The 72089-nt window shown below is 35.2% G+C and overlaps 4 protein-coding genes across 4 annotated transcripts; 2 read left to right on the top strand and 2 right to left on the bottom strand.

Moving 5' to 3' along the window:
* Positions 1–3940: 3940 nt before the first annotated feature.
* LOC132560139 (sulfotransferase 2A1-like) lies at positions 3941–7155 on the bottom strand. The gene is made up of 4 exons (XM_060224787.1): positions 7102–7155; positions 6297–6486; positions 5143–5463; positions 3941–4059 (listed from the first exon to the last, which is right to left on the bottom strand). The coding sequence occupies exons 1-4, from the start codon at positions 7153–7155 to the stop codon at positions 3941–3943; spliced, it is 684 nt and encodes a 227-aa protein (XP_060080770.1).
* A 3358-nt stretch (positions 7156–10513) lies between these two features.
* Positions 10514–11620, bottom strand: LOC132560138 (putative acyl-CoA synthetase YngI). The gene has a single exon (XM_060224786.1). It carries the CDS (start codon positions 11579–11581, stop codon positions 10514–10516), a length of 1068 nt encoding a protein of 355 aa, XP_060080769.1. The 5' UTR covers positions 11582–11620.
* Positions 11621–21549: 9929 nt separating this feature from the next.
* LOC132560137 (monocarboxylate transporter 9-like) lies at positions 21550–29188 on the top strand. The gene is given in 8 exon segments (XM_060224785.1): positions 21550–21571; positions 23549–23791; positions 24524–24667; positions 25214–25639; positions 26785–27054; positions 27381–27506; positions 28514–28644; positions 29129–29188. Coding segments are annotated over 8 exon segments (1422 nt in total).
* A 726-nt stretch (positions 29189–29914) lies between these two features.
* Positions 29915–37241, top strand: LOC132560135 (monocarboxylate transporter 12-like). The gene is made up of 8 exons (XM_060224784.1): positions 29915–29936; positions 32018–32260; positions 33013–33156; positions 33709–34134; positions 34483–34752; positions 35076–35201; positions 36564–36694; positions 37182–37241. Exons 1-8 carry the CDS (start codon positions 29915–29917, stop codon positions 37239–37241), a joined length of 1422 nt encoding a protein of 473 aa, XP_060080767.1.
* The last annotated feature ends 34848 nt before the right edge of the window (positions 37242–72089 follow it).

Below are 72089 nucleotides of genomic sequence, written 5' to 3'. Positions count from 1 at the left end.
GGTGGCAGTATGACCATTGTAGGGTAGTGGCGAGAGGACCATTGTAGGGCGGTGGCATTAGGACCATTGTAGGGCGATGGCGAGAGGACCATTGTAGGGCGGTGGCATCAGGACAATTGTAGGGCGGTGGCGAGAGGACCATTGTAGGGCGGTGGCATTAGAGCCATTGTAGGGCGATGGCGAGAGGACCATTGTAAGCGGTGGCATCAGGACCATTGTAGGGCGGCGGCGAGAGGACCATTGTAGGGCAGTGGCATTAGGACCATTGTAGGGCGGTGGCAGTATGACCATTGTAGGGTAGTGGCGAGAGGACCATTGTAGGGCGGTGGCATTAGGACCATTGTAGGGCGATGGCGAGAGGACCATTGTAGGGCGGTGGCATCAGGACAATTGTAGGGCGGTGGCGAGAGGACCATTGTAGGGCGGTGGCATTAGGGCCATTGTAAGGCGATGGCGAGAGGACCATTGTAGGGCGGTGGCATCAGGACAATTGTAGGGCGGTGGCGAGAGGACCATTGTAGGGCGGTGGCATTAGGACCATTGTAGGGCGGTGGCATCAGGACCATTGTAGGGCGGTGGCAGTATGACCATTGTAGGGCGGTGGCATCAGGACCATTGTAGGGCGGTGGCATTAGGACCATTGTAGGGCGGTGGCATCAGGACCATTGTTGGGCGGTGGCGTCAGGACCATTGTAGGGCGGTGGCAATATTACCATTGGACATTGCTTAAAAGGACTAGACGGTTACTATTTCTCCATGCTTTTGGATTCGGGTAAGCGATGAAATACTTGAAATTCGACTATACAAAAATTATTTCACTTTATGAGAAAAAAATTATAAAGATTGTCAGCTTCAAACTAACACAGTCGACACTCGCTGTTGTGGTTACCACCATTCACTGTTCTGATCTGAAATAACCATGTTCATTACGTGACCATTCCGAACCTGGTTTTAACCAATATCTTTGTCATGATTTCTAACCTGACCTTTGATATTATAATGTGATTGTGTATGGTGTCATTCCATTATCACTAGGTTAAGACAATGAATTGTGATGCAATTATAACAACGTTACTGGTCCCATTACATGTCATTTTGTCTGTGAAACTCCAAACAAATAACACGAAACTAGTTTCGAGAAGTTGACTAAGTTCAGTGGGAGTTGTCTATCTTTAGTCGGAAATAAAGTACAGAATATTGCTATAAGACGTCAACTACAACAGCAGATGTGAGACGGAAAATAGTTTGAAATAATACAATTATATCAAATCGAATATATGACGTAAAACAGATATGTTTGCTATCTCAAAAGTAAATACATATTCATCTATTTGTGAACATGCATTAACTTTACGACAGATTTGAGGAAACAAGAGCGCTTCATCGACTGAAATCACTCGTCAATTCCTCATAATTTTGTGTAAGTAAAATTCAGTAAGATACCCAACATTTTCATATTACATTCCATTCCTCAATGTAACGTAAATGTATTAAGGTTTCTGAGCTATCTTTAAAACATGATGAAATGACGGAACATCCAACTGGTCGTGTATTCATGTATGATATTCTTGCTTGGGTCGTCTACAATAACCTGTGATAAAGAGAGATCTAGATAAGCCTTTATGCTTTATTGAATTCTGGTTAACATACAGGTATGCACTGTAAAGACGACATCAGTTTCAGACCATGAAAATGTAGTTTTTCACGAATATATACCATGAACAAACACACGCTAACATGTCAACCCCGCATACATCGGGTGACCATTCTTAAGTTGAGTGCTCAGACTTAAATAAATAAAAATAATTATAAAACAACAAACAAAGAAATCGTGTATAAAGAGAAAAACTGCCATTTTTTTTACTCTGTTTACACCTTGCTTTTATGATCATACTTCCCCCACAACAGCCAGACTCAGGAGAGTTTTACGCCTGGAATGTGATCAACATATTGAATAAGTAAATACACAAAATAAACAACATGATATAGGTGTGCTTGGAATGTTCAGCAGATCAGTTTGTCCTCATGGTAGAAAGAAAAGACCATAACACCATCAGAGATTTGTAAAGACTTTATTGTGGGTTCTTATAGTTACTTTAATGTACAGAATATATCATAGTGCCAACCATGATATGAACTACTCATGTGATTTGTGGTGAGTTATCATAGTTACTTTATTTTAAAGAACATATATCGTACTGCCCACCTTGAGGTGAACAACTCCAGAAACTTAATCGTCAAAAACATGTGTCTGATTATTTGTCCACATTTTGGTCTATTAAATGAGCAATAAAGACGATTGCATAGGTAAATTATATCTTCATTGCTATTCATTCAGCACTTTGTGTCAGCGTCACAGTTACAGTGTAAAAATGATCGGTACATTTATTATGGAAATATTTTCCTTATTTCTTGTGTCAAACAGTTCGTTCTGAGCAACAGTGAACCAGTTCTTCCAATCACCCACTTCACCTATAAGTTACAAAAATTCATTTACATATAATGGACTAGTATACCAGTTATGAGATACTTCCTCTTGAAAATCAGTACGGTAAATAGTTATTGTTTCATAAGTCTTCTGGACTGTAGGAAAGACACCGAGGTGAATAGCACCTTTTAATAAAGCTTAAGTGTTTGATACAGTAGAGCCAAACCATGAAGTAAAAATAAGAAAAAAAATCTTACACCTGTGTCGTGCTTACATGACTCCCCAATGATGCAACGAGCCTATATTTTGAAGCCTAGGAAGCTAGATAATATATATATATATATTTCTACGCCTTAGATTCATCTTATTGCAAACCAATATTTACGTCGGCGCGCAATTCATTTCAAGTATTTTATATGATTAGTAAACCAGTGACTTGACTAACTATGCACCCCGGCTACGTTCTAGTTACTACAAAAGATTATCATTATTGCTATATGAATATAGATATACTCGATGCTCGTCAGTATCAGTGGATTAATAAAAATGACATGGCGTGTCAAGTAAAAGTCACTTACCATTCCGTAGCATAACTATTAGCCTTTGAATTTTCATGTTTTCCGTGTAAATCATGTTACTAATAATTTGCCATCGTTTCATAAATTTTGAGTCGGAATTAAAATTTGGTAAACATGCTAAGATTGTTTTGCTCTTGTAAAAGAAAATTCAGGAAACCCAAACTTTCTACAAATGCGACGAAGCAGAAGACGCTTACTCTTCCGGAACACCTGGTCTTTTTCTCCGTGTACTTTTTTAGGGGTCTCCGTGTAAATCTTTCTCTTGTTCATATTTTGCCCTAGTTTTATGGAGTTTAAGTTTGAGTTATGTTTATATTACTATTGTGGTATTTCTTGATATTTTTTGCAGATAAAAATAACAAATTTTGGAGACAGAAATGCGTTCCGAAACATAATATATTTTCTAGTTATCATAAAACAGATAGAAAGTAGAAATCGATCATGTTTACCTTTCCTGTAAAAGGGGTGTTTGCCATCTCTTGAAACACTCTTAATCCGCTCTGATATGTTATTTGTTTTCTCTTGAATGACTGATGCAAACTGACATTTATTTGTCACCTCGTTCAAAAATGTCGCTTCATGGTCCATTTCCATAAATGCTGCAAGTCTTTTAACACAACTCTGCAGGTCCTTAAAATATAACGATGTTAACGGAATGGATTAAACAACAATAATTTACACGAATACATATTGCTTTATCTCTAACGGTATCTAAAATTATGTACATGTTCCCCTTTTCCTACATGAATATTGAAACTGCAACATGTCAATTTGTTCAGAAGTTTAGATGAATGCCATCATGCCATTCTTTACATTTTTCCATATAGAATTTAAGTTTAACATCCATAAGAGGTCTACTTTTATATTGAAACTACAAGCATTGTTTTATACAAATTGAAGTGGAACACAATGTTATTAATTATGCTAAAATATCTCACAGAATAGAAACCTTTTTCATCTCCTCGAAGGAGGTAACAAAAATAGGGTAGTTAGGGTTGTCGATCATGAACTGTTGCCACGCCTTGGCATGGTCAAACCACGAGTTGTATGCAGCTGAAAGTAGTAAAATTCAAAATTACGAGAAATATACAATTCATAAAAATGTAAAATTCTTCAAACTGCAAATGTAGATCACCCCAAGCATTTGAAAAGATGGTTCGTAGAATACTTTTAGAATAAGCAGTGAGTTAATGAAAGGACTACAATACATTCAAAATGGTTTTAATTATTTGTGATTCAGTCGTTAGGTTATTGTTACTTCGCCAAATCATATGCTTATGAATGGAAAAGATAGTAAACATTAAATGTTGACCAGAACGTTAGCGGATAGCGCAAGAGCTATTTATCGTCGAAATCAATATTAAAAACAGCATTGTGTTTCCGTAGAGGTAACGCACTTGAAACACACAGGTTCTTGCCAAAGAAACTGTAAACAGTGTCTAAAAGTGAGCACCATTTCCCCCTTAACGCTCTGCTCATCATGTGTTCTGCACATTCATTTGGGAGGACCTTATCACTCCTAGAATTTCCATCACAAGTAAGATTTCTCTTATTTTTTATCATTATTTAAGGGCAAATAGGACCAAGTGCTAGAAAAAAGAGCACTAACAAACGGTAACATATTTATTTAGAATTTACGATGAAATCATGTGAAAAAACTATTGATAACAAATTAGCGGAGTTCTTCATCATATCCTATTTGAAATGTCAAATATCCTTCGGCAATCAATATTTCAATATTAGTGACGAAAAATTGTCTTTTTGGTTGTGGTTTATTCACAATTTCGTAGTTGTTAAATATCCTTTAAGTGGTGACAATCAAGATGAAAATGGCACATCTAATAATATAGCGTTATCATACGGAATAGCCACGTTTTCATTCAATCGTAGCAAAGGCACATGTAACATGATGCTGTCTCTTAGAAATTCAGTCATTTATTGGTGGTTTATAGCATCATTAAATTTAACAGTCATATCCTAACTCTAGACGTAATGACTCGTCGTTACAAGGGAACTGCCATACTACCATGTCAACAATGTCACATTTCAATGTTTACAATTACTCCATAATGTCATCACAATTCATGACGAAATTAATTCTTTATCATATCATCGTATATGTAATAACTTACTTACCTGTACCCTCTGAGTAAAGTTTTATAAAATCTTCCCATTTCCCGTTATAATCCTTGGCTACACGCACATTGAGTCTTTTTACACACGTATAATAAGAAACGGCAGAGTCTTTCGGGTTTCTGTAGACATATACAAGCTTTCCCTTGTTCTTTAGGAAATCTTTTGGTAGATGCTTAGGGTAAAAATGTGTTGCAAAATGTCTAGGTGTCTTCGCTGCATCGAATAATTCCATCTGTTCAAAATCCAAAATGCGAAAGATTTCTTCAAACTCAGTTTTCCCAGTCATCAACATATGCATGATATCGTAAACCCAGTGTGTTCCTGTAATGAAAAAGCACATAACTAACGTTAGATGTTTGCGGAATCTAGAGAACAAGCTCCAATGTGACCATATTTTGAATTTTCATTCATATTTTATTATGGAAATATGAAAGATGACATAGCTGCTAATTTTAAAGAAGTCTTTGCATTCAACCCATATCTATTAAACTGTCTTATCTGATTCAAAGCCTTCTTGAATAGATTTTATATACTTTTTTTTACATTTCAGACTAATATCGGTACCAATTCAGTAAATTTGCCATCCGATAGGCCAAGAGAGGTTTGATTGTGGATTACGTTATTTGGAAACAATATTAAGTTATAGAAATAAAAGTAGATAAAAAGTATTGTTTGAACTTGTGTGTCAGTCGCCTCCTAGGTTTCAAAAACTTAGTCTTAGGAGGTCGATACCACCGTATGATGTGCATTGTGTATTGACCACATAATTTATAAGCTGACATTTCCAAATATATCTTCCCTGTTTACAGTAGGATACCTGCTGATCAAAACGTTATATACATGGAACGTAAATGCTGATCACTTGAAATATTCCGGTCTCTGTGCTGACTCAATGCGCTAACGTTGAACGCGTGATAGAAACATTAATGTCCTTCGTACTTGATTCAATTTGTGACATTTATTGACATGTATTATCAATTATTAATGACCGATTTTTTAACATGATATATTATCCTTTTTATTCAGAATGATATTTTTTTCATTTTTCTAGTGACTTTCTTCTATGCCACTTGCCCTAAATATGACCTCTGATGTAGTTTGTCAATTTCATTTTTTTATATTCTTTCTTCGAAAAGGTCGACATTATTTGATACCTGCTTTTGGATATGACGCTATCAGCACGTCGCCATCTTTGAATTTCATGTCCATGACTTTCACAACCCGATCTTTGCAATCTCCTTGCACATAGGCCGGGAAAAAAACACCGTCGTAGTATTTGTATGTCACCTCCTCTCCACTCCCTTCAACGACTTTTCGTATCTCCATTACGACAGATTGAAGAACCTGGATAATGGTTAAGGTAAATTTGAGATTTTTAGAAGAAGTTAACTATTTATTGCTAGTTATTCCATTGTCAGTAAGTTACTGATTGTATCATTAAACTACTATATATCAATTTTATGAGATAACACTGTAAGTGATCACCATATCAACTTATACATGGACAGTGCATATTTCTTGTTTGAAATATTAGGTCTTTAACACTGCAACAGTCATTCAAATGCAAGGAAGGGATGATAGGCCTCCTTATGTAAGTTCTATAATACAATGAATACGAGTAAATCCTAAAGCGGTTTCAATAAAACAATACATTTGCTGTGTCATGCAGCACTTATTTTATCTTTTTGAACTGAAAAAAACAATATTCTATCGTGCTTTTTACCCGTGATTTTTTGTAATTTTTCGCAATCTTCCTCATTCTACGGGAAAAAACTATTATATATTAAACGAAGGACATACAGTATGTTTTGTTTTTTGAGCTCATCAGTTTGTAGTGGTACATCGATCTTTAAAAACTGAAATATTTACCACGAAAGTTAGATCAGTGTACTGTTGAATTACAATGCACACTTAAACTTGAAATAAATAAAGTGTTCACTTTGATATCCATTGACTCACCTTGTTATTTTCTAGTGGGCGTCTGTATATGTCACAATATAGAATGTGACCCATTTTAACGTTACTGTTGTTCACTAACAGATAACATATACGTTATACTTGTATCTGATTCAAGTACAATATGTTTTGCAAGGCTATGTAGCCCTGGTTAATACTATCTGCATATACCGCTCGATTCTAGTGACCTTCTCTCCAGCTCGGTCGGTTGAGCTTTAGTTTAGTAGGCCAAAGGTCCCGGGTACGAATCCTAGTAGATGAATTGAAATAACTTATGACCTTTGTTACATTTAGTATATTGAAATGAGGTTGAACATTTTGGAGTTAAAACCATCTATCATAAGCTCAGTGGATCATTCTCAGTGGTTGAGGTAGCCCCCTTCAAATCAGTACTTCTGCCAATTAGTAAAATAATAAGCTACTTAAAACAGTATATTCAAGTAAAAAAAACGACATGTAATTGAGATATCACAGTGTAAAACAAGGATTTCATCAGGACCCGTAATGGCAGCTTGCAATGAAAAAACGAATAAACCCAACGTTCAGGTGGTTTTGAAAGCCGATTTGATCTCCGCAAAACAGGCTGGATCTCTGTAGTAGGGCTTATTGCTTTCTCTGCTAATGGACCAGGCTCTCTCTCACTCCGATTCCTCTACAACGTCTCCGGGAAAAGTGAATCAAACCTCACTGTTACCGTAGTAGATTTAGTCCATTCGGTGGTGTTAAAATCACCATTTCTCAAATAGAGCGCCTTTTGACAAAAGGAAGTATTGCGGAATCTGATTCTGAGTCAGTTCCTGGGAGGAAGTTGGTTCTGAATCTAGTTGATCAGTTGGAATAGGCGTTCTGGAACATGCATGTTCCTATAAAGAGTCCTTCGGGACCCCTTCTTGGATCAAGTGCAACCTTATAAATGGCATTGTCGATATTTTGAATGCTGACGACCAAATAGGGTTACTATTTTCACCTATCAGCCGATTTGATATTTCCCTTCAAACCGGATTTTCTAACCAATCACCAACCTTGGTTTTGACTTCCGAACTATTCTGTCATAACTGTCTGTGTTCTGAACAGCTTTCGAGGAGGCGGACTTACGAAATGTTTCGTGCGCAAAATCCATACGACTCCCTAGCATTTCCATCATAGCAGGCTGGACCAACTGCTTCCTAGTGGTCTAGACTAATTCCGAGGAATGTATCTACAGACTACCGAGGATGCCAATCAAACATTAGATAGTGTGGTGCATACCCGGTGGCATCGCTCTTTGTTGCGTAGTGGGCTTGTACAAGCGGTGCTATGTAAGATGTCCAGTCAAGTTTCTTGTGCTCCTGAAAGGAGAAAAGCATCCCTAAGAGTGTCCTGTTATACCTTTTAGCAAAGCTGTTTGCCTGTTGATGGTAGAGGGTAGTACGAGTCTTCTGAACTCTTGCAATCGTACAGAGTAAGTAACTTTGCTTTAGAAGTTACGACCCTAATTATTGTAAGGCTGTTTACGAAAGCTGTAACAGGTAATGAACTTGCCGTACAAGGCCTTAGCTGTGTAAGTGCCGTCTGATTGCTACACGGCACTGCCTGAGCATACCTGGTTAAGTGATCAATTATTAACGAAATATTTTCATACTCACTCAAAACGTCAATACAAATTAGTTGAAGAGGAGAACTCAATCGGAACCAGCTCAGCGACTAATTTGATTGGTGTTTTAAGTCCAACACAGCGACCACAAGTCTCGACTTTTATGATTACGTCCTTATTAAAGAAAATCACACAAACACGACGGATTTGTAAGTTTCCATAGGAACTCCAGAGTATAGAGGATTAGACATGTTGTTCACATAAAAGTATTACACTCGTCACGCACATCATTACATCTCGTCAATTGATGTTAAATTAAAAATATGATTCGTTTCATGAATATCGTACCAAATAGAAACTTCTATAATTCAATATTTATTGCAATGCTATGACGCTTTGCCAGCAGTGCTTGTTCATCATATGCACTGTCGAATTTTTGTCATTTTTGTTCTCATTTGTTTTATGTCATTTGTATAATTATTGAGACTACAGATAGTGGACAAGTCTCTGAGGTTTACAGTAACCTGCCAGCGACATTTTAATTCATTTAGGTGACAGTTCAGAATTTATCCATGTACGGTAATCTTAATTTATCAGATATATGAAAATTACGTAATTGATAGAATAATGGGGCAAGTGCACCTGTCTAAATTTTGCGATCAATTTTAATTTGTATCAGACGCCTAAACCCGTACGGAAAGGTTCTATTCACTCAGGTGTCTTTTGTACAATATTCCTACGTTAATCAAAGTTTGAATTAATGCCAGTCAAATCAAATATTTGTTTTCATAAGTATCTCCATCCTTGTTCATGTAGACTAATGTGGAAAATCGAGATTAATGCTCATTACAAAGGGGTATTTTACCTACAGCCAGTAGTGTATTTTCCGGCGTTTGTATAAGCTATTTTTAACCGTTTGAATAGCGATTGAACTGAGAAAATGTATGTACTGTCTCTGTAAATGCACAATTCAATGGCTTCATGATTACTCCCCTGCTTTCGTTACGACTGTTTTATTTTTTAAAACTTAACCTGTACTTCCTGCCGAACTTGATATCTTATTCTAAGGTATTTTAAGCGCATTATGCTTTATTATTATTGCAATCCTAACGGTCCGTCAACACATAAAAGGTCATTAGGGCCATCAACCAGTGAAACACAGAGCGATCCAAAAAGGAAATAACATCAAACGAACAAAAAGGTGGAAGACAAATGCTAAAAAAAATTCTTGAATGGTTGTATTATGTTTCACGAAGTGAAAAATCAAGACAATGAGTTAAAATATGCATGATTGGCTTTAATTCTTGTGTTATTCATAAATATTCATGGAAGTACACAGTAATGGTAAAATCTAACACTGTAAGGAGAAGCTTACTGATATAGTGTAGCAATGCGTGTTATCAATTTTACAGTTGCACTTAATTTATTACGTACTAGCCATGCTTTGACAGTCAATAATGACGGCGTTCGATGTGAACAAACAAGAATCAATGTGACTTCCCATCTATAAAACTGAACGCCTTCGTTGTTTCCATGAAGGCGGTGGCCTTGAAATACCTAGTATCCCAGTCTGTCAAGTTTAAAAGAAAATATTTCCAAAAACGCTCTTGCGGAAATCCTAGAATCTACGTAAAATATTTACATTCCAGTTGTCAATATTTGATTTTGATTTCGATAATTATGTAAGATATTTATTTAACAATCACCTCCTCCGTATTTATACAAAGCAAAATATTCAAAACAAACTCTGTTACGCCTTATCCCCTCAGAAAACAATTTCATTGTGTCAAAACAGCCTAACCGATGTTTTCGGCTTTGAAGTAAATTGTGTCTGTGAAATAGTTATACACATTGCTTCTGATTAATCAATTCTAAAGCATCGTGTTTAATTTTCATTCTATCAGGTTTTCCTGTTCCAAGCATAGGAATGACTTGAAACTGCAGATAATACGTCGGAGCGTAGCCTGTTATGTTGTCTCCGAGTTTTTCTTTGCAATGTGTTTTAACTTCATCCATGGTGATCCCCGAACTTTGATCAAGAACCACACATGCGCAAACCTCTTCATTCGAACGAGCATCTGGTACAGCAATGATGACGACTCGCTTAACACCTGGTAATGTAGCGATGCACTCCTCTACATCTCCGGATAAGATTTTAAGTGTATGTCGTTTAATGACACTTTCTGCTTTGCCTTTGATGACGAGGTTCCCTTCGATATCTATGATTCCGATGTCGCCAGTATTCATCCATCCGTCAGAGATGGCATTTCTGCGCTTTGTTGAAGCTTTCCTATAACCCTTTAACATCCAAGGGCATTTAAAACAAATTTCTCCCAACTGTTGTCGAGGCAACGTATTTGAATCGCTATCGACAATCTTAACCTCAACCCCTTCAAAAAGAGAACCAAGAGTCCCGGGAAGCGTAGAAGGATCCAACTCTATACTTGTCACAACTGAGATCTCTGTTAGCCCATACAACGACACAACCGTCTTACACAGTTTCTTGCGTACATCAACGATCTGCGAGCTGATCATTTGACCACCTGTGAGAATTGCCTTCAAGCGATATTTACTCTTCGTGATTTCTTCAATATTTTCTATCAGATCCAAAATTGTTGATGGCATGAAAAAACCATTGGTGCATTTTTCTTCTACAACAGCTTTCCAAAGGCCAAACACACCATCTTTCTTCATAGTTAGTCGCCCATCTCTAAATACTCGCGTGTCACCATTTAGAAGACCATAGATTACGGAACCTCCTACCCAAGAGAAAGGCCTGTCATTGTACATCGCACCACCACTATCTGCCTCGTCTAAGCCTCTCGACAGCATAAAAGATGATGCGGTGTTTACCAACCCGAAATGGGAATGCTCTATCATTTTTGCATCTCCGGTGGATCCTGACGTCATTAGAACAACAGCAGTGGACTCGGGAAGGATCCGAGATGGAAGCTGCACCTTATCTTTGGGCTTTTTGAATCTCAGTGTTTCAACGTCTTCAGCATTGCAACCGACACATCGTTGCAATAGAAATATAACAGGAGTACTATCGTCTTTAGTATTGCTGGCTGTCGATTTTGTCCTAAATGATTTAAAGTCTTCTATCAAGTCGCTGTTCCCGTCTGGGTCAAACAGCGCCGCTTTACAATCAGATGCGCGTAAAGACTTGATGATTTCTTTGAATGATCCATGTTTCACCAAATGAACCGAAACTGCGCCTGTCATGAGAATGGCTATTTCACCTATAATCCATTCTATCGTGTTTGGTCCTATAATGCCGACAGAATTTCCGACTTTTACTCCGACGGAGACAAGAAAATTTGCAACATTTTCTGCCTGGTATCTTAACTCCGAGTATGTAATTGCCCGCCGTAAGCCGTTCGGAAACCGATGAATACATATCTCTTTATTGGGATTTTTTTCTGCTTTCTCAATGAATACATCGACGACTGATTTGTACAGAAAAGTCCGTTGACCCGATTTATAGCTAAACTCTGTCATTGCAAGCCCGAGTGATTTCTGGAAAGAAAATGTATAACTATTGTTCAGTTCCCTAACAAAATGTTGCTTTCTGAATCATTATAACAATTTTGAAATAATATGAAAAATGAAGAAAGACAAGGAATTACTAAGCGACTGTATAAGTCATATGAGAACCATATCAACGAATGAACGAGTCAATCAAAGTTGATTTTATAGTGGTATCCCACTGAAATATCACGTCAACGACTCACTTAAACCAGACGTCTTGTTTGGCGGTTTTTTTTCTAATTCCTATTGACGAATTGTGGTTGCTAAATACGCAAATAACACCACTTTGATAGGCTAACAGTAGCCAGTCCCTCAAATTGTTAGACTAACAATGTTGATTTTGGTATTGAATATGTACTATGTGGTTTGATATATGTTGGTGAAAAAAGGAAGTTAAAACAACATATGGATTGTCATCGTTCAGCAATGAACATTGGAGTTAATCAATATAAAACGACACCAAGCTTAGCACATTGTACCGTGATATACATATCAGAACCACTAGGTATCAATCATGTCCGAACTACTTCATATTCGTTTACTGTGTCCAGTTTACGTAAACTTAAGTATTTCAGTTAATACCACTTCTGATGACCTGTAGAACTAGCTTGAAGACGTCATGAACTTATTGATGATTGGGAAAACTTTTTAATCAAAATCACCAAGCTTATCCTACAGTGGTAAGCTTTCCATGTTAATGAACTTTTAAATGAAGATGTAAGCAGCTGATAACTAAGCGAATTTTTAGTCGTTGATTTCCTATTCTGATGGATATACACGATTCATGGAAAAAATCAGCAATACACATTGAAGTCAGGTAAGAGCAGGTCATATTAGGTGCCACGAGTATGCCAATAGTCTCCGTAAAATCTTACTACCAAATAAGTTATATGTTAAATCTAACATAATTATGAAATGTTATCAAATCCATATCATACATACATAGTACATAATAGCTACATCTTTATAATGTTAGTGTGGTATACAAACCTTACAAAAAGATGACACTCTCACAGCGACTCAGCTCCGTCCCTGTAGCTTGAATGTATAACGTTTCCATGTCATATATTGTTTATTAATATATCATTGTTGTGCAAATTTACATATCAAAAACGTTGATGGCTACATTTGCAAGAACGGTGATTGGATGTTAGGGCAAAATGCTGATACTTACCATACTGGTACATATGGTGAAACGATGTTACGTACAGCTGATGAAAAAACAGTTTAGACACAAGGAAAATATGGCTAAAAAAATGATCTCTGGGATAAGGTAAATCCCTTCGACTGTTGGAATTCGCATGTACGCAATATAACGTTATATGGTACCATTTGGCCAATTTTCTATTGCTTTCGTGTCGTGCCATATTTGAGATCAGTATTAGTGTAAAGTAAAATTATTAGGCTGGTGGCATCCTGAGATAGAGCCTAACAGAAATCCTTAAATACATGAACATTATTTCACCGTAATTGAAAAAAACATTAGATCAAAATATTTAGCTGTTATTTTTCAATGCTGAAAGCTATTTATGCAAAAAGAAAAAGATCAGGTCTGCGGTCACATTTGATCAGAATACTCGAATGATTTCTTCTTATTTATCTGATGTCCTAAAATAATAAAACTTTATACGTTCCATTGATGGAAACAAAAGAAATGAGCTTGACCAATGTTTTTACCCCGACCCATATTCAATGGCCAAACTGGCTGAAACTAGATAAAAGAATGATGTCTGTTAATGGACCATAACGATAACATGGTGCTTGAATTTGAATATGATCATGTTGACAGGTTGGTATTTTCATCTGGTGTTGTACGTGCTAGTGGTAAAATTGTAACTTGAAGCTTAGCGATGAAAAGTATCTGTTCAAACTCTTCAAAGCCTTGTCAAAGTCTTCCATTGAAACAGTTTTGGCCATGCTTTTGTTGTTTTTATTAATTTATCTATTTTTATGTTACATTATGTTACATCACACTATATTAATCACTGACACCAAGGTGGCGCCACTTAAACAGCTTAAATATGTGTTGGTATATGTTTTTAGGAGGTCGGAAATACTCGTTATGCATTAGTGAGAAAGTTAATGAGGTGACCGGTCAGGTGGTACATGTGAGGTCAAAGTGTTACTTCGACCTACCGTGTCCAATATGTTAACAATAGTACGGAAGTCGGACTCTTCTCATTTGATCTCCCTTTTTCGCAATGTCATTGATTGAAAGTGATAAGTTTCTATTTTAACTAAACATTATGAATCGTTATACAAAAACTTGACATGAACATCAAAGGATTGTGAGTGGGCGATAGTTATATATGTACGTGTATCTTCTAATACATGACGGTGGTAAGAACAGCTGTTACGGTCATAATTTTTTTTATGAAAACATGGACTATCATTACATAGTTTTTTCAAGTTATTTCATGATTTCAGCTCCTCAGTTTCGGAGGTATAACATTGTTTTGTGACAGGTATTTACGTAAGTGCTCATGACACGTGTACTCTTTTTCATTCATATTCACTAATGCAAACAGTCGTACCATAAACAGGAGAGTTATGCGGAGATCAAGGACTTATTGATGAAAATATGCAGGAAATTAACTAGGAGTAGAAGCATATAAATTAAATGAACTGAAGAATTTTGAGCGTTGAGCGTATGAATGTAAATGTCACGAACGTGCTTTGAGTGGCCATACAAGCGGTACCGAAGTGATTACGATAGTATTTGCATATACACCAGTCCGGGTATTTTAATGTGTACGAAATGTTCAGTGTACACGGAAGTAGTTTTAACTGACAATTAACAATTTCGAAATGATCTCCGCGGCAGGTTGAAATGGCTGTTTTATATGTATAGAGACACGTCGTGTGGGTGTGTGTATACAAGTATGGGAAGCTGTTTATCAGAAAATTTTCAATTTCAGATGGAAAGTCCATGGTACATTCATTACAGGTACGAGAAGGGTATTTAGATGAGAAATATAATGTTAAACGAATGAAAATGTTTCTAACTTAGAATTGTCAGCATGAATGAATTATGAATGTTTTGTATTTGTGCTTTATCAAAAATAAATGTATAGAAACACAAACATATTCCGTTTTGTTTACATTGTGAGTTTAACAGGTTAAGAAAAGAAACAAACAACCAAGTGGTAAATTACAAGTTACAGTGAAGTCTATGGTTATCCCTTTGTATTTGTTATCATTTGCACATCTTTTATTTGGCCCTTGTTTTTGTTTTTCTTTACCGAAGACTAGGACAAGTAAGTGTCAATATCCCTTGACAATATTATTGATCAGGGAATTAAAATATACTTACTGCTAGAACATAAATCACTTAACAAATACATTGTATTATTAAGTAGGACATTATTTCTTACTGCATACGCATTTCGTCCGATATGGCCAACACGCATCCCTCAGTCTGTTGCTTTCGTGTTTAGTTATGCATAATATCAATATCTACAAACATTAAACACAAATTAGTGTAGATAATTAAGTCAAAGATATTAACAGATGTCCAGGTTTAATAACTTGTTGACATATTTACTAGGCAACAGTTTTAGGTCATTACACGCATCCTTGACGAAAACATCGTGGTAAGTTGAAACTGTGGTAACAATTCTAGATTCCAAGGCCATATTTATTCAAGGTTACTAGAAAACTTAAACCTGGTGATTTTTGAATAATTCATCATTGGAATCAATAAAATATTAAATGGAGTTAATATTCCCCATATAGATTTTTGTCATATATATTTTAATACAAATCTTGTTTTACTCTGTCGCCTCCTGTAAATTAAAAAAAAAGACTGTAACGGGTCATCACTGACAAATGTATTATACTTATTACTATTTAGTCTTTATCTGATATATCTACATTTGTAGATGTATGGCTTAATTAGGGAATATACTTTGCTGTATTCTTATATAATAACCCTATTCCACACTTATCTATAAGTCATTTTTAATTTTATATGAACCATGATACAGTCGCACATCTGTGCGATAGAACGGCACAGCTTCTGCAAAGACGCGCAATAGCTGACTTTGTCCTTTTTTCTCTCTTGCACATTTTGTGCAGACATCGATTGATGCAATAAGAAATATTGCTTAATTTCAGCCCGTTCATTTGTTTTAAAAAAATAATAACGAAGACATGTAGTAATGATACATGTTTTGTCAGTTAAGAAATTCCGTTGGAACTACTTTCTAAATTCTCACTTAGTTGAAAGCCTTGTCTAAATCAAAGAAGAAATATACGGATGACGAAGTGAAATGATGGAGTTTTGATTGACATCTTTGTCGAGTTTGATGGGAAGATCTTCCATCAGACTATTGGCGTAACAAAGCAGGTATCAAAAGCCTTATAAAGACGTTAAATTGCATTTTCATATATATAATGTCATCATATAACAACAACTTTATTGACAACGTCCATCAGGAATACCAACAAGAATTGGGAAGCAGATAAGATAGACTCTTCTTCACCAGCCGCCTATCTCTATTTTTTCCTACAACGAAACCAACATGGACAACCTGAGAACTAGTTGCAACTAGCGAGATGATTTCAATTTCCCTATTTTGAATTTACCATTTCAGGATAGCAATATCACTGCAGCCCCGGCCTAGGGCGTTAACGTGTTGCAGATGATTAGATATTTAAGAACCTGTTAACATAGTCACGATGTTTTTGCAAGAAGTCGTCAATTGAGGGACAAACTCGTAACGCAGGGTTTTAAAAAGATGCAATTGATGACAATTATAGGGAAATTTTAGGGTCGCCATAGTGGTCGCAATTAGAAATATTATAATTCTTTGTAAGCGAACGTGACATTACTTACTTAGATTGACCCATGATTAAATGGTGAATGTCGTCGATGAAGCAGAAGACACCTACTTTTCCGGAACAGCCAGTCTTATTCTCCTTGTACTTTTCAGGATTCTCCGTGTAAATCTATCTTTTTTTTCATATTTATCCAAGCTTTTATTCTTTCAATTTGAGAATGGATTATGGTAATGTTGTCACGTTAGTATTTTTGGTTGTTTTTGTAAGCATCCTGCCGAACAGTATTCTCATTTTTTTCTCCGTTTTCCTACTTAATTAACCAAATTCCTTCCTAACTGCCTTTCTGCTCCAAACATTCTAACATTTCTTTAAGGGATATTCTGTACATGTTGGAAAATGTCTTCCTGTTGTGAGCCTTTCTTGAACACTTTCTTTAAAAAAGTAATTATTGTCAACATCAAAATGCCTTTCGTAAGGTGAGCTTTGGATAGGCGATTATTATTATTATCAGATTCTTAACGAGCCGTCAACACATGGAAGGTCGTTAGTGTCACCAAGCGGTAAAAGACACAGCGATCCAAAATATAAAAATATCAAACAAACTAAAACGTTAAAGACAAATGCTAAAAACATTAGATGGTTATATTATAAAAAAAAATGATTACGATAGTAAATGATATCCAATAATATAGACCAAAATCTTTCAGATAACCTAGAATTTTATAAATCTAAACAGTTTCAACAAGGGCCTATAAACTTGTAACGTTACGATGATGTTTTTTCTCGAGTAGACAGAATACAGTCCAATAAAAATGTTTAACAGTGAATGGCCCATGCACCGAGGATTATCTTCGCCTTTCAACATATATGAATGTGTAAGGTATGTATGATCCATCCGAAGAGGCGCAAAGACAATTCGTCTCGATAGTTGTCTTTAAAGAATGGCGACCACTCACCGATGGCAGCGTTTTTAGGCGAAAAAGGAGGCCATGCGATGATAAAATTAAAGTATTTAACTATAGCTTCTGCTGGCATCAGAGTATTCCATTGCTCGTAAATGTCAAGATATGTACAAAAATTTCGCATATTCATATTGAATTTCCACACATTCAATATCGTTAGTTTGTTTACATGGAGAATAATTTCTATAATGATTAAGTCCATCATTTGGTGATTTTGTTTATAGAAACCTTCATTTGAAATCCGAACGAATCACAAGATGATTGTCCATTTTATGGTACCCAGGAGCTAGATGCTAAGAATAAGAAATATGTTCTAGAGTTTATTTATATATCCGCTGCGCATAGCTGAAAGTAATTGTATCATTCATACTTTAGATGTGAACAGTCATCTGTATTGATTCAGCACAGAAGTATGAGTAAGTATGGACAATTGTTTATGTTTCATTATATAAAAAGGTGACACTCGGACTGATCCTTGTCTCAATCATTAAGCGTTATTATGACCGTAACAACCGGAAGTATTATTTTCTAATTTCCTTCATCTTATTCATTCCCTTATGATCCATGCGTAAGTTTCTTTATAATAGCAAGGAGAGGGTTTTCATGGGCTTTGCATATTGCTACATTCCTTTTGTCTATAAGGTTAAGACAATAAAACATTATGAAATGAAATGAAAGACACGACAGTCGCTTATATATCAGCCGATGACTTAACCTACACTGAACCAATATATAGCACTTTCCACTATGTGGTCACTCTAATTCCCCGGTTGTGAATTTTCCTATTCTAGACTAAAGACTTCATCTCATCATGTTTTATATTACATTCTATTCGATATTTATGAGCTTTGTTCTAAATATTACGAATTCCATAAAACACGGTATTAAGTTGGAAAGACACAAGTGAATGAAACCTAGGTAGATTGTCCTCATTAACATATTTTCTTTTTCTTTGTGTGATATTAATTTTGGTAAGCCAAATACTCATTTTCGTATAGTAGATTTTTCATTGTTTAAACCCAAAATACAGCTTCCTGATTCGTCGATTTTTTGTAGTTTCTCGATGAGAAGAAATCTAGCTTCACACACTTGATAAAGATTGGAGGAATCAATTGCGGGTCTATAAGATATTCATTCAATAATATTAACAAAGACACGGACTACAACATCATAACTATATATCAGTGTACAAAAAACTCAACATACCAGCATTAAACTAAAAATGATCCTATAGAAGCTTAAATAATTTGATTTGATAATGTTTTACCTTCTTTCCATGACACGGTATAGGTAATTACAACACTATATAAACAGATAAACTAGTGTGCGGCTCCAAATAACACAAACATGTGGATTGAAAAATTACTGTCTTTCAATATTTTGTAAAAATACTGATACAACTATCTCCTCAATTTGTCGAAAGACCGATAAATAATGTTTGTTCGTACTCTAAAGTTTCAGTTTTTCATCACCTTTCTTTATTGCGTGATTCTCATTTTCTCATTTCTGGCTCAAATTTACAAATCTTTGAGCTAAAAAACTCACCAGATCACTTATAGGTTGATATATCTTCATTCAAGTTGAAATGAAAGCGTTGGTGACGTAGACCAATTAGACAAGTATCAGATTAACAGCAGATACACACGGCATAACAGATGTGATGATTATTACACAGTCACGCAAAGTTTATTCATGAGGCGTATTGGATACTCCGTATATATATATATATATACCAAAACATTTTCAATAAATACACTAATAGTTTAATATTTCATAATTTTTTAAAGAACCAACAATATCGTTACAATGATCAGACAAACACGTTGTGAAGGTGTGCTGGGTCTGCATTCAGGTAGCTAGACACAAGCATGTTACAACTGGCGGCGGCCGAGCGTTTCACTGTGGCTAGACTAATACGTGGAGTGGGGATCCGAAATCCGTGACGTAATATCCGGAATATTATCAATAATATTATTTATATCATTAAAATCACCTGTATCTATTTCTACAACGAATTCAAATAATTTGCGAAATGCTTTGTTTCCATAGCGTGTCGACCAGTCAACAATCATGGTTTCCAGTCTACCACAAAACAAACACTTACATCACATACACAAAATGGCCGTCCTTACATTACAGTTGAAGGAGTCATATGTATATATAAGCCCAACGCACTGGCTACCGTCACTTCGCGTCACACATATAAGTACATATACCACGCACTGGCTACCTGTCAGTATAATAAATACACATAATAAATACAATGCACTGGCACGACGGCCACCTCCCAAGTTGCTGAAGTTGTATATCGGTATATATATTCTGTGTTTGCGAAGCGGATCTGACCCCCTCTTTATGTAACTGAATTAAGCAAATGGAAGTCTTATGCAAACTTCCCTTAACCCTAATTTTGGATTAGATTCACCTTGAATACATTTAGAAACCTCCTCTTTTATGGTCTTTAAATTCAGCGATCCCCGATCTCTGACTGCTCAGCCTTATATATACTCCCAATAGGAGATTCTTCAAATTTTAAAGAAGGTTACAATTCATTACAAAAAATGTGACTCCAACGCATCGTCAACGTTTTCAAGCGCTTCAATAACGCATACACTGTCCAATGTGCGTTTGTAACAAATCGTATTTGTCCATATTGATAACTAACTAGAACAACATAAACAAATGATAACTTACATTAATCAGAAAGGGGCGAGTTAGTGTGCTTTATATATTTACAGATAATTTCTGTTACAGATATAACCGGGTATGGGATTTTTTCGAAACTGGAAAAGATCAATCTCCCAAAAAACTCAAAATTTTATTTTGTTTTCTCTGAAGGGACATGAGAGACGTTGACAAATTGACTAAAAGATTGGCAAACAATCCTCATCAACGACCGTGTATAGTCGAATCTAACAACTTAATGGATGTAAGTTTCTTTATGCGCTTTACCAAACTTGTTTCGGCATACTTTGCTTCATTTCCATTGAAACCATTTTAAACTTTAAAGGTATAGGGTGACAGTTTTATGGGAAACATTAATTGAAACTGGATGATTCTCAAGTAGCTAATGGGCGGGGCCATGAGGGGTCAAATTGACAAAATATGTCATCAACACATATTTATGGTGAAAACATACACATCCACTGGATGGTTTCATTTTCTAATTAGCTAATGAAGTGATTTTCCCTACCTTTTCTCATGTGATATACACGTATCCGATATGCAACACCCACTACGCTATCCTCGTCAGAGTCTCTATTCTGCTCCCCAATTCTATACCCTCGAGTTGAATATCCATATCCTAAATGTCTTCAAATGGTTAATATTATGTATCTTCCTATGATGTTGATGTGTCAGTTATGAAAAAGGACCATTAATGATCAGATTAAGATTAGTTGTCATAAACCATACAACACCGAACACCTTTACTACCCGGTGTGTATTGTGTATTTCACAATAACAAGAGTATACAATGTATTAAAAAAAACAAGTCACGTTAACAGCCATGTTTCACTGACCGAAACAGAGAGGGAGTATCTACCTTAATTATTGTGAATTGGAACTGGAATTATAATTGTATTTCCATATCAGAAATTGAAAATGAAGACAGTTGTAACTGCAGGTAAGTATAAAAATGATACTGTAAAAATAAGACTTTTTAAAGATGTATATTTAAGAATAGATACAAGACGATTTTCACTTGTGCGTAGTTTGTAATCTTTTTATAGAACAGATGGTAGGTACTGTTGTTGGTCTTTAATTCTCCGAAATTTGCTGTTACCTACATGCCACATTCTGATTCGAACACTGTTTAGTCAAACACTGTATATCTGTCCTGCGTTTTAACAGGTGCACTCCTGAAAGTTAGAATCTATACAGAACTAGGCAACCAAACTTAAAATAATATTCACTGTAGCCATTCAACCGTATATCTACCGAGTTTTTTTTTCCACTTTTTTTAAGCGCATGGCTGCCGAAATCAAAAGGAAAAAACGAGGAATAACTACCGCGCGGACACAGATTAATAAAAAAAATGTTTGTCATTGACACGTTAGTTTATGGTTTTCTATACATTTACTGGATAAACACTCTACACTGACCATGTACATATATAAAGTTTTATTTTATCCTGTTTTACAGTATACGTTCTGACGGTGCTGTATGTTGCCGCGATATTCACCTTTTCGTAAATCAGATTAGCTTTGTCGATGATATAGCAATGTAGAATGTTCATCAGTGCATATCTATTTTAAAATAGTGTTGACTGAACTTGCTACTATTAAGGATATAAATGCGAGTACAATATTTGCATTACTTTAGGTATCGATTTCACTAAGTTCTGTGTATGAGCGTGGGTGCGTATCCACGCGTGTGCTGCAGTTCAGTGACGTGTGTTCCACATTACATTTTTTTTATTTTATAATCATACTTAAAACTTTATTGAAATAAAAGATATCGTTGTTGTATAAACTTTTTTATCGTTTTATATAATGATTACTTAGTCGCTATTGTCACGCCATGCTGTAAGATTCGTATCCGGTAAACAACCTATTAGAATTATTGTTATATTACCATTACAATTTTGACGGCCCGTAAACATATAAACGGTCCTTATGGTGAAACATCCCGAGGTCAAAAAGGAAATAACATCAAACAAACTAAAAGGTAAACGACGAATGCTTACATGATTATATTATCACAAATGGCCGACATCTTTCAGATGACCTAGAATTTTTATAAATCACAATGGTATCAAAAAAGGGTCTTTAGACTTGTAACGTTACAATGAAAAACTTTTCAAGTAGAAGGCCAATGCAGTCCAATAAAAAAACGTTTAACGGTGAATGGCTCATTACATTCTTTGCACCGATAATTGTCTTCGCCTTTTTAACATATGTGAATGCGTATGGTATGTAAGGCCCATCCGAAGACGGGCAAGGACAACCTCGTCTCGGTGGTTGTTTCTATAGCATGATGACCATTAACCGACGATAGGTTTTACGGAGTGCAATTAATTGTTAGTATATTGATTCCATTCCTCCTGCCACTGAGCTGTTAAAATTGTTTGATAAATAGTTGAAAATCAGTATAATGAAGTTTAAAAACTACAGGCGATAGCGATTAAGCGGTTTTTGAGGAACATAGAGTCAATCTTCGATGCAAAATGTCTCAATTCACAGAAGCAAGACTAAGTCGTATATTTCATTTGGTCCCGTCGACTTCGACTTATTCTAGTATATGACTACTATGAAATAAATTTAATAATGGGGCTGCTGCTCTCTCTTCCTTTTTTGTTACTTTTTTTATCACGGTTTCTGGCCTTACCTCGCTAACGAGACCTAGAAGGACGAAACAGCTGTATTATGCTGTTTGATTCATTTTTGGCTCTGCTGTATATAACTCTAACTTTCTATGTAAGGGTGCTATTCACTTGTGTGTCTTTTAAACAATCTTTGACAGAAAGGAAAATATTCGAATACTATTTACAGATATATTAATTTTTATTATGAATTCATAGAAAGGTAAAAAAAAAAGTTTATGTATATACTCGCAATTTTGAGAAAATGACGTTTTTTGTAATACCTTATCTTCTATTTAGAACAGCGTGTGACTAATGTCAAACAACCTGACCAATCACTCGTGCATCCTATGCCTGTAAAGCCCCCAGACGGTGGATGGGGATGGATTGTCACCATTTCCAGTTTTTTCATCAGTATGATCGTAGATGGCGTAAGCTCTGTATTTGGGATATTTTACCTGGAATTCCTACGCGAGTTTGGAGAAAGCAATGGAAAGACGCAAATCATAAATTCTGTCATGTACGGAACAATCCTAACATTAGGTTGGTGTTTTAATCTCGTGCAATTGATATGGGCAAGAGTACTTCTTAAACAAAAGATTACTCCAATCTCAAAACATATCTATCAAGACTATTGCATGATGACATACATTAGTGCAAGAGTAATACAAAACATGAACACATGTCAACATTAGTATGGTGGGATTGAATATTAACAATATAACCATTTGTAACTGCTAGACTCCGTAAATGCAGATTATGTATTCAGTCACTTTTTTCTAGCCATCATAAAAGCATCCTTAACTAATTATGATTGGATTTTCCTAAACATAGTTTATGCCCGATGTAGATGATTAATTTTCAGAAGGCAGTTACAAAAAGTCATGTATACCTGGCATGTAATTAAATCGTTCATTACTACTGGTCTGGCAGTAATTCATTACACGAGAACATGAGTCACACCTGCTACGTCTAATATTAACTTATTCTTTTTTTAATCTATTTTTCGTCATAGGCAAATTTCGCTTTTTCGTTTTTTTTTACAATGCCATATTTGTGTCAGTTAAGAACTAGAGCTATCCTACACAATACAATGCTTTTCCAATTAAAATTCGCTAAGACATGCCCGTCATACGCTATATAGCTATGGTATGAATCCACCACGAAAAATTCATTGTATACGACAATATGATCTTAATATTCTTATATGTACACTATTATAACTATACATTGTTGTTGACTAAATAAAACACAATATCATTTTTTTCTTTCTAGCTCCTATCACAGGTGTAGTGATAACAAAATATGGTGCTCGGAGGGTAGCCATCTGTGGTGGTCTTGTATCCAGTATTGGATTTTTTCTCTCGACGTTCTCACCAAACCTTGACGTTATGATCCTGTTGTACGGATTCGTAGGAGGTAATAAACATTATCACAATATAGTAATTACCTGTAAGTATTAGCAGTGGTATAAAGATCAGGGAACTCCGATTACTCCACTAAAACCTACGAAAGGTAAGACTTGTTTTCGTTGAGAACACCCGTGATATATCTTTATGTTACCTTATCTTTACTTAAAAGGTGCTACTCATTTTCTTTTAGAAGTCGGTTAGAAAATCTCTTCTGTGTGAAATGATACTGCATCTACTAGTAACCACAAATCCATCAAGATGGAAAGTAAATCTCTTTGAATGCCTCTGCGGCCCGTTCATGATTGGTTTCATCTATGATCCAATGATAGATATATTCAGTTCAAGCGATCTTAGATGACTACAAAAGTGAGCATCATCGGGAATTATCATACAGTTCAGCCCACTCAAATTTGACTGCAGGTATATTAAAATATTGCTTTATTTGACATTCCCGTCTAAATGCCTTTCTTGTATCAAGATATCGAATAATTTGACATCGGTTAAATTAATACGTTATCAGAAGTTGGACTAACAGTTTGGCATTATTTTGTAGGTTTTGGCATGGCATTACTCTATCCTACATCAATGATAATGGTTGGCATGTATTTCGAAAAGCGAAGGGCTTTGGCTAACGGAATAGCCGTGTCCGGATCTGGAGTTGGTGCATTAGTGTTCGCACCAATTAGCGAGTTTCTCCTCGAGACCTATGGCTGGCGTGGAACTCTATGGATTATGTCCGCTGTTGTGCTCAACACTGTGGTTTGTGCCTCATTATATAGGCCTATTGGTGAATGAGAAACTTCTGCTAGTCCTCCGAGCCATAGAAACGAGACAGGAGTTCATATGAACAAACCAGGAAGTAATATTGCGTCCAAATGTTCCAAGGCGTGTTATATTCTAAAGGATACATTTAATTTCTCATTGCTGACGTACCCTGCTTACCTCCTGTTGTTGTTGTTGTCTTTCCTGTATCTATTAGGTAAGGCGGAATTCATGCTAATCATAATATTCTTCATCGTCAGGGATCTAATATAAACGTCGTTATTGTCGAGTAATAAATCAAATCTTACATCGGGTGTGTTCCACATGCAAGGATATCCCAAGTCGAGTGTAATAAGTTCGGGTTATCATCACGACTTATATCCAGCAATATTTTATATTTTTCCCCTCATACTTAAAACAAATAAAAACAATGTTTTACATTTGTCATCGATATAAATCAGTATCCAGTTACATTATCATAATATATTGTTACTTGTGTAACGTGCAGCCTAGCTTTGCACACGGTGGGTAAGTCTCTGATTCCTTGCAGAGATACTAGCTAACAAATGCCGATATATACATATAGCGTGGAACAGCAAACTCTACCTGAGTTAACAATAAAACTAACGACCGAACTAGTATTCACATGGACTGCTGTCTCGACACAGACTATTCTGACTAGCATGTGAGCGTGAGTGCAAGCTCGACACCCAGTGACTTCACCTAACCCTAGTTCCAACTACTGAACTAGTCGCCGAGCAATACCACTTAGTCGGTCCTGACTAAGCACTAGGTTGTCCTACCAAGTAAGCCAACCCTTGCTCGTGTTCTAACCTAACCCTATAGCTAGCTACCCACAGTCAAAAGTCCAAGCTTCTGTGAGAGCTAAACAGCTCTCGCACCAGCTTGACAAGCGGTTTCGGAAAAGCCACTATTTCAGACTTTCACCCACCACCTGTCACAAATGACTGTGTTACTTGCTTAGTAAGAAGTCTTTCGTCGTCTGTGTATCTCTGAAAGCCTCACCAACAGTCAGTATAACAGCGCTCGCAAAATTCAAAGTAATTTCTATTTACATGTATAATAAACTCTTTCATTAGGTGTGACAGTTGTTGGTATTTAATTGACCATCAATGATGCATACTAAAATATCAACATAGTACAAAATACCTTTCCATATCTTACTACATAATTATAAACATTTGTATTAATCGACAAAAATCATTAGATGAACAAACTAACCAATATGTAATTAGCTATAATCATATTCAAGGGACATAAATCTTATACTTCAATTTCCATTACACAAGTCATATTCAAGGGACATAACTCTTATACTTCAATTTCCATTACAACTTGCAGGGTATTCGATTCCTTTCAGTTACCTGCCAGTCCAGGGAGCATCTGTTCAGCTGTCCTCACGGGAAAGTGCTCTTCTCATTTCGATAATCGGGATATCGAGTACAATTGTTCGTGTGTTAGTAGGCTACTTGTCAGACAAACCTTGGGTCAACACTCTCATTCTGGAGAGTACAATGCTTATAATTGGTGGAGTGTCTACATGCTGTGTTCCTTATTTCACAACGTTTATCACTCTTTCGGTCTATTCAGCAGTTTATGGTGCAGTCACAGGTAGCTATGAATTTTATTATAATGTAATATTCATAATTATTTATGCAGATGAAACAATCCTTTTAGTATTTAATTCACAATCGAATTATAGAATATAGTTTTTTTTTTATCTCCATGGTCCGATTTATTAAGCACAAGCAGAATATGTTGCAATATTGAGAAAAAAAGTCTTCTTATAGGATGTGTATGTCCCAACTAACTCAAATGGCCGGATACATTGTTACAAAAGGAAAATTTAGACTCGAAGCACTTTCTTTAAGTGATCCCCAATGTTTCTTCATATCACCATGTCTTGGTAGTATACGTACAGTTCTTTATATTTACAGCAACGTACGCATGTCTGATAGTTGTGAACGCGGTGAAGTTAATGGGGTTACAATACCTGTCCAGCTCGCTTGGGATCATATTCCTTTGTATGGGAATAGGGTTTTTCATCGGATCTCCTGTAGCAGGTAAACAAATATGAAAAAATGTAAATCGTCTGTATTGCCTTCACCACAATAACTGACCCTCTTATCAAAATTCTTTATCAGTGTTAACTATTTCTTTCTTTCCTAAATTGTTCAATCGCACTGCGATATGAGCGACTTTGTATTGACAAAATTTGTATTTAAATTACCCTGAAATTTTATCATAATTTAGCCATTAACGCCTGACCATTATTCTTTCAAGTACTTTGTGTGAAGGCGCTTTTGCCTGATCATAACAGGATCTACGAGAAATGTGGTCGTCAGGCATATTTAGGATTGCAGTCGGTAGCGAATTATGATACACAGCAATTAATCATTCAAAATCTCGTATCGCCAGAAAGGAAATTAATTTTCATTCCTTCTGTATTTCTCTAATTTTCATTAATTTTGTTAGCAAAATGTTCAGGCAAATGTTTTTTTTTTTTATTTTTTTTTGATTGTTACACGGGCGACCTACCCGGTACGGATCCGGACCTGTCCAATATACAGGAAAACTTTTGTACTACTACTCGCTACTTGCTGAAGTGTGAAAGAATAATTAATGCAGGTCCAATGTTATGTCGAAAACTGTCGAATTAAAATGATTTTCATAATCACCGATCAATTTTAATGTCCATGTAATCGCCATTTAGTTAGAACTTCACGAAATTTTCCGTTTAATTTTCAATCTGTAATATTTAGTAAGCCATTTTACCAAACCACACAAAATGTGCCATCCTATTGCACAGTTGTGCGCATGATACTGTAACGTGTTTGAGCGCTAGATGTGTCCCTGTAACAACAACAAAAATTGCAAAAGTTGCTTGAAGGCATGACAGCTATCGCCTTGATGCAAACTTCATCATCTTTACAATCTATATTCATTGATAAATATTGTTACCTTATGAAAATGGGGTTCAGGAAACATTTTCATCTGAAGATGCAGACACGTTTTCAGGGTGTATTCAAAAAGATTTTAATGCGTCGTGAATTTCGTTTTTGATCTCCAGGCGTCCTGTCTGACATCTCTGGTGACTACAATAATTCTTTCTTCTTCGGCGGAGCAGTCATTGGATTAGGAGGTTTAGTCGGTTTACCGCTTAGTTACCTGGCGAGAAGAAAACAAAACAGGAGCGGTAGTGTCAGTGTATTAACCAGCAGTTGTTCTCTTGAACAGACGCCAAATATTTCTCTGCAAACCTTAAACCAAATACCAGATACAGTATAAACAGGATTTTTATTGCGTGGATGTGTCTTGGAACAAGGCGATTTACCCTTATCAAACTTTGAAATTGTATGTTGTTTAATGAGGAAACAACCAGCTACTGCACGATGGTCCCGCTTCAATACGACCCTGGCTATTCACGAGGCGAAAACCCCAGCAAACATTAACAAACGTGTTGTTGATGGCTGCTATTCCGCAATGTTGGCGGAATAATTCAAAGTTTATATGAGAAATTCAGTTGGGATATGAAGTTACAAAAAGTGTCTTTCTGTTAAAATGTTAATGTTGTATTTTTATGTATATACCATAGATTGCGTAAATAATATATTTACATATATCAAATATATTATGTTTTGACAATTATGAATTATACAGATATGTATCACAATTGCATTTTTAGGGCTTTTCACCAGATAGACCTATTGTTATGCTTATTCTCATCGTTATCATTACACGCTAACAGGTGATAAATATTACATCCCATTGTATTTAAAATACAGTTGGAGTTTTAGAAAGGATATCTGTTTCTTTAACGTACCCTTATGTTGGCCAAGGGGTCAAGTGACCACACAGCGGTCGTGGCGAAACAAATACAAATAAAGAAAAACCCTCTGTGATACAAAATGATTTTGGAAAATGATTTGATATTCCCAACTATCATAGCAAAACTATTTTACTCGAGGAAATGATAAATAAGTAAAAATTAACACATTTAAAAAAAATTAAATAAAAAGTTCCCGGTTTAGCTTTCTAACCGTGTTCCTTCGTTTTACTAGGGCATAGTGCTAAACATCGTCTTTTTCTTATTATGAATTCTTTGTGATAATTTATGATGCTGATCATCATCTCTTCCTGTCTTAATTAACACTTGGTATCTTATTATCTAATGAAGATGATTTTCTCTACCTTTTGTTATGTAATATACACGAATCCGATGTGCATGTGTCAATCAAGAAAAAGGAACATTAATTATCAGGTTAAAATAAGTTGTCATAAACACCATACAACACCGAACACCTTAAATACCCGGTGTGTATCGTGTACAATAACAAGAGTATACAGTATATATAAACAAGTCACGTTAACAGCCATGTTTCACTGACTGAAACAGAGAGGGATTATCTACCTTAATTTTTGTGAATTGGAACTGGAATTATAATTGTATTTTCCATATCAGAAATTGAAAATGAAGACAGTTGTAAATGCAGGTAAGTATAAAAATGATACTGTAAAAATAAGACTTTTTAAAGATGTATATTTAAGAATAGATACAAGACGATTTTCACTTGTGCGTAGTTTGTAATCTTTTTATAGATCAGATGGTATTATTGGTCTTTAAGTGACCGAAGTTTGCTGTTACCTGCATGCCACGTTTTAATTCATTCAAATAGTGGGAAGGTTCAGAATATATACATGCACTTGACACTGTTCTAAAATTATCTGATATATGAAAATTACGAATATTTTCTTCCTTTTGGGGCTGCTGTGCCTCCCTGTCTGTCTAGGTTTTTGACTTTTTCGATTACTTTGGATTTTTCTCTCTTTATCTTAGTAAATTCAACACGGATGATTCAAACACTGTGTTTCTGTCATGCATTTACACAGGTGCACTTCTGAAAGTTAGACGTTATACAGAACTAGGCAACCAAACTTTAAAATTAATATACATGGTAGCTAATATCGACCGAGCTTTGTTTACTTTTTAATCGCATGGGTGCCGGAAAACAAAAGCAAAAAACGAGTGATAACTACCGCACCGTTTTACAGTATACGTTCTGACGGTGCTGTATGTTGCCACGATATTCACCTTTTCGTAAATCAGATTAGTTTTGTCGATGATATAGCAATGTAGAATGTTCATCACTACATATCTATTTTAAAATAGTGTTGACTGAACTTGCTACTATTAAGAATATAAATGCGAGTACAATATTTACATTACTTTAGGTATCGATTTCACAAAGTTCTGTGTATGAGAGTGGGTGCGGATCAACGCGTGTACTGCAGTTCAGTGATGAGAGTTCCACATTACATATTTTTGTTTTATATTCAGACGTATAATTGATTAAAAAATAACGTTGTTGTATAAACTTTTTATTTTTTTATTTACTTATTACTTAGTCATTATTGTCATGCATTACTCTGAGATACGTATCCGGTAAACAACCTATGAAATTGTTTTTAATTATTATTATTACCTTCTAAACGACCCGTTCACACATAAACGATAATTAGGGCCAACAAGCGGTGAAACATAGTGATAAACATTAAACAAAATAAAAGATAAAAAAACAAATGCTATCAAACTTAAAGAGTTATATTATCATATAAGATCAAAGTGGTACGTCAAAGTCTTTGATATAGACCAACATCTTTCAGATAACCTAGAATTTTATATATCGCAATAGTATCAAAAGGATCTGGAGACTTGTAACGCTATGGTGAAAAAATTCTCAAGTAGCAGAAGGCCAATGCTGTCAAATAAAAATTGTTTGACGGTGAATGACTGATCAAATCTTATGCACCGAGGATTGTCTTCGCCTTTTAAAGATGTTTGAATGTGTAAGGTTTGTATGAACTATCGAAAGACGGGCAAGGATAACTTCGTCTCGGTGGTTGTCTCTATATTATGGAAACCATTCACCGATGATAGGTTTTACGGAGTACAATTCATTATCGATACATCGATTCCATTACTTCTTCCACTGAGCATTTAAAAATTGTTTGATAAAGGGTTTAAAATCAGCAGAATGGAGATTAAAACAACAGGAGGTAGATATATAGCTGTCTTTGCGGAAAAAAGGGTCAATCTTCTATGAACAATGTCTTCGTTCACAGAAACACGACTAAATCGAATATTTAATTTGGTCCCGTCGAATGATCAAATATTTCTAATTATGGGGCTCCTGAGCTCTCTTCTTAGATTTTTGATCTTTTTAACACTTTGCATTTCCTCAGGCGCTTCCCAGTTATTCGCAGTTTATTGCCTTGAATCGCCAACGAGTCCTTGAAGGACGAATATGCCGTTTAATTCATTTTGGCTCTACTGTATATAACTCTAACTTTGTATTGAATTGTGATATTCACTTGTTATCTTTTGTACAATCTTTGACAGCAAGGTAAATATTCGAATGTTATTTACAGATATATTAATTTTTGTTATGAATTTATAGTACAGTGCAAAATAATAAGAATTTATTTATGTTATCATTATTTGTATTGTATATGTCCGCCAATACCGTTTTGCAGAAAATAAAGATTTTTTTTTAATACCCTATTTTCTATTTAGAACAGCGTGTGACTAATGTCAAACAACCTGACCAATCACTCGTGCATCCTATGCCTGTAAAGCCCCCAGACGGTGGATGGGGATGGATTGTCACCATTTCCAGTTTTTTCATCAGTATGATCGTAGATGGCGTAAGCTCTGTATTTGGGATATTTTACCCGGAATTCCTACGCGAGTTTGGAGAAAGCAATGGAAAGACGCAAATCATAAATTCTGTCATGTACGGAACAATCCTAACATTAGGTTGGTGTTTTAATCTCGTGCAATTGAAATTAATAGGAGTATTTCTTAAACAATTGATTTACTCCAATCCTACAAAATATCTATCAAGACTATTGGACGTTGTCATACCTTGGTGCAAAGTCCACACAAAACATGAACACATTTCAGCATTATTCTATGTCTAAATGATCATGAAATTGAGTATTCAATATAACCAATTTGAACTGCAAGACTGCGCAGTAAATGTAGATTATGTATTCAGTCACTTTTATCTAGCCATCATAAAAGCATCCCTAACTAATGGTTGGGTTCCACTAAATACTTGATGCCCGATGTAGATGATTAATTTTCAGAAGGCAGTTACAAAAAGTCATGTATACCTGGCATGTAATTAAATTGTTCATTACTCCTGGTCTGGCAGTAATTCATTACACGAGAACATGAGTCACACCTGCTACATCTAATATTAACTTATTCTTTTTTTAATCTATTTTTCGTCATCGGCAAATTTCGCTTTTTCGTTGTTTTTTTACAATGCCATATTTGTGTCAGTTAAGAACTAGAGCTATCCTACACAATACAATGCTTTTCAAATGAAAATTCGTTAAGACAATGCCCGTCATACGCTATATTGCTATGGTATGAATCCACCACGAAAAATTCATTGTATACGACAATTTGCACTAAATATCATTATATGTACACTATTATAACTATACATTTCTTTAGGGTTGTTGGCTAAATAAAACACAATATCAAATTATTCTTTCCAGCTCCTATCACAGGTGTAGTGATAACAAAATATGGTGCTCGGAGGGTAGCCATCTGTGGTGGACTTCTATCCAGTATTGGATTTTTTCTCTCGACGTTCTCACCAAACCTTGACGTTATGATCCTGTTGTACGGATTCGTAGGAGGTAATAAACATTATCACAATATAGTAATTACCTGTAAGTATTAGCAGTGGTATAAAGATGAGGGAGCTCTGATAACTCCAATAAGACATATAAAAGTTAAGACTTGTTTTCGCTGAGGACATCCGTGACACATCTTTATTGTATCTTATCTTTAATGAAAAAGTGTTACTCATTTATGAGTCTTTTCTACAATTTTCTGTTAGAAAATATATTCTGTGAAATAATATTGCATCTACTAGTAACTACAAATCCGCCATGATGAAAAATAAGTCTCATTTAATGCCTTTACATGTGTCTGCGGCCCATTCATGATTGGTTTCATCTGTTATCCATTGATAGATATATTCTGTTCACGCGATCTTAGATGACTACGAAAAGTGGGCGCCATCGGGAATTATCATACAGTTCAGCCCACTTAAATTTGACTTCGGAAATATCCAAATATCGCTTCATTTGACATTCCCGTGTAAATGCCTTTCATGTATTAAAATATCAAATAATTTGACATCGGTTAAATTAATACATTATCAGAAGTTTGGCATTATTTTGTAGGTTTTGGCATGGCATTACTCTATCCTACATCAATGATAATGGTTGGCATGTACTTCGAAAAGCGAAGGGCTTTGGCTAACGGAATAGCCGTGTCCGGATCTGGAGTTGGTGCATTAGTATTCGCACCAATTAGCGAGTTTCTCCTCGAGACCTATGGCTGGCGTGGAACTCTATGGATTATGTCCGCTGTTGTGCTCAACACTGTGGTTTGTGCCTCATTATATAGGCCTATTGGTGAACGAGAAACTTCTGCTAGTCCTCCGACCAATAGAAATGAGACAGGAGTTCATATGAACAAACCAGGAAGTAATATTGCGTCCAAATGTTCCAAGGCGTGTTATATTCTAAAGGATACATTTAATTTCTCATTGCTGACGTACCCTGCTTACCTCCTGTTGTTGTTGTTGTCTTTCCTGTATTTATTAGGTAAGGCGGAATTCATGCTAATCATAATATCCTTCATCGTCAGGGATCTAATATAAACGTCGTTATTGTCGAGAGATAAATCAAATCTTACATGGGGGTGTGTTCCATATACGAGGTTATCTGAAGTCGAGTGTAAGAGTTCGGCGGATCATCACGACATATATCCCAGTCAACGGAACACAGCAATATTTGATATTTTTCCCTCGTGCTTTAAAAATAAAACATATAATCCTTATATGACCTTACTATTTTAGGACATTAAACCCTTAGTGATATAAAATGTTTCACATTTGTCATCGATATAAATCAGTATCCAGTTATATTATCATAATATATTGTTACTTGCAGGGTATTCGATTCCTTTCAGTTACCTGCCAGTCCAGGGAGCATCTGTTCAGCTGTCCTCGCGGGAAAGTGCTCTTCTCATTTCGATAATCGGGATATCGAGTACAATTGTTCGTGTGTTAGTAGGCTACTTGTCAGACAAACCTTGGGTCAACACTCTCATTCTGGAGAGTACAATGCTTATAATTGGTGGAGTGTCTACATGCTGTGTTCCTTATTTCACAACGTTTATCACTCTTTCGGTCTATTCAGCAGTTTATGGTGCAGTCTCAGGTAGCTATGAATTTTATTATAATGTAATATTCATAATCATTTTTGCAGATGAAACAATCCTTTCAGAATTTGATTCACAATCGAATTATAGAATATAGTTTTTTTTATCTCCATGGTCCGATTTATTAAGCACAAGCAGAATATGTTGCAATATTGAGAAAAAAGTCTTCTTATTGGGTGTGTATGTCCCAACTAACTCAACTGGCCGGATACATTGTTACAAAAGGAAAATTTAGACTCGAAGCACTTTCTTTAAGTGATCCCCAATGTTTCTTCATACCACCATGTCTGGGTAGTATACGTACAGTTATCTATTTTTACAGCAACGTACGCATGTCTGATAGTTGTGAACCTGGTGAAGTTAATGGGGTTACAATACCTGTCCAGCTCGCTTGGGATCGCATTCCTTTGTATGGGAATAGGGTTTTTCATCGGATCTCCTGTAGCAGGTAAACAAATATGAAAAAACGTAAATCGTCTGTATTGCCTTCACCACAATAACTGACCCTCTTACTCATATTCTTTATCAGTGTTAATTATTGATTTCTTTCCTAAATTGTTCAATCGCACTGCGATATGAGCGACTTTGTATTGACAAAATTCGTATTTAAATTATCCTGAAATTTTATCATAATTTAGCCATTAACGCCTGACCATTATTCTTTTAAGTACTTTGTGTGAAGGCACTTTTGCCTGATCATAACAGGATCTACGAGAAATGTGGTCGTCAGGCATATTTAAGATTGCAGTCGGTAGCGAAATATGATACACAGCAATTAATCGCTTAAAATCTCGTATCGCTAGAAAGGAAATTAATTTTCATTCCTTCTGTATTTCTCTCATTTTCATTAATTTTATTAGCAAAAACTATATGTTCAGGCAAATCTTAAGGGTTTAGATTGTTACACGGGCGACCTAGCCCGTACGGATCCGGACCTGTCCAATATACATGAAAACTTTTGTTGCCCGAGGTACTACTACTACTGCTTGCTGAAGTGTGAACGACTGATTAATGCAGGTCCGATGTAATGTCGAAAACTGTCGAATTAAAAAATGACTTTCATAATCACCGATCAGTTTTAAAGTTCATGTGATCGCTATTTAGTAAGACTTCACGAATTTTTCCGTTTAATTTTTAATTCGTAATAATTAGTAAACCATTTTACCAAACCGCACAAAACGTGCGATCCTATTGCAAATTTGTGCGCATGATACTGTAACGTGTGTGTGCGCGCACGCGCGCTCGATATGTGCACGACGTGTGCACGAAGATTTGGCGCGTTGTGCGTTACCACGGCTCTTTGATTCTTTAAAGTGTCATTTCGTAGACGAAGCATTTCAAATACACTAATATGTCAATTTTTGTACCGATTATCTTGTTATGATAATGAATCAACTGTTATAACAATAAAACATATTATAAGTAACATGAAGATTTGACAGCTGTCGCCTTGATGCAAACTCCATTATCTTTAAAATCTATATTCATTTAATATTATAATATTTAGTAAACCATTTTACCAAACCGCACGAAATGTGCGATCCTATTGCACAATTGTGCGCATGATACTGTAACGTGTGTGTGGGCGCTAGATGTGTCCCTGTAACAACAACAAAAATTGCAAAAGTTGCTTGAAGGTTTGACAGCTATCGCCTTGATGCAAACTCCATTATCTTTAAAATCGATATTCATTGATAAATATTGTTACCTTATGAAAATGGGGTTCAGGAAACATTTTCATCTGAAGATGCAGACATGTTTTCACAGTGTATAATTTTAATGCGTCGTAAATTTCGTTTTTGATCTCCAGGCGTCCTCTCTGACATCTCTGGTGACTACAATAATTCTTTCTTCTTCGGCGGAGCAGTCATTGGATTAGGAGGTTTAGTTGGTTTACCGCTTAGTTACCTGGCGAGACGAAAACAAAACATGAGTGGCAGTGTCAGTGTATTAACCAGCAGTTGTTCTCTTGAAAAGACGCCAAACATTTCTCTGCAAACCTTAAACCAAATACCAAATACAGTATAAACAGGATTTTTATTGCGTGGATGTGTCTTGGAACAAGGCGATTTACCCTTATTGAACTTTGAAATTGTATGTTGTTTAATGAGGAAACAACCAGCTACTGCACGATGGTCCCGCTTCAATACGACCCTGGCTATTCACGAGGCGAAAACCCCAGCAAACATTAACAAACGTGTTATTAATGGCTGCTATTCCGCAATGTTGGCGGAATAATTCAAAGTTTATATCAGAAATTCAGTTGGTATATGAAGTTTCAAAAAGTGTCTTTCTGCTAAAATGTTAATGTTGTTTTTTTTATATATATATACCATAGATTGCGTAAATAATATATTTACATATATCAAATATATTATGTTTTGACAAGTGTGAATTATACAGATATGTATCACAATTGCATTTTTAGGGCTTTTCACCAGATAGACCTATTGTTATGCTTATTCTCATCGGTATCATTACACGCTAACAGGTGATAAATATTACATCCCATTGTATTTAAAATACAGTTGCAGTTTTAGAAATGATATCTGTTTCTTTAACGTACCCTTATGTTGGCCAAGGGGTCCAGTGAACACACAGCGGTCGCGGCGAAACAAATGCGAAGAAAAACCCTCTGTGGTACGAAATGATTTTGGAAAATGATATGATATTTCCAACTATCATAGCAATGATAAATGAATAGAAATTAACACATTTAAAAAAAATGTCCCGGCTTAGCTTTATAACCGAGTTCCTTCGTTTTCCCATTGGATAGTGCTAAACATTTGTTTTCTTATTATGAATTATTATTATTATTTTTTTTATTTTATTTTTTCAATTTTTCAAGAGTTTTTAATGTACATAACAATTACATCAACAAAACATCATCAAACATACAACATACAATATGCTCACTCACACATCACCATAATCTCGATTAAGTTGCATCATCATCATCATCATCATCATCATCATCATCATCATCATCATCATCATCATCATCATCATCACAAACACCATCATCGTAATCATCATCATCATCATCATCATCATCATCATCATCATCATCATCATCATCACAAACACCATCATCGTAATCATCATCAGAAGAAGAAGAAAAAGAAACACCATCACCATCATCATCATCATCATCATCATCATTATCATCATCGTCATCATCATCATCATCATAAACATTACCATCATCATTATCTTCTTCATTATAAACATTACCTCATCATCATTATCCTCCTCATTATAAACATTACCTCCTCATCATAATCATCAGTCATCATTATCTCAATCAAGTAATCATGTCAATACATTCTTCATCATTGTCATATTCAATATGCCTTTGTCACCACCTTCATGTCATTAGATTCATCCTCAGCATTCATTATCACATATGCACCTCATCATCAACCTAACTATCAACACAATTTGTCATTATAACTTGAAATCCATCCATACATCATCGCCTGGCATTTTCATCAACACCCTTACTAACATCACAACACTACCCTTACACACCCACTCCTACACATACATCAATACTACACATAAAGATAAAGAGGAGAGAAAAGAGAGAGAGAGAGAGAGAGAGGGGGGGGGGGGGGGGGGGAGAGAGAGAGGGGGGGGGAGAGAGAGGTGATCTGGGTTAGTAAAAATTGCAATAATCAGCGAAACAATAGGGACTCGAGTATAAAGAAAAATACCTGGTAAATAAATAAATAAATAAATAAATACTATAAGGGTAAGCAAGGGGCCTGCTATACTGTAAAGACAGAGAATACTAAAATACGGTAAAACATACTACATGACAGTAAATGTATTTAAAGTTAAGAATTGGCCAATTCCAATAATTTTCTCCATTTTCTCCATTCCTCATTAAAACTTAACTGTGCCTGTTCACCTTTACTATTGGCAATATATTTCTGAAAGGTATAAAATTCCCTGAATAAATAAGACTATATACACTTAAGGCTTTGTGTTGACATCTTGCCTTATATATGTAATATTTAATGATAATTAAGATTTCATTGTCAAGTTTGGGTTATTCAGTAGTCGAATTTTAAACATATATAAATTTGTTGTTAAGATGTGTTGAACCACTCTGTACTGAAACCATTGAAGTTTTGTATTTTTTGTTGCACGAAAACAATTTTTATAAATATCCCTCCAATTTAGAACATCAAATTCTAATATTTCTTCCCATCTTTTCCTCCCAGTAGAAATTGTATCGTTTTTTACTAAAAGATGATATATATCTTTTGACCCATTTCCTTTTTTTTACAAAACACTCAATACTACTTGGAATGGTTGGAAAAACGTGAGAGGTACATGTTCTTACAAAGTCAGATCTAGCTAAATATGACTTAACCACAGAGACTACACCATGGTATTCAAGGAAATTTGAATTTACATTATAAATTTGCTTAAAATCTTGAAAAGTGTAGAAAGTGCCAGTAGAAAAATCTTTGAATAAATCATTAACTATCATCACTCCCATATCATACCATGTCTTGTAGAATATACTTGTCTTCCCTATCAACAAATCTTTATTATACCATAAAGGAGTTTTCCAAATATTTTTCTTAACATATTCTACCTCCACCCTTTCACTGAACCTCAACAGGGCTTTGAAAACATCACCCCAGAAATTATTTCTACAGATATTACAACATTTCTGAATGTAATCACTTCCACAGGAAGATAGCATATGTAGGTCAATATATGTTTGAAGAATTGCTTGCCATTTAGCAGATTTCTGGTGTAATCTTCTAATCCAGCCTAATTTCAGACTATCTATAAACAACTTTATATCTACCATTTTAAGTCCACCGTTACCCAAATTCTGGGTAACAATATCTCTCTTTACCTTGTCAGTTTTACTGTTCCATAAAAAGCTAAAAAGGATGGAGTTGAGCTTATTCAAGAACTGGTTGTCTGGGTTTGGCAAAGACATAAATAAATGGTTAAACTGTGATATCATTGAAGATTTAATAAGATGAATTTTCCCAATTTGAGTCAGTGATCTCCTATTCCACATCTTAATGATAGATTTCAATTTAATTAATTTTTTATCATAGTTTAATTTTGGAATTTCATGAAGATTGACACTGAATTCAATTCCAAGAAGCGTGAATTTGACCTTTCCCCACTGTAATTTCAAGTCAGGTAACAAAGTATCTTCACTATATTTTTTACTTCCTATCCAGATCACTTGTGTTTTGTCAATATTTAGATTCAAACCAGAGAATTTTGCGAAAGCATTTAATTCTAAAATAGATTCTTTTAATGATATTTCAGAGCCATCTAATATAAGAGAGGTGTCGTCTGCATATTGTGAGATAAGAATTGGAATATTACTGATGTTTATACCCTTAATGTTTTTGTTATGTTTTAGTTTAATGGCCAAAATTTCAACACAGAGAACAAAGATATATGGCGCGATTGGATCACCTTGTTGACAGCCCCTTCTTATATAGATGGATGAAGATACATTACCACCTTGATTAACAAAAGCACTGACATTAGTATGAAAAACTTTTATCCATTTACGAATATCTGGACCAAAATTAAAGAATTTGAAAACCTTGTCAATAAATTTATTATTTAATTAATTATTTTTATTATAATGATAATTTATAGTGCTTATCGTCATCTCTTCCTGTCTTAATCAACACTTGGCATCTTGCTGTCTTTTAAAAATAAACAAGCAAAATTGTATTACCGGTATGTAATGCATTTTTGTTTCTAAATAAATTTCGGATATGATAAATAGAATTATTAGAAAAGCTTGGATTTCATTTTACTTAATCCATCATACTTTTGTTGACATTTTCTTCTCTACTCAGCACCAATAAACATTAATCGTTGCTAATTATTGCCGATTGGTCAGTGAACTACATTTTTTAACAATTTTGGTTTAAATTATCTCCCTTGAAAAAACATAAATACAGGTATCAATGTTTTTAGAGTCTCGTTGGATAAAATATGGTAACTAAGTGTAGTAAAAGTAATTTAACATTGCGGCGTAAGAAATAAAGATTATTTATGATATTCTAAATTTGGACTGCTTAAAAATTATTATTATTATTATTATAACATTCTGAACGGCCCGTCAACGCATAAAATCTTATTAAGGCCATCAACTGGTAAAACACACAGCGATCTAAAAAGGAAGTAACATCAAAGAAACTAAAAGGTAAAAAGCATAAAATCTTAAATGAGTATGTTGTCACAAAAAATTTAAATGGTAAGTCATAGTGTATTATATAGAACAACATTTTTTCAGATAACCTAGACTTTTTACCCTGACACGTGGGTTTTCCCCGGGTACTCCGGTTTCCTCCCACAATAAGACTCATCGTGCGCTTACGTCCGGGCTAGCAAGAGTGAATAGTATAAATTGAAATAACTTGTTTCGCAATTGTTGTAAAATAAATAAAGTGTATATCTATTTTTAATTTGTCTGTACTATTTTATAATGAGGACAACCTTGCAGACCGACTTGCATTCGATGTTAACTTCTTAAAATTAAAAGCGGAAGAATAATGGTGTCGTTGAAGATGTTCAGGTAGCCATGGAGATCTATTAACCGTGACTGTAACGATACAGACGTGTAGTTAAACTTGATATCTTTATGAACACAATCGATGTTGTAGTCTCGTCGCCGAATGCTTTCAGCAGAAGCATTGATGTGAGAAAAATGCAAAAATCATATCTATGTATTATGTTCTCTGGATATTGAAAGAAATTCAAATTAGCACTGCATAAATATAAAAGGGAACACAAGTTTATCAACAAATTTTAACTGCGCAATTCATGACTTCACTGAAGTGGTGTTTTTAAATTTGTGTTTCAGCATGCCGACATATCCACGTATGTGTGTTATTGTCACCGTTGTGGTCTTCTTCTCCAACTAGATATCATTGTATCATCATCAGCCGTTTGTCTAGTGGCCAGTGATAAAACTCGTCTTTCTCGGATATGGATTGTCTCTGGTTTCCCTTTAACTGGCCCTACAATTAAATGCTACAGGAGGCTACAGCTATGTAACCATTTTATTCTTTCTTTTCTTTTTTGTATCCCAGATTTATTAAATTAATCTTTTAAGAAAAATAAATTTCAAAAAAGTAGACCAAGGGAAATACATTATATGCGTAGACCCACAGTCTCTGACTTGAAAGACTGTAATATCATACATTATACTGCTTTGAACATGATATATTCCCACTTTTGCTTGTAGTGCATAAAAACACCACAACACAAGCTAGTCAACTCCAGTTCTCAAACTAGTGCGCTGGGGTTCACTTTTCTTGTAAACTTCAGTGTACTAGACAACCAACTTTGGTTTGCTTCCAACTATGAATTCAAAGTCCATCAAATTGTTTGCCAACAATTTCTAATTATTATTATTTTTTATTCCGAAATTTGTGGAATCCCAATTTTTATTGCCATTAAGAAATAGGTTTATAGTCTATTTAATATTTTATTGGTATATATGTGAAGACGTACGTGTAACATTTTTAATGTCAAAAATCCAATACGGTCGACATGACGTCATACGTTAAAAACTTGAACATACACGAAAATGGTCATATCTCGAAAATCGTTGAGTGTACAGAGTTCGTGCAGATATATCAATTGTAAATTATTTCCATGTAATTTGTCAAATAAAGAAACGATTTTTCAGAGCTCAAATTTTGAAAATTTCCTTTGATCTTTCAAAGTGTCGACAAATTAGTAAAAAATCTTTATCAGTTACTTATATTTCGTTTAATTATAACGGAAAAAGCTTTCTCTCAGATCTTCTCTACCAGTCAGTGACATTTTCAATGTCATCGGAAAAAAAGAAATGGCCTCCATGACGTCATATCAGATTTTGTCCTTAATTGCAATATCATATTAACGGCTGAACTTATTTGACTCCTCTACGGATACGATATGTAAAATTGCATATAAATACCATTTCTAGGAAAACATTTGTTTGTAAAATGCTATCTTCCGGATTTCGGTAGGAAATTTTGTGAAACATATTTTTAGAAACTTGAACTTGAATTCTACAAGTTTGGATATTTTCTATTCATGATTATTTCACTAACTTACAATCGAGTTTGATAATAGAAATGACTTTGACTATTTTTCAAGGTTACAGGGTTCAAATATGACAAACAAATCAATATTATATTCTTTTTAACCATTAGGTACACCTTGATGTCAAATTGTCTGTAGCATTCTGTGATCAATTGCTATGGAATATATTGATAAAACCTTGTTTGAAAAATTAAACTTTCAAAACATGCACACGTTTTCACCCGTGTATTCTAAATGTCAATAAGATATATATAAGTTATACTAACTGCCTCATTACAAAGACATGGCTACAATAATGATATTCCTAGCTGATAACAACACAATACTTAAGAATATCCGCCCTAATTTAGCATTACACCTCATAATAACAATGCTACGCATGGATGAGCTGCACGATCTAAGCGAATTTAATAAGCAGCGGGCTAACGAGATATAATTACCCTGAATTACATTACTTTTGTGTGATAAACATATTATATGGCTTGGTGAAACCAAGGTAAATGACTTTCAAAAAATTGAAATACCAGGATATGACTTTTTTTTTTATCATAATAGAAAACAGAAAACTATTAGATCTTCTGGTAATATTGCCTTTGAAATCAAGAAAGATATTCTTAAATATGTGTCAGTACTGCCTGTTACGTCAGAGTTTATCTTTTGGTGTATCATATCTAAACAATTTAGGAAAGTAGAATCAGATATTTACATTGGTTTGGTTTATCTGCCACCAGAAGGCTCCAAGTATGCTAGTAATGATATGTGGGAAGCGTTACAAAGGGAGGTAACTCATGTTCAATCTGTACCTGGTAATACTTTGTTAACCGGTGACTTTAATGCCAGGACAGGTGTTTTGTGTGATTATTATGAGTTTGATGATTTTTTGATCGATAATATTGGAATAGGTCTGAATAATTATGAAATAAATACTGTTAATATTCTGTCAAATCAAAATGTTGCGTTACAGCGTTCAAATAAGGATACAATAGTGAATAACCATGATCAAAAATAATTGATCTGTGAAGAAGTATTCACCTATGTATTGTTAATGGTAGACATGGAAAAGATAAAGGTATTGGGAGAGTTACAAGTAACAACACTAGTACCATTGATGCTGACAAGGCTGATGTATTTGTAAGAAATATTGATATTCAGCAAACTTCAGAACTGCTTTGTCAAATTCCTGATGTAATTGATAGTGAATTTGTGAATTCTGTAGCAAATAGTATGTGTGCTGTACTGAAAAATAGTACTAATAAGGCATTTAAAAATAAGAAGTGCCCCGGGGTTAGAGTTAATGTGAATAATATTACCTGGTTTGGAGCGGAGTGTAAAAGTGGGCGGAAACACTATCATATTGCAAAGAAAAAATATCATAATAAAAGTGAAACAAACAGGCGGAATTTACAAGCATACAGGAAACGATACCAAAGAATAATGAACAAACATATTAAAAACTATAAAGCTACGATGATCAAGTTACGTATAATGAGAACAAAGGACCCAAAAATGTACTGGAAATCATTAAATAAATACAATTAATAAGAATAGTACTGGAAATAAGGTGAATATTGATGAAATGTATACATGTTTTCGTGATTTGAATTGTAATAATGGAGAAAGCGAGGAATTTGATCTGGTTAGTAGTGATGAACATAGTAATGAAATACTTAACAAGATAATAACAGAAGATGAAATTTAAAAAGCTATACGAAACTTGAAAAAAGGTAAATCGGCAGGGCTCGATGGAGTGATGAATGAGTATATTATAGCGTCAGAAAATGTGATGTTACCAATATACACTAAACTCTGTAACATTATACTTAATTCGGGACACATACCAGATGCCTGGCTTGAAGGATATATATGTCCTGTATATAAAAGTGGTGACCCGACTCAACCAGGAAATTATAGCCAATTACTATTTTAAGCTGTGTTGGAAAATAATTGACAGCGATTTTCAATAAACGTCTTACAGAGTACGTTTCTCGATATGATATCTTATCAGAAACACAAACGGGTTTTCGCAGTGGTTATAGCACTGTAGATAATATGTTTGTACTTGGATCTTTAATTGTGTTGTTGAAATTTAAAAAACAAAAGTTATTTTGCGCCTTTATATATTTTCCAAGGCGTTCGACACAGTGTGGCGAATAGTGCTTTGTAATAAATCCCTTAAAAATGGTGTGAATGGATTTTTTTTCATTTGATTACCAATATGTAAATAGGTATCAAATCTTGTGTTAAGATTAAGAATAATGTTTTTCTTTTTTTCACCATGTGTAAACGGTGTTAGGCAGGAGAAAAATCTTTCTCCTCTGTTATTTTCTTTGTTTTTAAATGACTGTAAAGGTGTTGATTTAAGCGAAAGAGAAATGATAGATTTGTGTATAACCCTTATTGTCATGTGCTACGCAGATGTTACTATTATAGTTGCAAATAATGCAAATGACTTACAGAAAAATCTGGATACTTTTGCTGTGTACTGTGATGACTATAAACTGAAAGTGAATGGTAATAAAACAAAAATTGTAATCTTTAATAGTAGAGGTAGACCGAGAAATCATTTTTATTTTAATGGTGGAAATATTGAGATTGTAGATTGTTATAAGTACTTAGGTATTATTTTTATAAAGTCTGGAAATTTCGGTGCGACGAAAGCCCAGCTTGTTTCCCAGGCGACAAATGCTATGTATGCATTATATACTAGAATTAATTCATTAAATCTACCAATCGATTGTCAGTTGATACTTTTTGATCAGACTATTGTGCCAATCCTGCTATATGGATGTGGTTTCTGGGGGTTCTCAAACACGGATTGTATAGAGAATGTACACTTGGATTTTCTTGAAAATATTCTAGGAGTCAAGAAAAGTACTCCAAAATTTATGCTGTATGGAGAAACTGGTCGTACTCCATTATCTTTGCAGATAAAAACTCTTAAGATCACTTATTGGGGTAGAATAGTCACATCAAAGATGAACAAATTGACACATGTGCTGTAGTTTTTTTTTTTATTGCATTATTATCATATTAATAGTTTCTGTAGTAACTGGTTACGGGTTATTAAGACCACATTAGAAGAATGTGGTATGGCTCATGTATGGTATAGTCAATCATTTTTTAATATCAATTGGTTAAAAAACGCTGTAAAACAAAGATTGAGTGATCAATATGTACAAACATGGTTAAGTGTTGTTGAAAACTCTAGTAAAGGTTCACTGTGTAAGCTATTTATGCCTGAGCTGAAATTAGAAGAGTATTTACCAAGTAGTACTCCAAATTATTATAAAAAAATATCTAACAAACTATAGAACTACCAATCATCGCCTTCCCGTTGAGGTTGGCAGATGGAATGCTGTGGCACGTACTGATGAATTATGTAGTGCAAATGAATACCGCTACTTATTAGTGTATCATCACTTTTCTGATATTAGACACCAGTTCATTGATAGTGTCTACTATAATGCTCTAACAAAGGATGTATATATAAAATTATGCAAATGTATATCTCACATATTGAAGTTTTGGGCAAATGTCTAAAAGGTAGCATTTTTACTATGCCACTCTGTATATAGTTTGTAAATTGGATATAAACAAAACATAAAAATGCTGTTTAAATTACATTCATTTGTATATCTTTATATATTTGGTGAAATGAAGTTTTGGATAAACACCTAAACTACAAAACATTAAAATGTTTGACATCTCATTTCAATTGTGCAACTATCTATTGTATACCATGCTAACTCTGACTACGCCATGTTTTCATATGGACATCCTCATATGTCATGTATGTATGATCTGAGTTTCAATAAAAGAATTTGAATTTGAATTTGTAATCTGTGCCTTAACATGTTACACATCCGCTATTGCAGATAAAACTCGGGTAAACAACCCGTAAACAACGGCTTGGGAATCCACGCGACTGCCATGAATTCCCACATTCCCCTGGTCGCACACAAGATACGGTGGCCCGACAGGAACAACGACAACACCGAACGTTCACAAACAACAAATATATACATACGACGTGACACTCGATAGGGCTCAAATTTAAACATTGCTATTTTCAGTATCAAACTTTGAAAACCTCTTCTCAGGTTCCACAAGGTCTACACTCTTGATATTTCATATATAATAACCATTGGACATATTATATAAAATTTGATGATATGGCATACGATATTGAATTTTTGTCATTTGCATATTGTGATCTTTTGCTTTTGAATGTATTCATACATATTTTCTCGAGAGGGATCAAATTTGAATATTTATCTTTTGGTGAACAAAATTTCCACAAGTTCCATAAGGTCTTGAGCATATATATTTTACATGTAAAATAAACCGGACACTGGTTATCAAGTTTGAAAATATGAATGGCCTTGAACCGCTTTCAAAGTCAAAGGGGTCAATTCTGTTAAAATCTTTAAATGGCTTCTTTTCAGTAACTAAGAGGTGCAAGGTGATAATGTTTGATTATTTGCAGAATGCGTTCGATTGTTATGGATAGTAAAAAGAAAACATTGTATACAATGTAAAATTCCGGTATTAGTAAGGAGTCACATTTAGAAAGTTCTTTTTCGGTAACACAAATGAAATATCTGAAGTTGTAAAGTCTAGATTCGGGATATGTAATATATAGATAAATTGAATGGTTAACTATCATATTTGTAGAAATGATTGATAGATAAGAGGTTGTGTATATGTGAAAATTTCTAGTTTATAGCTTTTACAACAAGTTCAAACGAATTGTGGACATGTATCATGTGTATTGCCGGTATTTGGAACCTAAAAAACATACACATGGTACTAACACCATTACATGATACATTTTGAAACAATAAAACTAAACTTTCTCCCTTTTTAACATCGTATCTGGCTTGATTGCTGGACATCCACCAAAGTGAGATAGCTAAGATATTCTGTTCCCAGGCCCAGATGAACTAAAACCTGTTAAACTGGTGTCATTTGGGCTTGGCAATAAAGCATGGTAAGCCGTTGTAAATATAATGTGATCAGGTTCTATCGGATTTAGGTTAGGATATTTAAATGTGATCTAATTATAATGTCGTTCCTCTCTAGTTCAGCTATCAGGAGATATCATGTGGAAGTGACTCCACTTGATGCGCAAGGAAACTCCAAATAAAAACTTTAACTTGTTTCACAGACATTGACTTGAGTAATTATGTCCACGGGGAGTTGTCTCTCCTTAGTCGTGCTTAAATGCACTACATGGCAATTTGAACATCATTGCCAGACTTCAAATTACTTAAGCGGATTAATATATTGAATATATATATATATATATATATATATATATATATATATATATAAGGATTGATTTGGGCCATTGGGACCATAGCAAGAAACGACTGATTTCACTCCATTTCACAGCCTTCCATAAACACGAGCACTCAACACGTGAACCAATATCCCTACATAGTGAAGACAGTTCTTAAACTGCCATCACAATTATTCATATAAAATAAATGTGAAAGATGATAGCGTTGGGTCGCATATAAGATGCGAAATACCATAGTAACCGTTTTTCATCATGTATAATACTAAACACAGACGGCGTCTTTTACAATAATCTGTAGCTCAATCTACACGTTTTCTTTACAAGTTTCCTATTTATAGAGTTAAATGAAACGAAAATTTTAATGTACCTAGACGATTGCACGGAAGACACTTATGCAAATAGCATCATTTGTTCCCTGCTGCAGCTAAGTAGAGATTTTGGCCCAAAGCGACCTTTTCTTAAAATCTGATTGATTTATCAAACATGATGTAATCCACATAATTTAAAATCACTTTTCGCATTTGACCTATAGGTAGCACCCCCATCAACAGCATATTCCAAGTGCCAGAAGTTGAAATCTCGATTACAAATATTAAATGTATGAGTATAAAGATACATGTTGTGCCATAGAAACATGTTAACGGCTGACTTAGAATACAAAAATTAAAAACACAAATTTGCTTTCAAATCACAAATTCATGTATTATCACGCCGCAAAACCATGTAGAATTATATTCATAGTCTATATGAAAGGCAATATATCATTGTTGTATATAAACTTTACATTAGCTTGCTTCCAGTTGCGATAATTATGTTGATGGGAATGTAACAATAAAACTCCTCTGCATGACTTCAAAGCTATGGCCTACAGCCAGGTATTTCTTCTTTGAAGTACAACAAAGGATGTCAATTAGTTATATACATTGTTTCCTATTAATCAATACTAAAGCATGTTTTTATGTTCATCCTATCAGCTTTTCCTGTTCCAAGCATAGGAATGACTTGAAACTGCAGGTAATACGTCCGAGCGTCGCCCGTTGTCTCCGAGTTTTTCTCTGCAATGCATTTTAACTTTATCCATGGTGATCCTAAAACTTTGCTGAAGAACCATACATGCGCAAACTTCTTCATTCGGACGAGCTTCCGTCACAACAATGACTACAACTCGCCTAACACTTGGTAATGCAGCGATACATTTCTTTACATGTCCGGATAACACTTTAAATGTATGTCGCTTAATGACGCTTTCTGCTTTGCCTTTGATGACGAGGTTCCCTTCAATATCTATGACGCCAATGTCGCCAGTATTCATCCATCCGTCAGAGATGGCTTTTTGTGCTTTGTTGAAGCTTTCCTACAACCCTTTAACAACCAAGGTCATTGTCAAACAACGTATTTTAATCACAGTCGACAATTTTAGCCTTCAAGCATCCCGGGAAGCAACTAGTATCCAGCTCTATGCTAGTCACGACTGAGATCTTCTATCCAGTCGTTGTCGCAGTATTAGTAACAGAGGCCCAATGCACAATCAGATGCGCGTAAAGACCTGAATGATTCAAGTTTCACCAAATCAACCGTAACAGTGCCCATAATTCATTCTTTTGTGAGTGGTCATGCGATGCCAACAGAATTTCCAACTTTCACTCCGACGGAGACAAGAAACTTTACAACATTTTTTGCTTTCCCCATTTATACTTTTAGGTGACTTTAATGGTCATAACATCCTATGACGTTCACCCCACACTAATGACACAGGAACAAGAATTGAAAAAAATGGAGAATAACCTTTGTCTTTATAATAATAAATCTTCAAGTTATTGGCATTTCTCATCCGAAACATTCTCACAATTTGATTTAACTTTATACCACCCATCGTTGTTGCTCGATTTCGAATGGATTATAACCATTTAAGATTTTTACCATCTGTCTTTTACCTTTTAGTTCGTTTGATGTTATTTCCTTTCGGATCGCTGTGTCTTCCATCGGTTGCTGGCTCTAATGTCCTTTTATGTGTTACCGGACTGTTAACATTGTAATAATGATAATAATCTTAACACCGAGTGTATTATTGCTTGTCGTGACCATTTGGAGACCGATGAATGCATTTCCTTTTACCGCGAAATTCGGATTTCTCAGCTGCTGTAAAATAAAGTTTAAATATGTGGATATCACTTCCAGACCAGTACTTTCCATTGATGTAGTGTAAAGTCAGAATTGCCCATGGTCACTATAATGTGATTGGATGTAGTGTTCTGCTAAGGGCCGTGGTCAGTATACTTCAGAATGGTACCACTATGACGTCAGTATCAGTTCCGCACTATCGCAAAAAGGCTTGCACATACTGCACATGCACTGACATCGCATACCTAGAGTGCATTTCCTTAATGATTAAAGTGGTTGACATTATTCAATAGTATTCCAAATCAAGCGTACGATTAACGTTGCAATATGATATGTTTTCTCGTTGTTAAATATCTGTCCATATGAGGCAGAATGTACGTTATGTCTCCTGACCATGATAAACTGAATTAACACAAGGAGACGCCGTTGATATCCCCACTTAGGCAACTATTTTTCAGACATACTCCAGGATGATTTATTAAGGCCATTTACAAATAAAAACACAATGAAAACAATGAAAAGCAGTTGAATCCATCGTCACTAGACTGAAGCATTCAATATAGAACCAATTAAGCGTCCACATAACGCATTCAATAGAACGATCTTAACTGCATATCTCACGCAAGCATTTGCACTTTTCCTTGTTTGGACAACGCATGACGTCTTAACATGAAGTAAGAACAGATATAGTAATTCTCAATATCCCTCGCTAATTTCATTGATCGGGTAATTGGTGTTTTTCATGACTTGACGTCGATGTGGCCGTTAAAGTGTCATGCTAGTGTGTTCAAAAGTTGTTCAGGACATTCATATATTTCACGTTTTCCCTTCTTTATCTATCTATGACTGGATTGAGGAGGACGCAAACCGGAAGTGGTTATGGCAATCGATAAACGATTAATTTATTGAACACTTTAATAATTAGAATAGTCTCCGACCTTTCACAACGACACAAATGTATCTGTCCTCTAAGAATGATTCTATTTATCTTTATAACTATTGTTTTTATCATAGGTTTGATGACCTCCGCTTTTTAATATTGAGGAGATTTGAAAATGCAATTTCAGTAACGTAACTGAAGATGAACATATGAGTTATAACAAAATATCTTATCTTGAAATCTTCCTGATAAATCAACCACAAAACTTCACCAATGGCAGCTTAAGTACCATGCAACTTTGACGGAACGACTGTGGAAGCTGTAATTTGAAAATTAACTAATTAGATAAATGAAACAACTAAAAGATGTACAACATTGTTTCTATTTATACGCACGACCATCAGTGTACATTTCCATAAGCTTTTATATAGTAATCACAAAGACTTTATTCACTACGCACACAACATTTGTTTTTGTACACAATGCTTCATCAACATGTTATGTGGCATAGTGGTGCAATTGCTAGTAATTGCGCTTTTGTCAAATACCATTTTATATTCTTTTTCCTTTGTCTTGGTGAGTGAATATCAACCCGACTTGCACACATTTTATGCTTGGTAAGTACTATCACAAATTTAGCCAGTCAGTATTTTTTTTCATTACTACAAATTAATTTCTAAGGATATTTTGTTAGTTCAGAGTAAATGGCCAAACTTAGAAACAAGTGGTAAAGTTATATTTCCCTCCTTTTGACCTATAAGCAATGAAGGTTGTGAAGTCTTTCTTTCTCACCAAGGTAGTCACGTTCAGACTGACGAGGGCGTACTGTAAACACCGAGGAATCCATGTCAAAGAAGAGGACCGCTAGTGTCCAGTCGCTCCTGGTGACTGAACAACTTAAAGTAACCTTTAGCTGTCGTTTATGAATCAACAGCCATATTAGCGCATCTAGAAACTTCCAGGAAATCGCTTGCGTATGACCAGTGAATACGTACCATGTCGTCATAGATAAACTTTACGTCCTTGATGTTCTTTGTTGTCACTTTTCTTCATGTCGAAATAAATGACACGTTCAGAGATGTGAGTTGACTGACTGTACCATGAATGCCTTGGGACAGAATTTACCTCCAGAACTTCAAATAAAAATAACAGGAATCATAAATAACAGTTTGCTTACAAAATTTATACACAAAAAGCAAACAATTATGATCTTCAAAATATTCAGGGTTCCTTATCTATAAAATATAAGAGTTATAACTAATAGTAAACAAATAAGTGGTTAAAATAGAGATTACATATAGTGCAGAAGTTTGGCAAGCTTTCCTTAAGCCTGATTGTTCCTGATGTTGTCCAACTGTCTTTTTCGTAGTTGTTCTTAATGCATCTATATCATCTTCTGTCTTACACCATTTTGGCCAACCACTGGCTTGTTTTTTATTTTTTTATTTTTTTTTTTTTTCAACAAAGCAAACAGATGAAGAAGTTTATTAATCTAAACAGCTAATACTTATAATAATATTTTCTCGAGTAGACAGAAGGTCATTGCAGTCTCATAAGAATGTTTATCGGTGAATTGCTCATCACATCGTTTACACGGATGATTATTCGTGCCTTTTCAACATATACGAATGTGTAAGGAAAGTATGGCCCTTCCGAAGACGGGCAAGGACAAATTAGTCTCGGTGGTTGTCTCTATAGCATGGAGACCATTCACCGATGATAGGTTTTACAGAATGCAATCTATCATCGGTAAATTGATTCCATTCGTCCTGCCACTGAGTTGTTAAGAATTGTTTAATAAATGGTTTAAAATCAGTAAAATGAATTTTAAAAACAACAGGCGGTAGCGATATAGCTGCCTTTGCGGCACGATCTGCTTTTTCATTGCCTGTTATTCCCATGTGCCCAGGAGCCCAGCAAAAAACAAGACGAAAGTTTGAAGCAAGTTCATGATATAGTATTTGTGTATTACGAATGAAAATCTTGTCGATATTTCTATTGCTCAGACTTTGATACAGAATGGGAGTCTGAATAGATGACAGATCTCATTACTTTGTTAAGTTTGTTCAAGGGCGAGGTGGATAGCTCGCGCCTCCGCCGAGAATATTGTTGGGTAGCCGTCTTCCGTAGATTTTATCTTGTGTAACTATGGCCGCGGCATTCTTATTGTTATCTTTGGAACCTTTAGTATACAAAGATATGTTTTTTTTTCATATTTTAACTGCAATAACGAAAAGGATGAACGGAAGATGTAACTGTCGGTGTCTGATTTAATTAACCATTTCATGAAGTGAAAAGTCAATCTCACGGACAGCTTTCAACCAAGCACTATAATTGACAAGACGATTTCGATTTCCTTCTTGTGAACTTTCCATTCCATGATAGTAACATACCTGCGTACCCAACCTGTGATATTTACATGTCGCACTTGATTCGATATTCAAGTGCCTGTTCCCATTTCCACGCCTTTCGTGCAAGATGTCGTCTTCTGACGGAAAAACACGTGGTTTCATAAGTTGCAGGTTAAGGAAAATTATGGTCGTCATAATGATATCATTGAGAAATATTCTATTTCTTTATACAATATAAAGCTGGACATGTTTAATGTCCAATGGTTTGCCTGCTGATTCCGTTGTTGTATACCTGGTTCTCTGGCGGATCACCTAGACTTATTATCCTTGGACTTTTCCTAATGTTATCAAACGACTCTGTATGCTATGAATAAAATTAACAAGTTGCTGCAGAAGATTTCTAGATTTGCTGAAAAAGACTTTATCTTGAGACAATTTTTTTTATAATTTAAAACCGACGGATAAATAAAAAGGATAAATAAAATCCTATGCTTATATCAACAGTAATGAAAACATAAAATGGCCTTGGAATTATCAAATTATGAAGGTCTTCTATGGTGAGATTACATGGTAGGAATAAAATAAAATTGTTCTACTGGGGACTTTATATAGACCTATAACACAAGAACGCGACCTGGTTACCAATTGAACACAACATAGAACTAACGCTTGAGGCAAGTGTAGTAAAATTTTAGAATGCAATTTGATACTTCAGCCACTTGAATTTTCTCAATATAATCGCTCGTCACAGAACCTACCAACTATATAGAATGATTAACCTAACCTTATTGACTTACAGCATTTCTATGTATTATACAATTTACTTTTATTAAGTGTGAAATTGGCCTTGTCATCTCTAAATTCTTGTTAAAGTTATACCTATCAAAGTTGTAAGGGAAAACAATGCACTCGTGTATATTCTGAAGCAGGTTTTTATTATCAGAGCTAACATATATATTTGTGCTATTTTTTATTCAATATATTGCTATTCGGTATGTTTTGCAAAATGCTATGTTTTTTCTCTGTAAATGTCCCCGTAGTGATATGACTGGTTATTGCTAAGATTTATAACCCTGATAAATGTCTCCGTTGACACTGCCTCATATTTGACTTTTAGTTGATCGTATGCCTCTGTAATCGATTTCTGTCACCTGGCCGAGACATACCAGACTCTTTAAAGATTATTGCTAGCTATCACTACTGCATGTTCCTGTTGATGTACCTGTGATTTCCTGATGTCAGCATAATGTGAAAAGGTAGTCTCCTGCCTGAGGCCTTAGACAATATATTCAGTATGACAGCACTGTAAAGTCGGCAACAGTTATCCACTATCAAAAGGATACTTTATACGAACACTCGATACCTGGACTTTTTCAATATAGTGTTGAATCGCTATCGCAATGATGTCAGGTTATGAAAATAAAGTTACATAAATTGTTTTAGCTGTCCATATTTTATTTCTAAAGATGTCTGATGTAAATTTATGATCGTTCATGAACAGCTTTTGTCAAATGACATATAATCAAAACTATGATGCGGCGATATGTATTCCGTTGTTTTGTATTTGGATACTGTTATTGCATCGATTAAAATCATTGAAGACAATACAAACATTTTAACAGCGTTTATTTTTTATTTTTTTCAAACTCTAAATCGTTGAATCTGGAGCAAAATATGAACAAAAGAACGATTTAGACGCAACCTCCTGAAAAAGTATGAGTAGAAAATGGTCGAAGTCCATTTTCATGAAACCATTCTCTGGCTCAAAATGTTATTTCATATGAGTTCAGTTTCTATAGATATGATAATCTTAGTAAGAGTAAGCGAGCGACCCTTGGTTAATCGGTCACATTGCATATTCTATTTTCATATTCATTGCATAACAGTACTGTTAGCAACGCACTTTCCTCTACATCTATTTCTTTTACAAATATCAATTTTTATTTTATTGCCTTTTTGTAAACTGTTATAACCATTAGATAAAGCCGGTGAAAACACTAGATATTTCCGAAACATAAAATGTACGTTAGTTAATAAACTTTAATGTAGTTCAGTGTACATTTATCAGCAGACAGGACAATTTTACAACCAAATCTAATTCGATTATGATACACCATAAAAATGTAAAATGCCATACAAGGATTTATTGGACATAGATGTGCTCTACACAAACGTCGACATCTGAGACAGTACCCGTGTACTGAGCTGTAAGATCTCCTTAGAAGGAGAATGCCTCACAGAATATAGATTATAATCACCATGGCGAGGTAAACACATACAAATAACTAACAAAGAGCATCTGATTACGCTTATAGATAAAAATGTAAAGGTTAAAATAAAACATATTAGCCAAGCGAATGCCCTCCGTTCTTCTGCGTTTAAATCTCCATTACATCTAAGATAAGGCAGATACTTTCTCAACAGCTAGCGACACATTACTTCATCTTCTACTGTCATTTTGGTCAATCAAGACCTCTATCAAATTTGTCTTTAATTTTTTAGTGGTTAAAATTGTGATACATGGATCATGTTAAAGTTCTGTTTAGGGCGGTAGTTATATACCCCTGTTCCAATTTGGAAACATGATATTCTCAGATTTACATAGTAGCTGCCCGAAGGTGTTAGTCTTGATTTTGTTTATATTTACAAAAGTATCATACAAGGTTGATTTGGTGGTAATTTTGTGTTTAAAATGTTAAAACAGTCATACAGTCACTGACCGACGATATTATAGTACCATACCACTGAAATATCAAAACCTGAGCATGGAGGAGAGAGAGAGACAGAGAGAGAGACAGAGAGAAAGACAGAGAGAGAGGGAGAGACAGACAGACATACTGACAGACAGACAGACAGACAGAGGGAGAGACCTAAACTGGCGTTTTTGTGGTAGGAGAAGATGTAAGAATTATAAGATTGATATTTACACTTTATTTCACATCTCAAACAACCAACGTTTTAATTTTTTCACATTTAACAGTTTCCTTTCGAAACAAAATAGAAATATACAATGTGATTTCCCTTAAAAACAACCCGACAGGCGCATTCGATCCAAGAACTTTGCAGCCGAGAACATGGATCTTACCACTGTGCGTTATTGATTGTAGGCCTATTGAGTTTGAAAATGTTGTTTCTTTCAAAAAAAGAAATTTAACCATGTTTGCATAATATAGAAATTACACTGGTATTTCAACACAGAGAACGATAGTCCGATCTTGGACGTATGTAACTTTCTTATTTGAGAATATAGTGACGGTTGAAGGCTTCCTATTTAGAGTAGACAAACACCCACTAGATTTTTTCATTCGGAGCTTAATGTCCTTGGTACGGTTATAACTGAGACAAGGACACTCCCCCCATGCACCCTTTTGGGAATTTCTTATATCCGGCCCATAAAGTGGGCTGTGTGGGTAAACACTCATTTGCATATATAGTACACAGTTTCGCTTCAAATCCAATGTAACTAATAAAACCAATCTGTTACGAGGTTGTCATGTTTAAAACAACAAATAACGTAGCAATATTGTCACGTAAAAAAGAAATATGGTAAGATATTGAAGTTATTTGGTTTATTTGCAGCTATATTTATTCCTAGGGGATACCATGGCTTACGTCCCCTTATCACTAGTCGAGTGGTAGACACGTGAGCGCACAGGTAGAATGGGGTCAGTCATGGATGAGTGATTTTATCAGACTAACACTCGGAGACACGTGCAGCCATGGTTATATAGGTATCTGTTATAGCCAACAAATATTATACATGTTACACATCTACTAGTCCGTAATAGTATGATATATATCAAACTCATTTTGAATTTGAATCCCTGATAGTATAATTTCAGGTCAACAATATTTTATAAATAAAAACTTCACATTTTATTATATGTATTATTATCATTAACGTCTCAACTCATTTACACATGAAATGTACAATACACATAAAATAGTACATTCGTCTAACAGAACTAAAGGAGCCATTCAGTAATACATTATTTGAGACAAATTAATACAGAGTATAAATAAAAGTTGAATACATATTAAGACATACAGCTTCATCAAATGAACATTAACTTTTACAGGTCATCATAAAAAATGAATAGAAAATTCATTAAACATAAACTTGAAATCATGACAAATTGCACTATTATCACTAAGTTAAATATTGTCAGACACATAGTTACCATATCACATATATAATTAATAGATCTATGTACAGCAAAGTCAAATAACGTATTAAGAATCTACTTACTTAAATAATTCTGTCTTATTTTAAATATTTCAGCAGGTTTTGGACGTGAGTTTACATATTTCACGATTTGATGAAACGAAAGACACTTTAACACTTTAGGATATATCTCTAAAATGATCATTAAAAATTGGGCTTTGCTTTCGATAATAAAAAAGTTCTAAAATGATTGTACAGTAGGCACCGACTGAGCACATGTTCTTCATCCTCCATCTCTTCAATGCAGTAAAAGTACACACGTTCTATTCCATTTATGTTCTGATAACGCCCTGTCTCAATACGTAACGGCGCCATTCCAAACCAAAATTTCGCAAGAGCGCTCCTCCGAGACTTTGGTACTTGACACTAAAGATACATTCAACAACAATAACTTATTATATAATCGCAGTTTAATGTTTCCACGCCCCGTCCTAGAAGTGTCCCTCGTAACATCTTCCCGCCATTTCCTTACAAAGCCAGCCATAGCAGCTCCTTCAGATCGCTTAAGTACAGCATTAATAATGATATTGTCTGAGTTAATTAAGGCAAAATCTAACTCCCCACATTCTTCCGGAACATGAAACACGAATTTTTCAACCTGTAATTTTCTGCTACGCTCTGTGCCCATTTATAAGCTCTTTTGCAAACTCTGGTCTCATTCATGAACGACATCCTACAGCACATGCGCACTACAGCTACCCACTGCTTTAACACTGGATGGTTTCCAGCCCATATCACCAGACACGGCGGAGGATGGTGTATACATGAAGAACCTTTCCGCTCTATTTTGTACGGAATTTATACAGGAATAGGAGCTGAGTCCCCATATTGCTGCTCCATAGCTAATCACTTGCCAAACCTGGGTCTTGTACAACTTGGAAAAAAGCATATGGTAGCCCGCTGACTGCTTTAGACTTCGCCATGAGGAGACGTAATGCTCATGACGCTGATTTCGCTACTGCCTTAGCCATTTCGTTGAAGTCAAGGTGTTCGGTAAACAGTAAACCTAAGTAATCGTACTTGTCACTTACGTCAAATTCTACACTTCCACATTTCAAAACGTGGCTGGTCCTGAACAGAGGCATATATTTTGGATTTTTTTATCTACAAAACGATATATTTATATTTTTCTGAAATACTGGTATGTAATCTGTTGTAAAAAATTGTTCACCTGAAGCGAGAAATCCGCGCATACGCGACGCGGTATGTCCTAAACAGCTGTATATGATACCAACATGTCAATATAATCATGATCCAAACTTACATTCAATAAAACAATAGAAAGATTCACACTCCAGAGGAGTAAGTATCAATAAACTTTGCAGGATAAAGTAGAGGAGGAGTAGGATGAAAGAATTAACTCTCTTTCCCATAATAGGCACAACCCTTCGGTCAGCAGTTGTCTGCGACCCGTCATTTATACAAAATTGATTACCTTTCCGCTATGAATACTTCAAACTAAATTTGGTCAATATCCAATTATTCCTACGGGAGGAATATGATTTTAAAGAATTGGCTCTATTCGGTCATGTCCCTCCTGCCTTAGGGGAGCGAGGCCCACAGTTTATACCCCTTTAGTTCCCCTTTACCGAAGCATGCTTCAGACCAAGTAGGGACAGAATTCACGCATCTCTAAGTAAAATCAAACGGAATCAAATCGATTTCCACTACTAGGCATCGCCCCTTCTGCCCCATGAGGCGAGATCGACCATTTATAAAAAAAAAAAAAACAAACAAAAAAAAATATTTCCCTTCAATCAAGGATGCTGTAGGCCAAATTTGGGCTAGATGAAATAATTCCTACAGGAAAAGTATGGTTTTAAAAGCGAGCTTTAGAAAAAAAGTTGACGTACGGACGACGTCGCCGTTTGTCATAAGCCTTTCAGGCCAAGTGGACTATAAACAGACAAGTTAAGAATATTATCAATTCTAATTTAAACACTTTATATAACGTACCTTTGAAGTTACAATTCTAGATTGACAAAAAGTTCTGAAAATATTGTTATGTACACAAATATACAAGAATAACAACATACTGACTCGTTATTCATCTTCATACTTCATGAGGGAATGACATCGTAGTATAAAACGTTGAAATTCACGTTAGTAGTAAAATGGGGCTTGACCAAGGTGAAAAGGAGATAAGAGAGGAAAAGGTGTTTCACATTACATCTACTTATTGACAAGGTCAAATATGTTCATAGAAGGCAAGCTCCCCGGTGTGTCATTAGATGCTTATTATTTTCGCAATATAGCAAGAAATGTGAGCTTTCCTCTGCTATATATAGCGGCGTAGAATGAACAAGGTATTATGAATATTCATGAGGTAGTGTAAGGTGAGATAAGTACTTTGCACGAGCAAAACACAATGTGAAGTACAGACCACAAGGTGTACACGTGTATACCAGGTAATTAGAGAGTCATTCTAGCCTAGGATAGCAACACGAGTAATCAGGTATTAAGCTATTTAATGATTAATGATAAACTAAAAAAATAACTTTCCATTGTATCCCATATCGAGTGCTTTTCTCTAATTAACCGAAGTGCCATAAGGTTTTCCAGAGTATAAAGCTCATAGCATTTTTATCTAGTTTTTTTACCCGAGCTTTTATTGTGTATCACTGAACAATACAGCTGTACAACCTGTATATTTTATTGTAAGAAAACGCCCGAATCTCATAAATTGGTTTTAGATTGTCATATTTGCTTACACATCGGAAAAAGTCGTTGCATTGTTATATGATCTAACAAGTTTTAGATATACTAATCATTGTAATTTGATGAATTTGGCAATTTAATTATTTTTGACATTACGATTCAGAATAAAAAGTATACCCTTGCATGTATATATGGTCCGAATACTGACTCCCATTTTCTACCGTCTGAAAGGAAATATTGAATTATTTGATAATGACTCATTATTACTGGGTATTTCAATTTGATAATCTGTTGTTACTGATCAAGCTTAGAACGGAAATACGGACAGAAATCCAATTTCCATATTTAGCTATGTGAGCAGGAAATTTGTCCTGCGTTACCACAACTGTACTTTTAGGGAGCATTTTGAAGTCCACCTTTTGAGGCAGAAGGACTCCCACCATCCTCCCTTTGGTGTTTTTGTTATACGGGTTTCATGAAGTCGTCTGTGTGGGTGTACACTCATTAGCATACATGGTGCTGTTTCACTTAAAATTTAATGCAAAACTAATAACACCAAACCTACCGAGAGGTGTTTTGTTTAAAAATAAACATTGATTATTTTACGTAAGAGAATTTTTACAAAAAAAACTGAAATATGGTGAGATTTTGATGCTATTAGGTACTGGTGTAGCGGAACTGTCTGACATACGTTCAATATACGTTACCTATACCGTGATCCACAAAGGATATCAGGTAAAAATATTAAATAAAGTTAGATAAACGAAGGTGAGGACCTAAATATAATTTCACAATTTACAAAATGTAATACCCGACATTACTTCACTGTCTGATTTCGTTAGTTTTCTTAGAGTATTGGTGTATTTTGAAGTGAATAGATCTGAAACACCGCGTTTAAGTTTTTTCCTGTTGTATATATAGAATACAAAAGCGTGATCAGAACAAGCCTTCATGAAGAAGTCAAGTGTGACTTTGCAGGCAAGTGTGGACCGTCACGTGCACAAAGCTTCCGAAAACAGTGGTCTCCTTATCCCCTTTCCTGGTCGCATTTATTAATGTGGCGATAGCATGACCGTTACGGTCTGCTGCGTATATGTATATACACTGTTGGAGCTTTGCAGGAAATGTACAATTCCACAAAAGTCTGTCTCTTGATACGATTATATAAGTTTTAATTAACTGTCGTAAATTACACACTGTCGATATGCTGTATGATCCAGGACACCTTAACATCAATGTCAGGGTTTTGCCATTCAGACTGGTTTATATAGACATATATAACGAAACCTCGAGAAATTGGCGATCGTGTCAGGTATTTGTCTTCGGCTAATACATGTAGATTTCCCATACAATGGAAGAAAGTCAGTATAGATCCAGTTTCGAATAAAACGTTATCATGGTTTTAAAACATCCGTTTGATTTAAACATATTTCAGTCCAAATAAAGATAATTTGACATAAGTTTTCACAACTTATCACAGTACTTTTCTTCAAAATACGTCATAAATACAAGGAATAAATCGATAGGGCAATTTACACAACTTATTGATAAATTATCTCATGTGGAAATGGAGAGAGAGAGAGAGAGAGAGAGAGAGAGAGAGAGAGAGAGAGAGAGAGAGAGAGAGAGAGAGGGGGGGAGTGTCATATAATTACACAATCGAAACTTAGATTAATTAGCATGATATCCAAAATAATTGCCGTCTTTTATTCACAAAGGACTAACCAGTCGATAGGCAAGACTTTTTTCTGAAACATGACAACAGGAACGGAGCGGATGCCGATAAAAAATCATTCACATATTCAGCACACTGACGGGTATTTCTATGGCATTTTTAAATGACTGTTTTGCAAGATAGTAATTAAATACAGAAAGATAATTCTGGGTATGTTGAGGGTATAAATAGGCGGGGTTAAAACTTGTTTAGTTATGTAATACCAATGCCATGCGAGTTATCTGAAGAAAAAGGACAAATCATACTAGTGCCATTGACGGCAGAAACGCGTACATTCAATGGGAGTATCACTTTCTCCTTTTAAACATGAAACTAGTTGTTCGTGCACTTTCCAATATGAAAACTGTTTTATTTCATTTTATTTTGACACATTGCACTTAATATACCCTTTGATGTACCAAAGCATTGTTATTTTGTTTATTTATATAATACACATTCAAAACTCTTCCTAGAATAAAAATCATGCATTGGCTGCATATAACGACCTCCTACTTTTATGTGCAGTAAATGACTTTAAGTGTGGCCGCTGTCGATTTCAATACCGTTATTTGTCCATAAACTGACGAATTTGATGTCGTAAAACGTCAAAAACCAAGACTGTACTATATTTAGTTAACGCGAAAACACAAGAAAACTTGAAGTAGCTTTTCACTTTATGAAATATCGATTCAGTGCTTTAAGGATAATGGGAAGCTTAATACCATAGTTACGACATGATTACACAGCAGGATTTTACAATAAAGGTATTGCGTTAATAATACACTTAGAAAGTATTCACAGAAAATAAAGGCAATCTTCACCGACAGGATAAAGCACACACATCACACAAAAATATGGAAAGGTACTTTTGTAATACAGTGATGGACGGGCAACGTGCAGTCCCACTGTTTAGAGGGTTAATTTCATTCAAAATAATAAAAAAAAAAACAATATCACATAATTTTGCAGATATTGTACTTTTCATTTTCTCCCAATTTACAGCTTTCAGGGAAAGAAAACGCAATGATAGCTTTGTTTGTTCTGGTTTTTAAGCAAATGTTTTAAAGACAAAGACATATATGATAACTACAGGTTTATTTTGATGAACAAATTCAGAAGTCTACGCTTTCCAGCAAAGATGTATAATTGCTGGTTTTGAAGTAGGATTGGTGCGTAAGGAAAATAATTATTAATTCTATTTGACAGTGTGTTCCTGTTGGCAATGTCTTTGCTATAGATAAGTATATTCTGATTATCAGATATAGCAATTATTGCAAATGTTATTATAATATAGTTCTTTGGTTAATAATACAAAACCAAAAATACTAAAGGTAGGCAGAATAACAAATATTATTTACATACTGTACATATTTGATTAACAAATGTTTTCTAGTTTTTTTATTCCTTTCTTAATAACCGTGTATTTAAAGAACCCTTAAACATTTCTGGAGTTTGTCAGGGTTCAAAATCAAAGTGATGCCTTGAAATAATAACATGGACTTTGATCTTGAAGTCAAAGTCACGGTGACCTAACAGCAGTGTCCTGCACATTGGTGTTATGTCATAGAGGCGTAAACATATCTTTAAAGGTTTTAATGTGACCGCCCAGACAAGATTTTGTTTTTAAAATCAGTTTTATTTACGTCTTCCGAACAAGTATCTTTTCCTATCCGCAACGTTTACTTTAAGACTATAATCATTATTAGATTGACATAACGTACAATTTTGTAATTATAATCTTTAGAGTTGTAGCACTTTTACAGGACACTCGAATATAGAATGGAATTACTATGATTATATAATCGCATAAACCACTGTTCGTTTCAATTTTATCTTATTTTAATCTTCTTTTCTGTTATACAATCTATTAAATACGACATGTAAAACCGGCGTTGTAATGTCCTTTCATATTAATTTCTGAATTATCCAATTTTATGCCTTCTGCAGAAATTTCGTTAATAAAATAATTTGTAATAAATGTGAGACAGAGCTGCAGCTTGTGCTATTTATTACTTCCTGTAAAAAAGGTTGATTATCAGCCCGTAAGTACATAACCTACCGAATTCTGGCTATATCGTCTATTTTCATTTCAAACGTCATGAACATCTCTCGTGCAAGTTCATCACGTGACTTCCAGGAATCAAAAATTGAGATCACTGTTATTTTCTACCTCATCACTCTTGCAAAGTTTATCGTTTTTATCCAATTGTAAACTTACTCTAATCTCATCTTTTATAAAAGTCTGCATCTTGACCCTCTGGTGTCAAAATTGAGAACACGGCATTTACAAGATCTTAACAGGATATTTTTATCGCTATGATATGCATCTCTGATTCCGCTCTTCAAGCTGCGTAAGCTTATAAGCACTTGCATAGGCTGGAACCGTAATGCTAGTTTGTCTGGCACAGTTGTATGTCCTGCAATTACATTTAGATTACAAACGGACGATGCCTTCATGAAAAGGGCGAACTTTAGGAACAGAAAATTCCAATTCATTGAAATGAAAGTTTGCTGACAATTCAATTCGCTGTCACGTTTTCAACACTTTGGTTTTTTTTTTTTTTTCCCCTTTCTTTTCGCCTTTGTTTGTTTTGCACGAATTTGTCGATGCTTACATGGACGCCGCCCGTCCTTATGTAAATTTGAATTGTTTAGGGTCTAATCACCTAAACGCACAAACAAAGGTTTGTTCAATTTCTTGACTCCTTTGAAAAGGCCTGAACGGTTACATAAGATTTCAATCAAAATCAAAGAATCGTATTGTGTTGGTATCAATTAAGTTGATTAAAGTTGTTCTTTTTAGGCCTGACGTGTCCTACGTTTAGGTCTGACGTGTCCCACTACATAGAATCAGAGGACAGTTAAAGTGGGCGCCCTTCAGATTCTGTGATTTTAATCAGGTCTCTTCTACTAAGTGAGACTACAATAAATAAATAAATAAATAAATAAAAAATAACCCGTTTCGATACTTGGCCTCTTTTTTCTTGTCTCATATGGGTGTGGTTATTTTGATTACATCAAACACTTTATAATGTTTTTAATTAAATGTCCTCACTACCGAAATGGTCCTATGAAAATGTCAACGTAGATTGATTATATAAGTTAATAACACCGTTTTATACATAGGATATATAAGATAGAATGACATGCAGTTGAGCCAAGCGGTTAATGAAACTGCATCATACAACTGTTTCGTCCTTCTAGGACTCGTTAGTGATGCTGCATCATACAGCTGTTTCGTCCTTCTAGGACTCGTCAGTGATGCTGCATCATACAGCTGTTTCGTCCTTCTAGGACTCGTCAGTGATGCTACATCATACAGCTGTTTCGTCCTTCTAGGACTCGTCAGTGATGCAACATCATGAACTGTTTCGTCCTTAATCTTAAAACTAGAAGTCGACTGAAAAATAGAAAAGATCGAAAATGTCAAAGTCTAAAAAAAATTTAGAACAGTGTCAAGTATATAGTGCAACTGACGGGCAAGTTTGTGCAGAACCAGCAAATATAAAGATTATATCCTGGACTCGTGTGATGTTTAACGTTCTCGCGACATATGTTGTAAAGTTGTGAACAAATAATGGAGCAATATTACTACAAGAAATGCCATAACCTGAACACGATAGCACGACACTCTACTTGTCACATTTTACTGCAGATAACCAGTGCATGGCACTCACAGCTAAATGACAGGCAGGAAACTCGAAGCATCGTCTTAAAGACATTTTATGTCATGTCTTAATAGCAGAACGCAATTCCTGTCTCACTCGTCCAAATGCTCAACTTTGGCTTGCCTTCAACAAAGATATCACAAAGAAAGTAGTCTTTAGAAGAGAGAAGTTATGTTTAATCACCCCTTATCATCATATCGTGAGGCAACAAGTGTAATCATTATGGATCATCGTAGCAAGGTAAACATTCTTGCATACATGTACATATCGCTTTTGTAACAAGAAGTGTCGGGGCTCCTTGTAAATCACGTCTATGATACCAAAATTGTATGGCGAAGTCCCGCATCGCATATGTTGTTTATGCAGGTCTGTAGGTCACAACGAACGGAATCTGTCAGTTAGAGCAGTGATAATAGACTCAATATATATAATCGCCATCTTCCATACACCACTCTGGGATTTTTTTTGTCCGTTATAAAACCTGGCTTCGGCGTCCATCGACCGAAGGGATTATCGAGACATCTAAATTTACACTACCGCATTGGATTTAGATTTATAACTTTGCATTTGTTTTATGTTCGATCTATGTGATGTAATTCATGTAATATTTGTGTCTTAAAAGGGGGCAGGTTCGCAATTCGCTTGTCCGTACTTTCACATATACAATTAAACAGTATATCATATCATGGTGACAGATTATTTACAGTGAAAACCCTTGTACTCTAACTTACGTACTAGTAGTCTAGAACGCCTTAATCTGTGTCCTGCGTTATTGTCTGGCTAGTTAGCCCCTCCCGATGATAGATCTCCAGTATCTACTGAGAGGAAATATAACATATCTCCGGAAACAAATCACTTCGACTGTCCCATATATTATATTCCACACCTTATTTATATAAGCATACCCTAAGCTAAGCATTTTACACACCCTAAACTGCCAGCACAATGTTAGGTTATGCTCCCGACTGTCAAGCCTATATACAGCACGATAGGGTCAGCCCCAATCATTCAGAAAAGACTTGACAACGATACAGTTGAACGTCACTTTCTGAATTAGAACAACAGGTAAATAACTTATCTCTGTTCTAGTTCCTGGATACGTAAGTTTCAGTTTAACACTCACTGAGCTGACCGTTATCGAAAACTTGTTCTACTACATACATAATTACTACTACCATGAAAAGTTATATTCATTGAACTAAATTATATCCTCCCCACTACACTATGACAACCATCCCATGTTCGGACGCCAAGATACTAATAAAGAGTGGGACGACTACTGATGTTTCAGTCCTTCCAAGATTCAAACAATAAAAGGATGGAGAGTTCAAATTATGTTTACGTCACCAAGAAAACCAACCATCCAAACCAAGGATGATATTTTTATTGATTCTCTCATGTTGTTACGTCCCGATCATATGCTTACATTGCCGTATATGTGCATCGTCAGAAAACAGGGCCTTATTCTTTGTTTCTCGGAAAAGGTTAGAAATGGTACGGGTTCGACCAAAGCAATGTATAGAAATTCAATACTCGTCTGGTCTGGAAAGAAGACAAACAGTCGTACAGACTTCCAAACGTTATATTACTATATGTGATTTTTTTTTTTTTTTTTTTTGTATTCTGAAACAAAAAAGAATGTAACATTTCCTCCTCTCGATGGTTGTTTTGCGAATGCATTAGACACGATTTTGTTATATAAATGATGCATTGAGAGTACTCTGTAGTGATGTTAGGAATATAGGACAGACATTAAAGTGAATATCACCTGTTAATTCGCATTAATCATTATCATCTATTATCATGAAAAACAACAAGAAAATACTAACATTTGAACACATTATACCCAAACTCATATTCAACAAACCGTGCCAAAATATGGACAAAAGAAAGATTTACACGGTAACTCTTGATACGTACAAGGAGAATAAGACCAGATGTTCCGGAAGCGTAAACGTTTTCAGATTAATGATTGGCTGACTTAAAACATTTAGATAGTCAATTTAAAACATTTATCAGTGATGAAAACAACGTCAAGAATCATTTGGAATAAACCTAATTTGACATGTTTGGACGGAAAATAACTGATACGATATTGTATCCAAGAACAATATCTGGTAACCTTATGTCAGACTGTAACTGTCTGTCCTTAAATATAAACTGTAAGTATGTTATGAGTATAATGCATCATGTATGAAGAAATTATAAAGCCCCTCAGTGGTTCATACATGGAAAACGTTCAAGCATAGCCTTACACTAGAGGGACGTAACATCTGTGTGAAGCACTTTGATTCATTTTTTGGCGCTGCTGTAACTAATTCTGCATGGAAAGGTGTTACTCAAATGTGTGTTTTGCATAATCCCGTTCTTTGAAGTTTGCTCAATTAGTCATCGCATAAACACAGATAATTCACTTTGATTTATTTTGAGTATGCCAGGATGTATTTGTATTTTGCCTTTTTCTCTTGCATGAACCATTTTTGTCGTTAAGCCTGAAAACACTAATAACCAAATATTAAACCATTACATGTCGGAAAAGCAATTCCATATAATTTATACTACTCGGTATTGCAAATAATTCTCAAAATTCTAGCGCTGATTGAGAGGTCAAACCACTTTACAACTAAACACAGGGTAGACTGCAGTTATTAAATGTTCACAAGTCCCTTAGGAAGATTAGTATTGATAATGTGCCACGTGTTTCAATTATGTATCATTGCAGCAATAGGGGAAGTCAATAGGTAGCCAAACTTGATAGGTACGGCAAAACCGCAAGCTCAGCAGATGATGTGTTACTCCCTGGTCGATAGGGAAGTTCGGACGAGAATTTCGACAGGAACGGGAAACCCGTAGTTTTCATGGTTTGTGAGTTTTATGTATGAGGGACCCTATCGAAATAAACATGTAATTGCCGTCATAAAATATCCTATTTTTAGTGTGATCGTAATTTCAAACTGTTCGTTTTTCTAGCATCAGTTGATACAAATCTGACACGTTATGCTGCCTGTCTTGTTTTTTAAGCACCAGACATTCCAGTAGGGTGAGTACAAGTTGTCCATTGATATAATGAGTAAAACGTCAATTATAGAAAAAGTTAATAAAGTTTCCCAAAAATTTGAGCATTTCCTATATTTGAAATAAGCATCTAAACATTTTAAGCATCTAAACATTTTTTTCACCATAACCACATCGACCTTTTCTAACTTTATATAATGGTTATCACGTGAACACGGTTTTCTGAAAATCTTAGCCGTCCAATTAGTTGTTTAATATTAGGTGAAAATGCCAAAACGTATTTTACCAAATTATTTTTTTCTTGTTCACTTTTCTGCTTGTAAGGGTTTTGAAACTCATAACGAATCAATCAGCCGAACAAAATTATATCTACCATAATATATATTTCATTTATGAAAAATATACAAAACAGTATTTACAAAGTGGCTAAAATGTACACTTAGAGGACCGATTTCAATATTTATACTTGAAATACATAGCAGATAGATTTAAAGCCAACAAATGACACAAATTATCACAGAAATGTTTTTTTGTCATACATTTGTAAATTTACATATAGAGCTGCTCCCGGAGGAAGGTTGTTAGCATTACAATTACCAAGAACTTCTTTGAGTCGGTAGTTATATCCTATAAAACATATACATACACACAATACTAAAAATACACTTTTGACGCTTTGAATAAACACAGATATATGTACATATGTATATATTGGGCATTCATAATTCACTGTATTAAACAGCGGCCACGTGTGTCGTGTATCCAAGGAATAACACGTGTTCAACTGTTGTAAATCGTCATGATTCCATTTCTATTCTTTCTTCAGTTCAATTTCTAAATAGTATCTTGCCTTCGCCAACACAGATAATGTCCTGTTTCCAGTCTGAACATCCAGTATGGACACCGTGGTTGAATCCATTCTCACTCTCGACACTACACAGTCACTAATGGAAACTGACCGTGCATCGATATCTTTTAACGTCACCTGACATCGTTTGCTTTGAATACAAACGGTAATGACAGCTACTAAAGATCTACTTTCGATATAATTACTTTCAAAAGGCGTAAGCCGTCCCCTGTCATCTCTCCCCGCCATTGTTGATATCGCGACGTACTTTTTATAGTCTATATACCGAAGAGTTCTCTTTCGCGCAACACGAAATTTACACCCAAGACAACATTTGCCGGTACACAAATAAGAAGGTATATCACTACATGCGTGTATTTATGTAGAGTCGAGTCTTCTGATAACTTATTAATAGTCGCTACCTGTTTTAGTATGGCAACCCGACTTAAGGAGAGGAGAATGGCATTTTATCATAATTGTAAATAGCTTCCCACTGTCATTGTTTAAAGATATAATTGCATCTTAATTGCAATTTTAAAATTCATTCGAAAACTGAAAGAGTTTCTACATCGAATTATTTACATAAAATCGACCCTTTTCCATGTGGAAAATCCTTACAGTTGCTTTGAAATTCTATGTATTCTATTGCATGATCGATAAGAGACAAAACATATACATATTCTATCATATCGTAGATCTAGTGTAAACATCTATGTCATTCTTATCTTTTTATCACTTCACGGATTTATGAATTATGGGTACCAAACATTCAAACTGAAAAAAAATATCGAAAAATAATTACTGTATAGTACTTTGTTCTTAATATTTCCCATGAGACACTGCTTTACATCTGGTCTTTACTTGAGCGTTCGCCTCTGCAAGGAAGGCCTTTGGCTATGTCCCCTGGCTGAGACATAATTATTACAGCTACTACTACCCACTAAAGGTTCAACATTGAGAAAGAGTAACGATTACTTCGCTCGTTATCAGCATAGTGTTAACGGGTTTAGGTCTGGAACGGGACGTTCGTTTGTTGGTACGTGACCGGATGATGCGTCCTCCTGGGGGCCTTCGGAGGTACACTCCAACATGATAGCACTATAAAGTCAACTTAAGTTCCGCACTATAACAAGAAGGCTTTGCTTACACGAAAATGTTGGAGCATTCCTCAAACACACAGTCAGCTTACACATCACTTCGTTTAGATATTTTTTGAAGAACAATATTTGTTGGTAGAAGATAAAACGCTGAAGAAATTACCAATACGTCGACAGAAATATAATATAAACTTTAATGCGATAAAACTAGAGCTTCATATGAACAAAAAGTATTTAATCGGTGGCATGGAAACCTAATAATTGCCCTATCGCGTTTGTGTTGCTACATTGTTTGACAATGATATAGTGTTTATAAACTGCAAAAACATATCTAAGAAGAATTATCTTCGTATATTTAACCTTGAATAATAGTCGAGAGCGTTCCATCACGAAATTCCCACTTTACGACGATTGTACAAAAGACATATTAAATTTCTTTTCAGTGCCGACTTAATTGATACACTGAACTACGGTTTTCCCTTTAGCATTCGTCTGAGTTGCCATGATCGTAAAGTGCGGAAATCTTTGAGGCAAGTTAGGAAAAATCAAAATTGTCCAAAATAGAGATCACAATCATGTCAATGAAAAAGCTAACATTTGAAAACAATTATCAAATTGATATCATTTGGTGCTAACTTTGTATAATATGTACTTTGTCTGACTTGTTAAACCATAGAAACACTCGCCCTAACTTACCATCATTATCCTAGCTAGACAGATAGTCATAGAGTGCGGCGTGCAGTCTCATATACAACAATAAAAGCATGCTTATCAATCAGCCCATGTTTTTTTATGTACGACACAATCTCGGACAAATCGTTCATACAGAACTGGCTTTAACATTAGCGGGAAATGTAAACAACACAAACAATAAAAAAAAACCACCTACATTCTATGGCAGAACAAGGTTATATAACAATATGTCTTTTTCACACTGTAACACTAAATCTTCCAAAAGATGCATGCTCTTTAGTTTTTGTCTCGAAAGCGTGTCTGGAGGTTTCTGTCGAGGCATGCTATATCGATTGAATAGGACGTATAAATACAAATCAGTTTCAGAGGCTGAAAGGCGGAGAAGTAAAACGAAAATTGGCCACAGAGCAAGCAGCGATCGTCACAACAGTTCTACATCGAGTTCATCTCTTACGTCCATCTCATCCTAGCTGTATTGACAGATCTCCGGTCAATCGATCCATCGTGCGAATCTTGCCCGTGGTCAAGCGATAGTACCACACGCTGTTTTATTGACCATATCAGACCGTGAGACATCGGCGGAAGCAAGAGAAACGTGTAAAGGTTTCTGATAGGGCATATACTGACCAGTGCCATGACTACGTTTTGATACAGCGGATGCCTTA

The sequence above is a fragment of the Ylistrum balloti genome, unplaced genomic scaffold (assembly GCF_031769215.1).
Source record: "Ylistrum balloti isolate Yb309-2 unplaced genomic scaffold, AGI_CSIRO_Ybal_v1 Utg371020, whole genome shotgun sequence".
NCBI lineage: Eukaryota > Metazoa > Mollusca > Bivalvia > Pectinida > Pectinidae > Ylistrum > Ylistrum balloti.
Note: the sequence above shows the minus strand (reverse complement) of the source record. Positions and strands in the feature narration are given on the sequence as shown.

Bases quoted from the DNA above. Each gene is read 5' to 3' on its own strand.
- LOC132560135 (XM_060224784.1), top strand. From the start codon at position 29,915: ATGAAGACAGTTGTAAATGCAG. The intron at 33,157-33,708 runs GTAATAAACATT...ATTATTTTGTAG, and splicing joins GTTGTACGGATTCGTAGGAG to GTTTTGGCATGGCATTACTC. The intron at 35,202-36,563 runs GTAAACAAATAT...TTTGATCTCCAG, and splicing joins CATCGGATCTCCTGTAGCAG to GCGTCCTCTCTGACATCTCT.
- LOC132560139 (XM_060224787.1), bottom strand. From the start codon at position 7,155: ATGGGTCACATTCTATATTGTGACATATACAGACGCCCACTAGAAAAT. The intron at 6,487-7,101 runs GTGAGTCAATGG...ACCATTATCCAG, and splicing joins GCCCACTAGAAAATAACAAG to GTTCTTCAATCTGTCGTAAT. The intron at 4,060-5,142 runs GTAAGTAAGTTA...TACTACTTTCAG, and splicing joins ACTTTACTCAGAGGGTACAG to CTGCATACAACTCGTGGTTT.
- LOC132560138 (XM_060224786.1), bottom strand. From the start codon at position 11,581: ATGACGTCAGGATCCACCGGAGATGCAAAAATGATAGAGCATTCCCAT.